The sequence below is a fragment of the Lolium rigidum genome, chromosome 4 (assembly GCF_022539505.1).
Source record: "Lolium rigidum isolate FL_2022 chromosome 4, APGP_CSIRO_Lrig_0.1, whole genome shotgun sequence".
NCBI lineage: Eukaryota > Viridiplantae > Streptophyta > Magnoliopsida > Poales > Poaceae > Lolium > Lolium rigidum.
In genome coordinates, this window is record NC_061511.1 from 202,935,645 (window position 1) to 203,007,733 (window position 72,089).

General features: G+C 42.8%; 3 protein-coding genes across 4 annotated transcripts; 2 read left to right on the plus strand and 1 right to left on the minus strand.

Moving 5' to 3' along the window:
• The first annotated feature begins 27,419 nt into the window (after positions 1-27,419).
• LOC124706872 lies at positions 27,420-30,830 on the plus strand. Its single transcript, XM_047238538.1, has 3 exons — positions 27,420-27,514; positions 27,606-27,833; positions 30,401-30,830. Exons 2-3 carry the CDS (start codon positions 27,643-27,645, stop codon positions 30,585-30,587), a joined length of 378 nt encoding a protein of 125 aa, XP_047094494.1. The 5' UTR covers positions 27,420-27,514; positions 27,606-27,642; the 3' UTR covers positions 30,588-30,830.
• Positions 30,831-32,110: 1,280 nt separating this feature from the next.
• On the plus strand, positions 32,111-35,089 carry LOC124706871 (CLP protease regulatory subunit CLPX1, mitochondrial-like). Of its 2 annotated transcripts, none has more exons than XM_047238536.1 (11): positions 32,111-32,143; positions 32,242-32,305; positions 32,540-32,614; positions 32,712-32,789; positions 33,387-33,443; positions 33,772-33,842; positions 33,935-34,034; positions 34,124-34,228; positions 34,398-34,460; positions 34,561-34,686; positions 34,757-35,089. In XM_047238536.1, exons 1-11 carry the CDS (start codon positions 32,124-32,126, stop codon positions 35,072-35,074), a joined length of 1,077 nt encoding a protein of 358 aa, XP_047094492.1. In that variant the 5' UTR covers positions 32,111-32,123; the 3' UTR covers positions 35,075-35,089. The 2 variants fall into 2 exon arrangements, with proteins under 2 accessions (XP_047094492.1, XP_047094493.1); XM_047238537.1 differs by having other exon boundaries at positions 34,561-34,683.
• Positions 35,090-35,277: 188 nt separating this feature from the next.
• On the minus strand, positions 35,278-37,370 carry LOC124706873 (pentatricopeptide repeat-containing protein At3g49240, mitochondrial-like). The gene has a single exon (XM_047238540.1). The coding sequence runs from the start codon at positions 37,368-37,370 to the stop codon at positions 35,442-35,444; it is 1,929 nt and encodes a 642-aa protein (XP_047094496.1). The 3' UTR covers positions 35,278-35,441.
• Between the last annotated feature and the right edge of the window lie 34,719 nt (positions 37,371-72,089).

The following is a 72,089-nucleotide window of genomic DNA, read 5'->3' on the forward strand; positions in this document are numbered from 1 at the left end:
GCCGCCATTTTCAATACTGAAACAAGATCAAGTAGCACCCTCCTGCAACTTTGAAGTTTTCAAATCTCTTTCTATCAATAATGTTGATGACATATTTTTTATTTATTTAAATTGTGGACCTCTCGAATGCAGATACCATCTAAGTATAGCTGACATGCGGAAATAGCAACACTTGGCTCATATGGTAGAGTTTGCAACCAACTAATCATTGTCAATGGGCAACCGCCAACGGCGCATCTGCCTCATACTCTGGTAATTTACTCAAACCCTTGTAAGCGTTCTTTATACAGCGGGTGAAATAAAATAGCAGCGTGTGACCAATATGCTATAATTCATTGTGCAGAACAAAATGCATATTATTTACAGCAATGGATGCTGGCATTACTCTCCAAATACAAAAAACATATTAAATTTAACAGCGTATAATGCAATGCCTACACCAATCCCCTAATATCAAATAATGCACAGACAAACATATGTAACCGAGTATCATGCTGAAGGCGACCACTGCTTATGCAAGATATGTCTCTGATTTAATGCTCATAAATATAAATGACTGAGAAGCCATTTTTACTACTCTCTCCATTTTTTTATTTTCTCTTATCAAAAATTAGTAGAAATAAAACAAGAGAAATTCAATAATGAATAAAACAGCCTATTTGAAAATTGCATTGCTATAAAGTTTTCCATAATATTTTCTCTTGGAGATAATAGAAATTTACTCAATAGTCAAAATTACATAGAAAATAAACATCGTTCCACACCTGGCAGTCCTGGCAGTTCTTTATATTTCTTATTTGCCATTACTACTTTCATGTTTACTCTTATACTCGCCTCTACCTAATACAAGATTTATATTGTGCTATCAGTTAGTTTAGTGGGATGACATTATGTACCTCACTAGTATCAATCTTTATTTGGCTGCTATAGACAACAAAAAAAACCAAAAATACTCATTTCAGCCTTTGTCCTCAAGAGACAAGAATTGTTAATGCTATGGTAGTTAAATTGTGCTATCCAAATGACCTGGGCATTCTTTGTATCAATACAAAACTACTCAGCAAAAAAATGTTAGTGCAGTGCTGGAAGAGTGTCACCATTATTCGGCCTAATACGCTGTGCTGTAAATGGCGGAGAAAAATGCCAGCAACATGCCGGAACTTTGACCTACTTAGGCAAAGACATCACAAATTATATAGGAAAATCAGGAAAAAACAGGATGTGCCGCGCCAACATGCCGGTCTTGTTTCGGCGCACAAGAACGGGCCGGTGGCCTCGCTAGCACGGCCCAGCATGACTGCGCGCCCATACGCTACGAGCCATGAGGCATGGGTGAGCGTCCGAGTGAAACTCCTATTAGGGTTGAGTGTCACATTGTACATCATTTTGCAGATTTGAGACGCTGAATTAGCATGGGTGTACGTTGTAGGTTGCTTGTATCTTCTCTTCTTATAATAATGGTGATGCTTTATTTTGGAAAGCATAGTACTTGGTACTGCTCTTACTTCTAAAGAAGCTCCAACCCAATGAGTTGTGTCCAGTCTATTGTTTTCTCGTGTTGTGTATTTTTTTTTAGTACTCGAATGCTCTTTATACATTACAGAGCCACACATAACGTTCGATTTCTTGTTTCATGACTTTCGTGTATGGTGTGTGATACGTCTCCGACGTATCGATAATTTCTTATGTTCCATGCTACATTATTGATGATATCTACATGTTTTATACACATTATATGTCGTATTTATGCATTTTCCGGCACTAACCTATTAACGAGATGCCGAAGAGCCGATTCTTGTTTTCTGCTGTTTTTGGTTTCGAAATCCTAGTAAAGAAATATTCTCGGAATTGGACGAAATCAACGCCCGGGGTCCTATTTTGCCACGAAGCTTCCGGAAGACCGAAGGAGAAGACGAAGTGGGGCCACGAGGCGCGCCAAACACTAGGGCGGCGCGGCCCGGGTCTTGGCCGCGCCGCGCCTGTGTGTGGGCCCTCGTGCGGCCCTCGACGTTGCCCTTCCAGCCTACTTAAAGCCTCCGTCGCGAAACCCCGATGCAGAGAGCCACGATACGGAAAACCTTCCAGAGACGCCGCCGCCGCCAATCCCATCTCGGGGGATTACGGAGATCTCCTCCGGCACCTGCTGGGAGGGGGATTCATCTCCCGGAGGACTCTTCATCGCCATGGTCGCCTCCGGAGTGATGAGTGAGTAGTTCACCCTGGACTATGGGTCCATAGCAGTAGCTAGATGGTTGTCTTCTCCTCATTGTGCTTCATTGTTGGATCTTGTGAGCTGCCTAACATGATCAAGATCATCTATCTGTAATACTATATGTTGTGTTTGTCGGGATCCGATGGATAGAGAATACTATGTTATGTTAATTATCAAGTTATTACCTATGTGTTGTTTATGATCTTGCATGCTCTCCGTTATTAGTAGAGGCTATGGCCAAGTTTTTGCTCTTAACTCCAAGAGGGAGTATTTATGCTCGATAGTGGGTTCATGCCTCCATTAAATGCAGGACGAGTGACGGAAAGTTCTAAGGTTGTGGATGTGTTGTTGCCACTAGGGATAAAACATTGATGCTATGTCTAAGGATGTAGTTATTGATTACATTACGCACCATACTTAATGCAATTGTACGTTGTTTTGCAACTTAATGCTTGGAAGGGTTCGGATGATAACACTGAAGGTGGACTTTTTAGGCATAGATGCATGCTTGGATAGCGGTCTATGTACTTTGTCGTAATGCCCAATTAAATCTCACTATATTTATCATATCATGTATGTGCATTGTTATGCCCTCTCTATTTGTCAATTGCCCGAGCTGTAATTTGTTCACCCAACATGCTTTTATCTTATGGGAGAGACACCTCTAGTGAGCTGTGGACCCCGGTCCTATTCTTTACATCGAAATACAATCTCTGCAATACTTGTTCTTTCTTGTTTTCTTGCAAACAATCATCTTCCACACAATACGGTTAATCCTTTGTTACGGCAAGCCGGTGAGATTGACAACCTCACTTGTTTCGTTGGGGCAAAGTACTTTGGTTGTGTTGTGCGGGTTCCACGTTGGCGCGGAATCCACTGGTGTTGCGCCGCATTACATCCCGCCGCCATCAACCTTCAACGTGCTTCTTGGCTCCTCACTGGTTCGATAAACCTTGGTTTCTTTACGAGGGAAAACTTGCTACTTGTCGCATCACACCTTCCTCTTGGGGTTCCCAACGGACGTGTGTCAATCACGCCATCGAAGCTGTTTTTCGGCGCCGTTGCGGGGAGATCAAGACACGGCTGCAAGGGGAGTCTCCACAATCCAATCTCTTTACTTTGTTTTTGTCTTGCTTTATTTTATTTACTACTTTGTTTGCTTGCATTATATCAAAACACAAAAAAAATAGTTGCTAGCCTTACTTTATTTACTGTCTTGCACTCTGTATCAAAAACACACAAAAAAAATTTAGTTACTTGCATTTACTTTACTTGATTCATCATGTTTCCTTTTAATTTTACCACAAAAGACATACCGGTAGGACGTGGGTTCATAGTTGGGAGAAATAATATAGAAGAATTTTTCAATCATGTTAGTACCGTTGAAGATTTTGAAGATAGACACTTGGTAGAACTTGCTCCTAATTATGAAATTGTCGCTGTAGCTTTAGTTCGCATGTTGGAAACTAAATTCGTTAATCTCAATCCTATAATCCAACACATGTTTCTTACACTTGATGATATGGAAGAAGGAAAAGAAAGATTTTGTTTTAGAAACCCTTCTTAGAGAATTTGGTGGTATAGCAAGAGAGGCTAGAAAGGTCTTTATTAAATATAAGATGCTTGGTTCTTATACCAATTTTGTTAGTATTCTTGAAAAGATGGACATGGAGAGAGTAAGGTACACTAATAACATTAATGATGGTGGGGAGATTGATGCGCGTGATTGACGTATTGTCTTTTCGTTCGACACGCGTCTGATGGCGTGTATTTCACACGTTCGTTGGGCAACCCCAAGAGGAAGGTATGATGCGCACAGCAGCAAGTTTTCCCTCAGAAAGAAACCAAGGTTTATCGAACCAGGAGGAGCCAAGAAGCACGTTGAAGGTTGATGGCGGCGGGATGTAGTGCGCCGCAACACCGGGATTCCGGCGCCAACGTGGAACCTGCACAACACAACCAAAGTACTTTGCCCCAACGAAACAGTGAGGTTGTCAATCTCACCGGCTTGCTGTAACAAAGGATTAACCGTATTGTGTGGAAGATGATTGTTTGCGAGAAAACGAGTAAAACAAGTATTGCGATAGATTGTATTTCGAGTAAAGAGAATTGGACCGGGGTCCACGGTTCACTAGAGGTGTCTCTCCCATAAGACGAACAGCATGTTGGGTGAACAAATTACAGTTGGGCAATTGACAAATAAAGAGAGCATGACAATGCACATACATATCATGATGAGTATAGTGAGATTTAATTGGGCATTACGACAAAGTACATAGACCGCCATCCAACTGCATCTATGCCTAAAAAGTCCACCTTCGAGGTTATCATCCGAACCCCCTCCGGTATTAAGTTGCAAAGCAACAGACAATTGCATTAAGTATGGTGCGTAATGTAATCAACAACTACATCCTTGGACATAGCACTCAATGTTTTATCCCTAGTGGCAACGACACAACACAACCTTAGAACTTTACGTCACTTGTCCCAGGTGTCAATGCAAGCATGAACCCACTATCGAGCATAAGTACTCCCTCTTGGAGTTACAAGCATCTACTTGGCCAGAGCATCTACTAGTAACGGAGAGCATGCAAGATCATAAACAACACATAAGCATAACTTTGATAATCAACATAACAAGTATTCTCTATTCATCGGATCCCAACAAACGCAACATATAGAATTACAGTATAGATGATCTTGATCATGATAGGCAGCTCACAAGATCCGACAATGATAGCACAATGGGGAGAAGACAACCATCTAGCTACTGCTATGGACCCATAGTCCAGGGGTAGACTACTCACACATCACTCCGGAGGCGACCATGGCGGTGTAGAGTCCTCCGGGAGATGATTCCCCTCTCCGGCGGGGTGCCGGAGGCGATCTCCTGGATCCCCGAGATGGGATCGGCGGCGACGGCGTCTCGGAAGGTTTTCCGTATCGTGGCTCTCGGTACTGGGGGTTTCGTCACGGAGGCTTTAAGTAGGCGGAAGGGCAAGTCAAGAGGCGGCACGGGGGGCCCACACCATAGGCCGGCGCGGCCCGGGGGGGGGCCGCGCCGCCCTAGGGTTTGGCCACCCCGGGGCCCCTCTTCGTCTCGTCTTCGGACTTCGGAAGCTTCGTGAGAAAATAGGCCCCCGGGCTTTTATTTCGTCCAATTCGAGAATATTTCCTTACTAGGATTTCTGAAACCAAAAACAGCAGAAAACGAGCAAGCGGCACTTCGGCATCTTGTTAATAGGTTAGTTCCGGAAAATGCACGAATATGACATAAAGTGTGCATAAAACATGTAGATAACATCAATAATGTGGCATGGAACATAAGAAATTATCGATACGTCGGAGACGTATCAGCATCCCTAAGCTTAGTTCTCGCTCGTCCCGAGCGAGTAAAACGATAACACGGATAATTTACGGAGTGACATGCCATCATAATCTTGATCATACTATTTGTAAAGCATATGTAGTGAATGCAGCGATCAAAACAATGTGTATGACATGAGTAAACAAGTGAATCATAAAGCAAAGACTTTTCATGAATAGCACTTCAAGACAAGCATCAATAAGTCTTGCATAAGAGTTAACTCATAAAGCAATAATTCAAAGTAAAGGTATTGAAGCAACACAAAAGAAGATTAAGTTTCAGCGGTTGCTTTCAACTTGTAACATGTATATCTCATGGATATTGTCAACATAGAGTAATATAATAAGTGCAATAAGCAAGTATGTAGGAATCAATGCACAGTTCACACAAGTGTTTGCTTCTTGAGGTGGATAGAAATAGGTGAACTGACTCAACATTGAAAGTAAAAGAATGGTCCTCATAGAGGAAAAGCATCGATTGCTATATTTGTGCTAGAGCTTTGATTTTGAAAACATGAAACAATTTTGTCAACGGTAGTAATAAAGCATATGCATCATGTAAATTATATCTTATAAGTTGCAAGCCTCATGCATAGTGTACCAATAGTGCCCGCACCTTGTCCTAATTAGCTTGGACTACCTGGATTATCACCGCAATACATATGCTTTAACCAAGTGTCACAAAGGGGTACCTCTATGCCGCCTGTACAAAGGTCTAAGGAGAAAGCTCGCATTTGGATTTCTCGCTTTTGATTATTCTCAACTTAGACATCCATACCGGGACAACATAGACAACAGATAATGGACTCCTCTTTTAATGCTTTAAGCATTTGACAACAATTAATTCTTTTCTCATTAGAGATTTGAGGATATTTGTCCAAAACTGAAACTTCCACCATGAATCATGGCTTTAGTTAGCGGCCCAATGTTCTTCTCTCACAATATGCATGCTCAAACCATTCAACTCAGTGTAGATCGCCCTTACTTCGGACAAGACGAACATGCATAGCAACTCACATGAAATTCAACAATGAGTTGATGGCGTTCCCCGAGTAAACATGGTTATCGCACAACAAGCAACTTAATAAGAGATAAAGTGCATAATTACATATTCAATACCACAATAGTTTTTAAGCTATTTGTCCCATGAGCTATATATTGCAAAGGTGAATGATGGAATTTTAAAGGTAGCACTCAAGCAATTTACTTTGGAATGGCGGGAAAATACCATGTAGTATGGTAGGTATGGTGGACACAAATGGCATAGTGGTTGGCTCAAGTATTTTGGATGCATGAGAAGTATTCCCTCTCGATACAAGGTTTAGGCTAGCAAGGCTTATTTGAAACAAACACAAGGATGAACCGGTGCAGCAAAACTCACATAAAAGACATATTGAAAACATTATAAGACTCTACACCGTCTTCCTTGTTGTTCAAACTCAATACTAGAAATTATCTAGACCTTAGAGAAACCAAATATGCAAACCAAATTTTAGCATGCTCTATGTATTTCTTCATTAATGGGTGCAAAGCATATGATGCAAGAGCTTAAACATGAGCACAACAATTGCCAAGTATCACATTACCCAAGACATTTATAGCAATTACTACATGTATCATTTTCCAATTCCAACCATATAACAATTTAACGAAGGAGAAACTTCGCCATGAATACTATGAGTAGAAACCAAGGACATACTTGTCCATATGCTACAGCGGAGCGTGTATCTCTCCCATAAAGTGAATGCTAGGATCCATTTTATTCAAACAAAACAAAAAACAAAAACAAACCGACGCTCCAAGAAAAAGCACATAAGATGTGGCGGAATAAAAATATAGTTTCGGGGAGGAACCTGATAATGTTGTCGATGAAGAAGGGGATGCCTTGGGCATCCCCAAGCTTAGACGCTTGAGTCTTCTTGATATATGCAGGGGTGAACCACCGGGTGCATCCCCAAGCTTAGAGCTTTCACTCTCCTTGATCATGTTGCATCATACTCCTCTCTTGATCCTTGAAAACTTCCTCCACACCAAACTCGAAACAACTCATTAGAGGGTTAGTGCACAATATAAATTGACATATTCAGAGGTGACACAATCATTCTTAACACTTCTGGACATTGCATAATGCTACTGGACATTAGTGGATCAAAGAAATTCATCCAACATAGCGAAAGAGGCAATGCGAAATAAAAGGCAGAATCTGTCAAAACAGAACAGTTCGTATTGACGAATTTTAAAATGGCACCAGACTTGCTCAAACGAAAATGCTCAAATTGAATGAAAGTTGCGTACATATCTGAGGATCATGCTCGTAAATTGGCATAATTTTCTGAGCTACCTACAGGGAGGTGGACCCAGATTCGTGACAGCAAAGAAATCTGGAACTGCGCAGTAATCCAAATCTAGTACTTACTTTTCTATCAACGGCTTAACTTGGCACAACAAAACTCAAAACTAAGATAAGGAGAGGTTGCTACAGTAGTAAACAACTTCCAAGACACAAAATGAAAACAAAGTACTGTAGGTAAAAACATGGGTTGTCTCCCATAAGCGCTTTTCTTTAACGCCTTTCAGCTAGGCGCAGAAAGTGTGTATCAAGTAACATCGAGAGATGAAGCATCAACATCATAATTTGTTCTAATAATAGAATCATAAGGTACCTTTATTCTCTTTCTAGGGAAGTGTTCCATACCTTTCTTGAGAGGAAATTGATATTTAATATTACCTTCCTTCATATCAATAATAGCACCAACGAGTTCGAAGAAAAGGTCTTCCCAATATAATGGGACAAGATGCATTGCATTCAATATCCAAGACAACAAAATCAACGGGAACAAGATTATTGTTAACGGTAATGCGAACATTATCAACTTTACCCAAAGGTTTCTTTGTAGAATGATCAGCAAGATTAACATCCAAATAACAATTTTTCAGCGGTGGCAAGTCAAGCATATTATAAATTTTCTTAGGCATAACGAAATACTTGCACCAAGATCACATAAAGCATTACAATCAAAATCTTTAACCTTCATCTTAATGATGGGCTCCCAACCATCCTCTAGCTTTTTAGGAATAGAGGCTTCGCGCTCTAGTTTCTCTTCTCTAGCTTTTATGAGAGCATTTGTAATATGATGCGTGAAAGCCAAATTTATAGCACTAGCATTAGGACTTTTAGCAAGTTTTTGCAAGAACTTTATAACTTCAGAGATGTGGCAATCATCAAAATTCAAACCATTATAATCTAAAGCAATGGGATCATCATCCCCAATGTTGGAAAAAATTTCAGCAGCTTTATCACAGGCAGTTTCAGCGGTTTTAGCAGTTTCAGGCAGTTTTTCGCGCTTTGCATTAGAAGTGGAAACATTGCTAACACCAATTGTTTTATTAGTATGAGTAGGAGGTGCAGCAACATGTGTAGCATTAGCATTACTAGTGGTGGTAATAGTCCAAACTTTAGCTATATTCTTCTCTTTAGCTAGTTTTTCATTTTCTTCTCTATCCCACCTAGCACGCAGTTCAGCCATTAATCTTATATTCTCATTAATTCTAACTTGAATGGCATTTGCTGTAGTAACAATTTTATTATGATAATTCTCATTAGGCAAAACTTTTGATTTCAAAAGATCAACATCGAGCAGCAAGACTATCGACTTTAGAAGCAAGTATATCAATTTTACCAAGCTTTTCTTCAACAGATTTGTTAAAAGCAGTTTGTGTACTAATAAATTCTTTAAGCATGGCTTCAAGTCCAGGGGGTGAATTCCTATTATTGTTGTAAGAATTTCCATAAGAATTACCATAGCCGTTGCCATTATTATAAGGATATGGCCTATAGTTGTTACTAGAATTGTTCCGGTAAGCATTGTTGTTGAAATTATTATTTTTAATGAAGTTTACATCAACATGTTCTTCTTGTGCAACCAATGAAGCTAACGGAACATTATTAGGATCAATATTAGTCCTATCATTCACAAGCATAGACATAATAGCATCAACCTTATCATTCAAGGAAGAGGATTCTTCAACAGAATTTACCTTCTTACCTTGTGGAGCTCTTTCCGTGTGCCATTCGAGTAGTTGATCATCATATTATCAAGAAGCCTTGTTGCTTCACCAAGAGTGATGGACATAAAGGTACCTCCAGCAGCTGAATCCAATAAATTCCGTGAAGAAAAATTTAGTCCTGCATAGAAGGTTTGGATGATCATCCAAGTAGTCGATCCATGGGTTGGGCAATTTTTAACCAGAGATTTCATTCTTTCCCAAGCTTGAGCAACATGTTCAGTATCTAATTGTTTGAAATTCATTATGCTACTCCTCAAAGATATAATTTTAGCAGGGGGATAATATCTACCAATAAAAGCATCCTTGCATTTAGTCGATGAATCAATACTATTCTTAGGCAGAGATAGCAACCAATCTTTAGCTCTTCCTCTTAATGAGAAAGGGAACAATTTTAATTTTATAATGTCACCATCTACATCTTTATATTTTTGCATTTCACATAGTTCAACAAAATTATTAAGATGGGCAGCAGCATCATCGGAACTAACACCAGAAAATTGCTCTCGCATGACAAGATTAAGTAAAGCAGAGTTTAATTTCAAAGAATTCTGCTGTAGTAGCGAGGTGGAGCAATAGGTGTGCATAAGAAATCATTATTATTTGTGGTTGTGAAGTCACACAACTTAGTATTTTCAGCGTTGGCCATTTTAGCAACGAGTAAATAAAGCAAACTAGATAAAGTAAATGCAAGTAAACTAATTTTTTTGTGTTTTTGGTATAGCAAACAAGATAGCAAATAAAGTAAAACTAGCAACTAATTTTTTTGTATTTTGATTTAGTGCAGCAAACAAAGTAGTAAATAAAACTAAGCAAGACAAAAACAAAGTAAAGAGATTGAGAAGTGGAGACTCCCCTTGCAGCGTGTCTTGATCTCCCCGGCAACGGCGCCAGAAAATATGCTTGATGGCGTGTATTTCACACGTTCGTTGGGCAACCACAAGAGGAAGGTATGATGCGCACAGCAGCAAGTTTTCCCTCAGAAAGAAACCAAGGTTTATCGAACCAGGAGGAGCCAAGAAGCACGTTGAAGGTTGATGGCGGCGGGATGTAGTGCGGCGCAACACCAGGGATTCCGGTGCCAACGTGGAACCTCGCACAACACAACCAAAGTACTTTGCCCCAACGAAACAGTTGAGGTTGTCAATCTCACCGGCTTGTCTGTAACAAAGGATTAACCGTATTGTGTGGAAGATGATTGTTTGCGAGAGAAAACAGTAAAACAAGTATTGCAGTAGATTGTATTTCGAGTAAAGAGAATTGGACCGGGGTCCACAGTTCACTAGAGGTGTCTCTCCCATAAGACGAACAGCATGTTGGGTGAACAAATTACAGTTGGGCAATTGACAAATAAAGAGAGCATGACAATGCACATACATATCATGATGAGTATAGTGAGATTTAATTGGGCATTACGACAAAGTACATAGACCGCCATCCAACTGCATCTATGCCTAAAAAGTCCACCTTTAGGTTATCATCCGAACCCCTCCGGTATTAAGTTGCAAAGCAACGAGACAATTGCATTAAGTATGGTGCGTAATGTAACTCAGTGACTACATCCTTGGACATAGCACCAATGTTTTATCCCTAGTGGCAACAGCACAACACAACCTTAGAACTTTCGTCACTCGTCCTGAGTGTCAATGCGGGCATGAACCCACTATCGAGCATAAGTACTCCCTCTTGGAGTTACAAGCATCTACTTGGCCAGAGCATCTACTAGTAACGGAGAGCATGCAAGATCATAAACAACACATAAGCATAACTTTGATAATCAACATAACAAGTATTCTCTATTCATCGGATCCAAACAAACGCAACATATAGAATTACATATAGATGTTCTTGATCATGATAGGCAGCTCACAAGATCCGACAATGATAGCACAATGGGGAGAAGACAACCATCTAGCTACTGCTATGGACCCATAGTCCAGGGGTAGACTACTCACACATCACACCGGAGGCGACCATGGCGGCGTAGAGTCCTCCGGGGGATGATTCCCCTCTCCGGCAGGGTGCCGGAGGCGATCTCCTGGATCCCCCGAGATGGGATCGGCGGCGACGGCGTCTCTGGAAGGTTTTCCGTATCGTGGCTCTCGGTGCTGGGGGTTTCGTCACGGAGGCTTTAAGTAGGCGGAAGGGCAAGTCAAGAGGCGGCACGGGGGCCCACACCATAGGCCGGCGCGGCCAGGGGTGGGGCCGCGCCGCCCTAGGGTTTGGCCACCCCGTGGCCCCTCTTCGTCTCGTCTTCGGACTTCCGGAAGCTTCGTGGAAAAATAGGCCCCGGGCTTTGATTTCGTCCAATTCCGAGAATATTTCCTTACTAGGATTTCGAAACCAAAAACAGCAGAAACAACGAAGCGGCACTTCGGCATCTTGTTAATAGGTTAGTTCCGAGAAAATGCACGAATATGACATAAAGTGTGCATAAAACATGTAGATAACATCAATAATGTGGCATGGAACATAAGAAATTATCGATACGTCGGAGACGTATCAGCATCCCTAAGCTTAGTTCTGCTCGTCCCGAGCAGGTAAAACGATAACACAGATAATTTCTGGAGTGACATGCCATCATAATCTTGATCATACTATTTGTAAAGCATATGTAGTGAATGCAGCGATCAAAACAATGTGTATGACATTAGTAAACAAGTGAATCATAAAGCAAAGACTTTTCATGAATAGCACTTCAAGACAAGCATCAATAAGTCTTGCATAAGAGTTAACTCATAAAGCAATAATTCAAAGTAAAGGTATTGAAGCAACACAAAAGAAGATTAAGTTTCAGCGGTTGCTTTCAACTTGTAACATGTATATCTCATGGATATTGTCAACATAGAGTAATATAATAAGTGCAATAAGCAAGTATGTAGGAATCAATGCACAGTTCACACAAGTGTTTGCTTCTTGAGGTGGATAGAAATAGGTGAACTGACTCAACATTGAAAGTAAAAGAATGGTCCTCATAGAGGAAAAGCATCGATTGCTATATTTGTGCTAGAGCTTTGATTTTGAAAACATGAAACAATTTTGTCAACGGTAGTAATAAAGCATATGCATCATGTAAATTATATCTTATAAGTTGCAAGCCTCATGCATAGTGTACCAATAGTGCCCGCACCTTGTCCTAATTAGCTTGGACTACCTGGATTATCACCGCAATACATATGCTTTAACCAAGTTTCACAAAGGGGTACCTCTATGCCGCTCTGTACAAAGGTCTAAGGAGAAAGCTCGCATTTGGATTTCTCGCTTTTGATTATTCTCAACTTAGACATCCATACCGGGACAACATAGACAACAGATAATGGACTCCTCTTTTAATGCTTTAAGCATTTGACAACAATTAATTCTTTTCTCATTAGAGATTTGAGGATGTTTGTCCAAAACTGAAACTTCCACCATGAATCATGGCTTTAGTTAGCGGCCCAATGTTCTTCTCTCACAATATGCATGCTCAAACCATTCAACTCGGTGTAGATCGCCCTTACTTCGGACAAGACGAACATGCATAGCAACTCACATGAAATTCAACAATGAGTTGATGGCGTTCCCCGATAAACATGGTTATCGCACAACAAGCAACTTAATAAGAGATAAAGTGCATAATTACATATTCAATACCACAATAGTTTTTAAGCTATTTGTCCCATGAGCTATATATTGCAAAGGTGAATGATGGAATTTTAAAGGTAGCACTCAAGCAATTTACTTTGGAATGGCGGATAAATACCATGTAGTAGGTAGGTATGGTGGACACAAATGGCATAGTGGTTGGCTCAAGTATTTTGGATGCATGAGAAGTATTCCCTCTCGATACAAGGTTTAGGCTAGCAAGGCTTATTTGAAACAAACACAAGGATGAACCGGTGCAGCAAAACTCACATAAAAGACATATTGAAAACATTATAAGACTCTACACCGTCTTCCTTGTTGTTCAAACTCAATACTAGAAATTATCTAGACCTTAGAGAAACCAAATATGCAAACCAAATTTTAGCATGCTCTATGTATTTCTTCATTAATGGGTGCAAAGCATATGATGCAAGAGCTTAAACATGAGCACAACAATTGCCAAGTATCACATTACCCAAGACATTTATAGCAATTACTACATGTATCATTTTCCAATTCCAACCATATAACAATTTAACGAAGGAGAAACTTCGCCATGAATACTATGAGTAGAAACCAAGGACATACTTGTCCATATGCTACAGCGGAGCGTGTATCTCTCCCATAAAGTGAATGCTAGGATCCATTTTATTCAAACAAAACAAAAACAAAAACAAACCGACGCTCCAAGAAAAAGCACATAAGATGTGGTGGAATAAAAATATAGTTTCAGGGGAGGAACCTGATAATGTTGTCGATGAAGAAGGGGATGCCTTGGGCATCCCCAAGCTTAGACGCTTGAGTCTTCTTGATATATGCAGGGGTGAACCACTGGGTGCATCCCCAAGCTTAGAGCTTTCACTCTCCTTGATCATGTTGCATCATACTCCTCTCTTGATCCTTGAAAACTTCTTCCACACCAAACTCGAAACAACTCATTAGAGGGTTAGTGCACAATATAAATTGACATATTCAGAGGTGACACAATCATTCTTAACACTTCTGGACATTGCATAATGCTACTGGACATTAGTGGATCAAAGAAATTCATCCAACATAGCGAAAGAGGCAATGCAAAATAAAAGGCAGAATCTGTCAAAACAGAACAGTTCGTATTGACGAATTTTAAAATGGCACCAGACTCTCTCAAATGAAAATGCTCAAATTGAATGAAAGTTGCGTACATATCTGAGGATCATGCACGTAAATTGGCATAATTTTCTGAGCTACCTACAGGGAGGTGGACCCAGATTCGTGACAGCAAAGAAATCTGGAACTGCGCAGTAATCCAAATCTAGTACTTACTTTTCTATCAACGGCTTAACTTGGCACAACAAAACTCAAAACTAAGATAAGGAGAGGTTGCTACAGTAGTAAACAACTTCCAAGACACAAAATAAAAACAAAGTACTGTAGGTAAAAACATGGGTTGTCTCCCATAAGCGCTTTTCTTTAACGCCTTTCAGCTAGGCGCAGAAAGTGTGTATCAAGTAACATCGAGAGATGAAGCATCAACATCATAATTTGTTCTAATAATAGAATCATAAGGTACCTTTATTCTCTTTCTAGGGAAGTGTTCCATACCTTTTTGAGAGGAAATTGATATTTTATATTACCTTCCCTCATATCAATAATAGCACCAACAGTTCGAAGAAAAGGTCTTCCCAATATAATGGGACAAGATGCATTGTATGCAATATCCAAGACAACAAAATCAACGGGAACAAGATTATTGTTAACGATAATGCGAACATTATCAACTTTACCCAAAGGTTTCTTTGTAGAATGATCAGCAAAATTAACATCCAAATAACAATTTTTCAGCGGTGGCAAGTCAAGCATATTATAAATTTTCTTAGGCATAACAGAAATACTTGCACCAAGATCACATAAAGCATTACAATCAAAATCTTTAACCTTCATCTTAATGATGGGCTCCCAAACATCCTCTAGCTTTTTAGGAATAGAGGCTTGGCGCTCTAGTTTCTCTTCTCTAGCTTTTATGAGAGCATTTGTAATATGATGCGTGAAAGCCAAATTTATAGCACTAGCATTAGGACTTTTAGCAAGTTTTTGCAAGAACTTTATAACTTAAGAGATGTGGCAATCATCAAAATTCAAACCATTATAATCTAAAGCAATGGGATCATCGTCCCCAATGTTGGAAAAAATTTCAGCAGCTTTATCACAGGCAGTTTCAGCAGTTTTAGCAGTTTCAGGCAGTTTTTCGCGCTTTGCATTAGAAGTGGAAACATTGCTAACACCAATTCTTTTATTAGTGTGAGTAGGAGGTGCAGCAACATGTGTAGCATTAGCATTACTAGTGGTGGTAATAGTCCAAACTTTAGCTATATTCTTCTCTTTAGCTAGTTTTTCATTTTCTTCTCTATCCCACCTAGCACGCAGTTCAGCCATTAATCTTATATTCTCATTAATTCTAACTTGAATGGCATTTGCTGTAGTAACAATTTTATTATGATAATTCTCATTAGGCAAAACTTTCGATTTCAAAAGATCAACATCAGAGGCAAGACTATCAACTCTAGAAGCAAGTATATCAATTTTACCAAGCTTTTCTTCAACAGATTTGTTAAAAGCAGTTTGTGTACTAATAAATTCTTTAAGCATGGCTTCAAGTCCAGGGGGTGAATTCCTATTATTGTTGTAAGAATTTCCATAAGAATTACCATAGCCGTTGCCATTATTATAAGGATATGGCCTATAGTTGTTACTAGAATTGTTCCGGTAAGCATTGTTGTTGAAATTATTATTTTTAATGAAGTTTACATCAACATGTTTTTCTTGTGCAACCAATGAAGCTAACGGAACATTATTAGGATCAATATTAGTCCTATCATTCACAAGCATAGACATAATAGCATCAACCTTATCATTCAAGGAAGAGGATTCTTCAACAGAATTTACCTTCTTACCTTGTGGAGCTCTTTCCGTGTGCCATTCGGAGTAGTTGATCATCATATTATCAAGAAGCCTTGTTGCTTCACCAAGAGTGATGGACATAAAGGTACCTCCAGCAGCTGAATCCAATAAATTCCGTGAAGAAAAATTTAGTCCTGCATAGAAGGTTTGGATGATCATCCAAGTAGTTAGTCCATGGGTTGGGCAATTTTTAACCAGAGATTTCATTCTTTCCCAAGCTTGAGCAACATGTTCAGTATCTAATTGTTTGAAATTCATTATGCTACTCCTCAAAGATATAATTTTAGCAGGGGATAATATCTACCAATAAAAGCATCCTTGCATTTAGTCCATGAATCAATACTATTCTTAGGTAGAGATAGCAACCAATCTTTAGCTCTTCCTCTTAATGAGAAAGGGAACAATTTTAGTTTAATAATATCACCATCTACATCTTTATATTTTTGCATTTCACATAGTTCAACAAAATTATTAAGATGGGCAGCAACATCATCGGAACTAACACCGTGAAAATTGCTCTCGCATGACAAGATTAAGTAAAGCAGGTTTAATTTCAAAGAATTCTCTGTAGTAGCAGGTGGAGCAATAGGTGTGCATAAGAAATCATTATTATTTGTGGTTGTGAAGTCACACAACTTAGTATTTTCAGGGTTGGCCATTTTAGCAATAGTAAATAAAGCAAACTAGATAAAGTAAATGCAAGTAAACTAATTTTTTTGTGTTTTCGATATAGCAAACAAGATAGCAAATAAAGTAAAACTAGCAACTAATTTTTTTGTATTTTGATTCAGTGCAGCAAACAAAGTAGTAAATAAAACTAAGCAAGACAAAAACAAAGTAAAGAGATTGAGAAGTGGAGACTCCCCTTGCAGCGTGTCTTGATCTCCCCGACAACGGCGCCGTAAATTTGCTTGATGCGCGTGATTGACGTATTGTCTTTTCGTTCGACACGCGTCCGTTGGGAACCCCAAGAAGAAGGTGTGATGCGCACAGCGGCAAGTTTCCCTCGCAAGAAACCAAGGTTTAATCGGACCAGTAGGAGTCAAGAAGCACGTTGAAGGTTGATGGCGGCGAGATGTAGTGCGGCGCAACACCGGGGATTCCGGCGCCAACGTGGAACCCGCACAACACAACCAAAGTACTTTGCCCCAACGAAACGATGAGGTTGTCAATCTCACCGGCTTGCTGTAACAAAGGATTAACCGTATTGTGTGGAAGATGATTGTTTGCAGAGAAAACAGTAGAAACAAGTATTGCGATAGATTGTATTTCGGTAAAGAGAATTGGACCGGGGTCCACGGTTCACTAGAGGTGTCTCTCCCATAAGACGAACATCATGTTGGGTGAACAAATTACAGTTGGGCAATTGACAAATAAAGAGAGCATGACAATGCACATACATATCATGATGAGTATAGTGAGATTTAATTGGGCATTACGACAAAGTACATAGACCGCCATCCAACCGCATCTATGCCTAAAAAGTCCACCTTCGAGTTATCATCCGAACCCCCTCCAGTATTAAGTTGCAAGCAACGGACAATTGCATTAAGTATGGTGCGTAATGTAACTAGTGACTACATCCTTGAACATAGCACTAATGTTTTATCCCTAGTGGCAACAAGCACAACACAACCTTAGAACTTTCTCGTCACTCGTCCCAGGTGTCAATGCGGGCATGAACCCACTATCGAGCATAAGTACTCCCTCTTGGAGTTACAAGCATCTACTTGGCCAGAGCATCTACTAGTAACGGAGAGCATGCAAGATCATAAACAACACATAAGCATAACTTTGATAATCAACATAACAAGTATTCTCTATTCATCGGATCCCAACAAACGCAACATATAGAATTACATATAGATGATCTTGATCATGATAGGCAGCTCACAAGATCCGACAATGATAGCACAATGGGGAGAAGACAACCATCTAGCTACCGCTATGGACCCATAGTCCAGGGGTAGACTACTCACACATCACACCGGAGGCGACCATGGCGGCGTAGAGTCCTCCGGGGATGATTCCCCTCTCCGGCAGGGTGCCGGAGGCGATCTCCTGGATCCCCCGAGATGGGATCGGCGGCGACGGCGTCTCTGGAAGGTTTTCCGTATCGTGGCTCTCGGTACGGGGGGTTTCGTCACGGAGGCTTTAAGTAGGCGGAAGGGCAAGTCAAGAGGCGGCACGGGGGGCCCAGACCATAGGCCGGCGCGGCCAGGGGTGGGGCCGCGCCGCCCTAGGGTTTGGCCACCCCGTGGCCCCTCTTCGTCTCGTCTTCGGACTTCTGGAAGCTTCGTGGAAAAATAGGCCCCTGGGCTTTGATTTCGTCCAATTCCGAGAATATTTCCTTACTAGGATTTCTGAAACCAAAAACGACTAGAACAAAGAATCGGCATTTCGGCATCTTGTTAATAGGTTAGTTCCAGAAAATGCACGAATATGACATAAAGTGTGCATAAAACATGTATATAACATCAATAATGTGGCATGGAACATAAGAAATTATCGATACGTCGGAGACGTATCAGAGATCAAAGCACCAATACCATGTAAGCTCCTAGCAATGAATGAAGCGTTAGAAAATAACTATGCTTGGCTTGTTCCTGAAAATTTGTTTGATGAGAGTAGCAAGCCCAAGACTAATGAAAAGGGAGCCGCTGAAACTTATGTATCTAATATACTATGCATGGTTGAGAAAACTCCAAACCCCGCTGAAGATGCTTCATCTCTCGATAATACTTGATATACACTTTCGCGCCTAGCCGAAAGGCGTTAAAGAAAAGCGCTTATGGGAGACAACCCATGTTTTTACTACAGTATTTTTGTTTTATATCTGAGTCTTGGAAGTTGTTTACTACTGTAGCAACCTCTCCTTATCTTAGTTTTGTGTTTTGTTGTGCCAAGTAAAGTCTTTGATAGTAAAGTGAATACTAGATTTGGATTACTTGCGCAGTTTCGGATTTCTTTGCTATCACGAATTTCGACCTGCCTCCTCGTAGGTAGCTCGGAAAATTAAGCCAATTTACGTGCGTGATTCTCGGATATGTACGCAACTTTCATTCAATTTGGGAATTTTCATTTGAGCAAGTCCGGTGCCTCAATAAAATCCATCTTTACGGACTGTTCGTTTTTGACGGATTCTGCCTTTTATTTCGCATTGCCTCTTTTGCTATGTTGGATGAATTTCTTTGATCCATTAATGTCCAGTAGCTTTATGCAATGTCCGGAAGTGTTAAGAATGATTGTGTCACCTCTGAACATGTTAATTTTTATTGTCCACTAACCCTCTAATGAGTTGTTTCGAGTTTGGTGTGGAGGAAGTTTTCAAGGATCAAGGGAGGAGTATGATGCAATATGATCAAGGAGAGTGAAAGCTCTAAGCTTGGGGATGCCCCGGTGGTTCACCCCTGCATATTTTAAGAAGACTCAAACGTCTAAGCTTGGGGATGCCCAAGGCATCCCCTTCTTCATCGACAACATTATCAGGTTCCGCCCCTGAAACTATATTTTTATTCCATCACATCTTATGTACTTTGCTTGGAGCGTCGGTTTGTTTTTGTTTTTGTTTATGTTTAAATAAAATGGATCCTAGCATTCATTGTGTGGGAGAGAGACACGCTCCGCTATTGCATATGGACAAATATGTCCTTAGGCTTTACTCATAGTATTCATGGCGAAGGTTGAATCTTCTTCGTTAAATTGTTATATGGTTGGAATCGGGAAATGCTACATGTAGTAATTCTAAAATGTCTTGAATAATTTGATACTTGGCAATTGTTGTGCTCATGTTTAAGCTCTTGCATCATATACTTTGCACCCATTAATTAAGAAACACCTAGAGCTTGCTAATTTGGGTTGCATATTTGGTCTCTCTAAAGTCTAGATAATATCTAGTATTGAGCTTTGAACAACAAGGAAGACGGTGTAGAGTCTTATAATGTTTACAATATGTTTTTTATGTGAGTTTTGCTGCACCGTTCGTTCTTGTGTTTGTTTCAAATAACCTTGCTAGCCTAAACCTTGTATCGAGAGGGAATACTTCTCATGCATCCAAAATCCTTGAGCCAACCACTATGCCATTTGTGTCCACCATACCTACCTACTACATGGTATTTCTCCGCCATTCCAAAGTAAATTGCTTGAGTGCTACCTTTAAAATTTCATCATTCGCCTTTACAATATATAGCTCATGGGACAAATAGCTTAAAAATTATTGTGGTATTGAATATGTAATTATGCACTTTATCTCTTATTAAGTTGCTTGTTGTGCGATAACCATGTTTCTGGAGACGCCATCAACTATTCTTTGTTGAATATCATGTGAGTTGCTATGCATGTCCGTCTTGTCTGAAGTAAGAGAGATCTACCACCTTAATGGTTGGAGCATGCATATTGTTAGAGAAGAACATTGGGCCGCTAACGAAAGCCATGATTCATGGTGGAAGTTTTAGTTTTGGACATATATCCTCAATCTCATATGAGAACACTAATTGTTGCCACATGCTTATGCATTAAAGAGGAGTCCATTATCTGTTGTCCATGTTGTCCCGGTATGGATGTCTAAGTTGAGAATAATCAAAAGCGAGAAATCCAAAATGCGAGCTTTCTCCTTAGACCTTTGTACATGCGGCATGGAGGTACCCCATTGTGACACTTGGTTAAAACATGTGTATTGCGATGATCCGGTAGTCCAAGCTAATTAGGACAAGGTGCGGGCACTATTAGTATACTATGCATGAGGCTTGCAACTTGTAAGATATAATTTACATAACTCATATGCTTTATTACTACCGTTGAGAAAATTGTTTCATGTTTTCAAAATAAAAGCTCTAGCACAAATATAGCAATCGATGCTTTCCTCTTTGAAGGACCATTCTTTTTTTTATGTTGAGTCAGTTCACCTATTTCTCTCCACCTCAAGAAGCAAACACTTGTGTGAACTGTGCATTGATTCCTACATACTTGCATATTGCACTTGTTATATTACTCTATGTTGACAATTATCCATGAGATATACATGTTACAAGTTGAAAGCAACCGCTGAAACTTAATCTTCCTTTGTGTTGCTTCAATACCTTTACTTTGATTTATTGCTTTATGAGTTAACTCTTATGCAAGACTTATTGATGCTTTTCTTTAAGTACTATTCATGAAAAGTCTTTGCTTTATGATTTATTTGTTTACTCATGTCATTACCATTGTTTTGATCGCTGCATTCATTACATATGTTTACAAATAGTATGATCAAGGTTATGATGGCATGTCACTCCAGAAATTATCTTTGTTATCGTTTACTCGCTCGGGACGAGCAAAACTAAGCTTGGGGATGCTGATACGTCTCCGACGTATCGATAATTTCTTATGTTCCATGCTACATTATTGATGATATCTACATGTTTTATACACATTATATGTCGTATTTATGCATTTTCCGGCACTAACCTATTAACGAGATGCCGAAGAGCCGGTTGTTGTTTTCTCGCTGTTTTTGGTTTCGAAATCCTAGTAAAGAAATATTCTCGGAATTGGACGAAATCAACGCCCAGGGTCCTATTTTGCCACGAAGCTTCCAGAAGACCGAGGGGGAAAGGAAGTGGGGCCACGAGGCGCCGCCACACTAGGGCGGCGCGGCCTAGGTCTTGGCCGCGCCACCCTGGCGTGTGGGGCCCTCGTGTGGCCCCCCGCGTTGCCCTTCCGCCTACTTAAAGCCTCCGTCGCGAAACCCCCAGTACCGAGAGCCACGATACGGAAAACCTTACCGAGACGCCGCCGCCGCCAATCCCATCTCGGGGGATTCTGGAGATCTCCTCCGGCACCCTGCCGGAGAGGGTATTCATCTCCCGGAGGACTCTTCATCGCCATGATCGCCTCCGGAGTGATGAGTGAGTAGTTCACCCCTGGACTATGGGTCCATAGCAGTAGCTAGATGGTTGTCTTCTCCTCATTGTGCTTCATTGTTGGATCTTGTGAGCTGCCTAACATGATCAAGATCATCTATCTGTAATACTATATGTTGTGTTTGTCGGGATCCGATGGATAGAGAATACTATGTTATGTTAATTATCAAGTTATTACCTATGTGTTGTTTATGATCTTGCATGCTCTCCGTTATTAGTAGAGGCTCGGCCAAGTTTTTGCTCTTAACTCCAAGAGGGAGTATTTATGCTCGATAGTGGGTTCATGCCTCCATTAAATGCTGGGACGGTGACGGAAAGTTCTAAGGTTGTGGATGTGCTTGTTGCCACTAGGGATAAAACATTGATGCTATGTCTAAGGATGTAGTTATTGATTACATTACGCACCATACTTAATGCAATTGTCCGTTGTTTTGCAACTTAATACTTGGAAGGGGTTCGGATGATAACCCGAAGGTGGACTTTTTAGGCATAGATGCATGCTGGATAGCGGTCTATGTACTTTGTCGTAATGCCCAATTAAATCTCACTATATTTATCATATCATGTATGTGCATTGTTATGCCCTCTCTATTTGTCAATTGCCCGACTGTAATTTGTTCACCCAACATGCTTTTATCTTATGGGAGAGACACCTCTAGTGAACTGTGGACCCCGGTCCTATTCTTTACATCGCATACAATCTACTGCAATTGTTCTTTACTGTTTTCTCGCAAACAATCATCTTCCACACAATACGGTTAATCCTTTGTTACAGCAAGCCGGTGAGATTGACAACCTCACTGTTTCGTTGGGGCAAAGTAGTTTGGTTGTGTTGTGCAGGTTCCACGTTGGCGCCGGAATCCCTGGTGTTGCGCCGCATTACATTCCGCCACCATCAACCTTCAACGTGCTTCTTGGCTCCTCCTGGTTCGATAAACCTTGGTTTCTTTCAGAGGAAAAACTTGCTACTGTCTGCATCATACCTTCCTCTTGAGGTTCCCAACGGACGTGTGTCAACTGCACGCATCAGTGTGCTAGAACAAACATGCTAACCAATGAACCCAAACCAAAAAAACATATAAAAGCCTAATTAAACACCCTTTCAGACAGTCTGAAACCATCTATAGTTCTTAACTCCTCAACTTCAGACAGTGGCATCGCTTTCTAATTCAACTATTTTCTGTACTTGGACGAGACATTTTGATTAATTCAGCTCCTACACGGAATCAGAACGTTGCTGGTTGGTAGGCCACTGAAGTGAACTTACATAGTAATTTAAATTACCCTCCATGGTTGGTAAAGAACTAAGGTACTCGACACTATGTGTACAAAGCTATGTACATCCTCCAGTCTATAAGTAACCCCATTTTCGAATGCAGCATATTCAACACTCAAGCTCATAAAACTAGACCTACATACATCAGTTTTGAAGAGAACAATGTGGTGAGGGGAGTTACGATCGATGATGGCTCTGAGCATAATCTGTAGCTGCATCACAAGATATCCTAAGAATGGGATACATCGAGAATTTCAGAGTAGAAAACAAGCGACAGGGAAGGATGCTATTTTGCGTGAAGTTGTTCTACATAATTACATTAGACTCTATAGTAGTTGCTGATACTGGTACTCCGGGCCAAGGAACTACTCTTTGACGAGTCTAAGTTGATTGTACGTTATTCTACAGTTGTAAAAGAAGATGACCTCGCGCATAGATTTCCTTCACTGTTGGGAGAAGTGAATCGGCACACCAATTCCGGGGTTCATGTCTGCTCCTGCATAAGTCTGCTATTTTGTTTTGCTTATTATTTCTTTCTTTTCTTTTTCTAGAAATGATAGAATCACACGGCTTCTTTGTCCGAAGGCATATCCTAGTTACCGTGAAGAATGCACACTTCAACTTATGTCCCTATTTCATTACGTATATGAAAATATATGTGCCGACAACATTATGCCTCACTAAAGCTTGCCATGTATTTTTCCTCTTATTGCATTTGAAAATAACGAAAAAAAAGCCTATAATAACAAAAAGTAAACCTGCTAAAAAGACAAGACGCAAATTTGGACAAAGAAAATGGAAGTTGCGGAAAATAGAAAAATCTAATCTAGACAGCAAATACCAGAGGCAACAGAGCAAGCTCTAAGAGCATCTTCAGCCGTTGGGGCTTCCCAGGCCGAAATACGGCGCTATTTAGCGCTGGATGGATATAATTTTTTTTTTTGCATGGGCAGCCCATTTTTCCAGCGGCGAGTTCGGGATGGATGAAATTTTTTTATAAATAACGGCGAATTCGGACAAAACAAGACGAAATTCGTTCAAACATAAGCGGAATTTAAAGATATTTAACATATGTAGGCGAGTTCATACATATATAGGCTTTGAATTCGGCCAGATAGAAACATAAACTAAAACTAACAACGGCCTACTACATGCCGAAATGGTGGTAGAAGGCAGTGTGGTCATCACCGCCGTCGTCGTCGCTCGAGTTCCCGGCGTCCTCGGGCGGCGGCGCCGCCGGTGGCATCCCCAGGGGGGGAGTTGCCGGCCTCAATGTGCGCGAGCACATGGGCGAGCGTGTGGCCCGGCGCACCCCACACGCGGCGGCGGCCGGCGGCGTTGTTACGCGCTGGAGGAGGGGGAGGACCGTCGTACGATGCGAGTTCCCGTTCGTGCCGGAGACGGAAGAACTCGTTCCAGGCGTCGTAGTTGTCGGCGTGGTACCGCTCCTCCGCGCGCTGCTCCTCGGTGAGAGTGACCCGCACAGCGTCGATAGCGGCGTCAAGCTCGTCGCCTCCCACCGGAAGCGGCGGGATCGGGACTCCCCCCGCGCTCAGGCACCATCATCCGGGCACGCGGAAGTCCGGCAGCGCCGGGTAGCTCGCCATGTGCAGGAGTCCCGCCTCCCACTTGTGTGGGAACGACGGCCGAACCCGTTGTTCGCCGCGCCGTGGCCCGCCATTGCTCGCTGGTGGAGGCGGATTGGGGAGAGAAGACAGGGCTAGGGAGAGGAGGGAGACAGCGGTGCTGAATGCGGCCAAATGCGGTAGGTTCCGCGATAAATAGAGTGAGCCGCGCGTGAATTGGAGGCGACGCCTTGTGGAAGCTACGCGTCCGGCGAAGTCTGACCGACGGCAGGCTTTTGAAGCGCGCGGAAGACGATTGGCCTCTGTCACCGACAAGTCGGGGCCACCATCCGCGCGGGAAGTTTTCTCAATGTTTCCCGCGCTTTCGTTTCGTCCGGAGTCCTCGAGCGCTCCCCGAGGAGCTGGTGATGACATGGGCTTGCCGGACGGATGAAAGCCCAAATCCGGGCGAAAACGAGGTTCCGGCGGCGCGACTGTGCCGTTTTCGTCCATCCGGATGAAAAAAGGATCCTGGGGACCTTCCCGGGAAGACGGCTGGAGATGCTCTAAGCTTGTAACATGTGGCACAGAGGAGTGTGCCGTCCTAGGGAGGAAGGGGTTCCTTTCTCCTAGTTTGCCCTACTATTTGTGAAAGGGCTTCTTTCATTCTGTTGTTTTGTTGTGTCATGTCAGGTGTGCTAGAACCAACCATACTATCCAATGAGCCCAACCCAAACAAATGCATCAAATCCCAGCTAAGTATTCTTTATATAGTCCAACAACATTTAGTTCTCAAGTGCAGACCAGCATCGGCATGAAACTTTGACACCATTTAAATCATTTCCCTTTTTGTGAATTTCATCGCCATCTAATTCAAATCTTCTTTACTCGGGGGATTTCTCATAATCTTCTTTATTCGGGGTTATTTTCTCAATCTTTTTGAACCTTTTGGTTAATTACTAATTCAACTCATACTTAGAGTCTGAACATTGGTAGGACATTGAAGTGAATTCTCATAATAATACCGCCATGGTTGGTAAAGCATCAAAATATGCAACATAGACCTTCTTAGCTGCAAAACTTAGGTTTTCTTGTGTGTGTGTGTGTGGGGAGGGGGGGAGGGAGGGGGGGGGGGACTTAGGAGCAAATAAGGTGCAACTTAAGAACTTCTTTGTCAACAATTTAGGAGCTACTTTGTACACAACTTAACAGTAAGCGGCGAACACCTTAGTAGCTACTTTGTGTACAACTTATCAGTAAGCGGCCAGCACCTTACTAGCTACTTTGTATACAATTTAACAGTAAACACTGACCAACTTAACAGAAACTAAAATACAGATAACTTGACCTAAAAAAGAAAGTATGAAACCTAGACAACTTGTTTTCTTTAGCAAAGTAACATGTATGAAAAACTCTCAAAACTCAATTAAAGTGTCGTGCGATCTTAGTTAGATGAGTTGAGCAACTAAATCATTTACACGATTGTCTATACAGAAAAGTAAAAAATGCCTAGCACATGCATGTATAGAGAAACTGTGATTAAAAATTAACTTTACTAAGGATCAATAAGCAACTTAATAAAAGTGGCCAAGCAACTTAATAAAAATGTCAGAACCAACTTATTAAGTCGAATGATTTGCATCGTAAATCGGAAAGAATAACCCTAGTCCATGGATATGCAAAAAACAACTTAATAAATGGACAATATACAACCTAAGGGAATAGGAGAAACAACTTACTGTGTTTGCGTAAGTTTATACACCAAGTTGCCTAATGAAGCAACTTAGTTGGACTGGTACCTGCAACTTGGTGGACTGCTAGCTGCAACTTAGAAGAAAATGTAATACAATCGCATGCAACACCAACGATCAGCTTTGCAGCAATGGTTTTCCAACAATGACGCCAACGTGCGAGGATAGATGCTGAGAGAGTTGGTCGTGTCCAGAACTTAGGATAAACAACTGACGGAGAGTGATGTGGCCCTTTTTTATGAAACACATACACAGACGCTCACAGACATGTACATACACTCACCTATATAAAATTATGAACACATTGAGTTTAAAAATAGATGCACCAGGTCTTGAGATTGTCGAAGTCACTATAGACCGCCGTTGTTACCATGTTCAGATCTAGTTCACATCCATGTTATCTTTACCGACACACATCCTACCCATCAGTTCTTTTTTTTACGAAACACAAACACAGATGGTCACAAATACGTACATGCACTCACCTATGTGAACACAAACTGAATCTAAGAAATAAATCCGATAGATCTTAAGATTGATGAAGTTATCACAGACGATACTGTGGCCATGTTCAGATTTAGTTCACATCCATCTCATCTCTAAACTTGTTTAGTCTATCTATTTCGAATTCGCAATTCCAAAACGCCCGATAGGAATCGTATAATTCACACGAACAGAACTAAAGCAGCATTGACCTCTTCCCCAAGACAAGAAAACCCTTCCTCCGCCCTCCCAAAAGCCGCCCCCTTCCCAAAGAAAAAGCACCACAACGCGCCGCCGCCTTCTCCGATCTCTTCCCCCTCCGATCCCCACAGGTAAAATCCATTCCTTTTCCAAGCCCCCGCCCCCGAACCCACGCCGGCGATCTCACCTCACTACATTGCCTCGATCTATTATTGCCTGCAGGAGCCGTCGCGGCCGAGGAAGAAGCAGCAGCAGATCCATGGCGGCGCTGGGATCGAAGCTGGCGCAGCTGCAGGGCAAGGCCTGCGAGGCGACCAGGTTCGTGGCCAAGCACGGCTGCGCCTACTCCAAGAACCTCCTCGAGAAGAACAAGCAGTACGTCGTCGAGCCCCCCACCGTCGAGAAGTGCCAGGAGCTCTCCAAGCAGCTCTTCTACACCCGGCTCGCCAGGTGCGACCCCCCTCTTCCTCTTTCTCGCACTCTCTGTTCCGTCGATCTCGTGGTCCCGTATCTGGGTGTCCCTGCGATGCAGTTTCTTCGTGATTCGGTTTTTGTCAAACCTATAGTTTTTGTGAAACTGTCATTCGTGATGTTATTATATGTCAAAGAGACTCTGTCCTAGGTCAGGGTATTGCTTGGGTTGTGTGAATCTGTTCAATGTATGTCCTATTGACCTTGATTCATCTAGTTTAGGTCTGAATGGTGCACTGATCTGTAAAAAAGTATCACTTTTTATTCTGAAAAGTACTGTTTGATATTCTAAACATGGCAAAGTCTTTATTGACTTGTGGCTTATTATTCACGGATAAACTAATTGTACATTACCTTACATGGAGTTGCCTGACTGAACTTTTCATCGCCAGTGAAGTATGAAATTACAATATAAAGATCTGGGGTTGATGTGGGAGTGTTCTATACAAGATTGAAAATCTTGGTTTAGTTTGTTTTTGAGCAATAGGCAGGGTTCTCGTAGCTAGAGAGATTGATAATGACTAGTAATCTATGTATTTATGATTCCACCGTGGGCTCCAATGGTCTTTCTTGTGGTTGTAAGTTTGGACTGATGATGCTTGAGTGCTTAGATTGGAAAGTGGAAGATGAATTGTAGGTTTTCATATAGTCATGTGGGTTGGAGGTCAAGTTGATGTCAGAAACATTTTGGATGTAGGTTTGGTTTCACTAGCTAGACTATGTGAGAAACACTGTTTCTGTTTGTCAGTTATGTCTTTAATTTTCCTTTTTACTCTTTTAAGATTTCATAGTGTAATACAAGGCTCTGTAATAATGAATTCCATTTAGTACCATTGTAAGCAATGTCTTAGTTTGGTATTATGTTTTGTTCATGATACTACAGTATAATACTGTTGTATGTGATGGGGTAATTGCTATTCTGACTTCTTGCAACCGCTATACTCTTCTCTAGATCTGTACATTCAAATTCCTGAACTGTGCTCTAGAACTGCATAATCAGCATCTGTTGTTTGGTACTTGCAACTAAAAAAAGTCCTCAAAAGACAGTTACTCGTTGCATTTATGGGACTGCATAATTTCACATCTACATGTTTACATACTTCCTCCATTTTTATATGTAAGGCCACAAACCCACATTTCAGGTAGTACCAAGAAAACACAACCAACTAATAAATGGCATGGTTAATTATGTGGGAGTGGTCTCATGTTCCTGGTTAATTAAGCGTATTACATGTGGTGCATCTTTCTCTATGGTTGCATGCAACTTTCACATTAATAAGCATCATCCTAGGAGGTAGAAATGCAATCAATTTAGCCTTGACTAGTGCCAGTGGCCTTACATATTAGCAAAATGTATTTTTGATAGTGGCCTTTACATATAAAAACGGAGGTCAAGTTGATGTCAGAAACATTTTGGGTGTAGTTTTGGTTTAACCAGCTAGACCATGTGAAAAACACTAAACACTATTAATGATTGTCGGTTATGTCTTCAATTCTCATTTTTTACTCTGTTCAGATTTCATAGTGTAATAGAAGGCTCTAATTATAATTTATAACTTCAATTTTTCTATCATTGTGAATGTGAACAATGTCTTAGTTTGTTAATTATGTTTTGTTTGCATTCTGACTTCTTGCAACCGCTATACTCTTATCTTAATCTCTGCATTCAAATTACTGCATAATCAGCATCTGTTGTTTGATATGTGCAGTTCAAAAAATCCTCCAAAAGACAGTGACTGATTTGTAAAGATTATCAGTTTATCATTTTATATTCTGAAAAGTACTATTGATATTCTAAACGTGGAAAAGTCTGTATTCACTTGTGGTTTATTCACGAATAAACTAATTGTACATTACCTTACCTGGAGTGGTCTGACTGAACTTTTCATCGCAAGTAAAGTATGGAACCAATGTTCTCTACAAGATTGAAAATATGGTTTAATTTGTTGGAGTAATAGACATGGTTCCAGTAGCTGGAGAGATCGATAATGACTAGCAATCTATGTACTCGTATTTATTATTACACCGCGGGCTCCAATGGTCTTTCTTGTGGTTGTAAGCTCAGACTGATGATGCTTGAGTTGTTAGATTGGAAAGTGGAAGATGAATTGTAGGTTTTCATATAGTCATGTGGGTTGGACTTAGAGGTCAAGTTGATGCCAGAAACATTTGGATGTAAGTTTGGTTTAACTAGCTAGACCATGTGAGAAACACTATTACTGATTTTCGGTTATGTCTTCTCATTCTTACTCTGTTCGGATTTCATAGCATAAAAGAAGGCTCTCTAATTATGACTTCAGTTGATCTAGTACTGTAAACAATGTCTTTGTTTGGTGTAATTCTGTTTTGTTCATGATACTAGGGTATACTGTTATGTATGATGGGGGAATTGCATTCTGACTTCTTGCAACCGCTATATTCTTGTCTAAATCTCTGCATTCAAATTTCCTGAACTGCATGATTTCACATCTACATGTTTTACATAATGAGCTGCAACCTGAGCCTTCAACTGTATCTGCTTACTGACACATTTTGTTTTGTTGCAGCCTTCCTGGCCGCTACGAATCATTCTGGAAGGAGACGAGCCAAGTGAAGCAGCTGTGGAAGAACAGGAATGACCTGAACGTGGAGCACGCGGGCATCGCCGCGCTGTTTGGCCTCGAGTTGTACGGGTGGTTCTGCCTTGGTGAGATCGCCGGCCGGGGATTCACCTTCACGGGCTACCAAGTCTGAGCGCCTGGATTTCAGTCCACGTTCGTCGACTAAGAGTTGGAGACTGTTAGCCAATCGGTTTTTTTGTGATCTGATGAGGAAGTTCATTGTTCAGGAGTATTATTCTTGCTGCTGGTGAATTACATATACATCTCAGTAAATTCGATGATGTGGCACAATAATTTGTCGAAATACTTAGTTAAAAGACCTTGATGGGATGACATAATCTGCGAATTGCGATGCCATGATTGCCTGTTTTATGTATGGGTGGAATGTATTGAATCTTTGCATAAGGAAAACAGGGCATCGGTGCTGCTAGAGTTCCTCTCTTCTTAACTTTTGATTTGATTCTCTTGTCATGCAGCTTGCCATTATAGATCGTTGTTCTCTCAATAAATAAATAAATAAATAAATAAATATGGATCGTTGTTGCCACTGAGAGAAAAATCGTCGCAATGTTTCTCGCCGTGAGCCCATCCGCCGTGCCTCCAATCCACCGGCGTCGTCCCACACTGCACCCGCCGCTGTAGTAACCGCGCATGCGGCCGGCATCGACGACACAGTTCGTCGGCGACGGCAAGTCAAATCGCTAATACGGAGTATAATTCCCCTTGCACGCGGACCCGCAATTCCAACAGCCACGGCGAACTGGGAGATAGCTCGCAGCTCCCCGTCCGGCGGCTGCTTTGGCGACCGTGTCCTGCGTGCCTGGCGTCGTCATGTACGCGGCGGCCGCTCGCCGCCTCCTCCTGTACACCCGCGCTCGCGCCGCCGCACGAGTGCCCCCGGTAGCCGTGCGGGCGCCCTCCTCCTCCTGCTACTACTCCGCGACGGCGCCGTCCAAGTCGCCGCCGCCGCCGCCGCGGTTCCCGACGCCCAAGGAGATCCGCAGGGGGCTCGACCAATTCGTCGTCGGCCAAGACAAAGCCAAAAAGGTTAGCCCAATATCGATCAACCTCCCTGACATCTTGCCGTCCCCGAATCCGGCTGGTGCTGACGCTCTGCCACCTGCTCGTGCACAAGTAGCAAAGAACCATGTCGCGCTTAGTTGCAGAACCAGCAGGGTCATGTCAGCTCTGTGCATAATTTCTTCTGTAGCTCTACTGTAAGCCATGGATTTAGCAGAGGAATTGGTTCTGCAGGTGCTTTGCGTCGCCGTGCACAATCACTACAAGAGGATATACAGCGAGCCCTCCTCCAATAAGTGAGTTGGTTAGATTATGCCCTTATGGCCTTATTCCGACTGAATTTTCGTTGGTTCAAAGCGTACTTAGTGATACTAACTATGGAGTTTTACTTTTGGTGATCAACCTAGTTCGTCGAGAACCTCCGCAGATTGTAATGTTAGCACCAGTGGCAATGATGACACTGAACTCGAAAAGAGTAACATCCTTCTGATTGGGCCAACTGGATCAGGTTTTGCTACTTGACTGTTGCAATGTAATGTTGTTCGCTTCCTGGTGTGAATTGTGATTGGATTTTTTTTTATCTCAACAGGTAAAACACTTCTGGCGAAAACATTAGCCCTCTTCGCGAATGTGCCATTTGTGATTGCTGATGCAACAGCGATTACGCAGGTTCTCTTTCGCCCATTGGTTCTTACTAAGCATATATTGGCAGCAAATCAGGAAGCTGACTGTCAATGTTTCTTTCTTCTTTCTGATGCTACAAGTAGACTTCTCTTTCAGGCTGGGTATTCAGGTGAAGACGTGGAATCAATCGTCTACAAACTTCTAGTGGTACATATTCAGCCTATCAGTCTGTTTCTGAATGTAATGTTGCTAGTTTATGTGACCATTATACTTAACCAAGGTGTTTCCAAATTGTCAAGACTAATATGAATGTTATATAGTACTGAAGTACTGTTCCCTTGGGGATGCTAGGTGATCCAAAAATCGTTAAGGACATATAGTAGTTAGCTACGTCCAAACGTAGATCACAATTATTGCATTCTCATGTGTTCTACCTGCTAGGCTGCGGATTTTAATGTCGAAGCTGCAGAGCGTGGCATCATCTATATTGATGAAGTTGATAAGCTTGCAAAACAGGTTCTTGAAAACAACACTTCTGATCACTATTTACACAACCTTGACATGTAGTGGAGCTCATTCCATTTGCGCTAATAGGTTCCATTGGTACATTCAGGTTGGTTGTCAGGAGGACTGGAGGGATGTCTCTGGAGAGGGTGTCCAGCAAGCACTGTTAAAGATCTTTGAAGGAACAGTAAGTGGCATTGTTATAGTTTTAGTTGTGCATGCTCTTTACAAGAGTGAAATTTGATCAACTACAAAAAGATTCTAGCACTGTGTCTTCCAGTGTGTAAGCGTGACTAATCCTGATCAGTCTTTTGCTTCCTCAACACTGAACTCACATGTACTGTCAGGGACTAGTATGGGTATGGAATAGTGGGTTATTAGCTGTAAGGGTAATATCGGTACTCCACCTATGTTGTCATGTTGTAGTTGGTTAGGTCTATATAAGCCTACCCTTGTATCCTCTTGCAATCAACCAAAGAAATATGAACCGTAATTTTATCTTACTTTCCTGCAATTTACCTTTTCTTTAGTTCTGCAATTTATCCCTTTTTATCCTCAATTACTCTCAATTTCTTATTCTTGATGATCCTCTTTCCGTCAGATCCATCGGGATCCTGACATGTACTCCCTCTGATTCATATTACTTGCCACTACTATGGATGTATCTAAAACTAAACTATGTCTAAATGCATCTATATTAGTGGCAACTAATATGAGTCGGAGGGAGTACCATATTCTATTTGTTTGTTTCTAAACAACAGCTGTTTCATGTTCACATTCTTAGGTGATCAATGTGCCAAGAAAAAGAAGTCGAGATAGCACGTCCGATGGTTATGTTGAGGTAATTATGCTTTATAACTTTTGATTAGCTGCTCAAATCTGTTATATATAGCGCCTACTACCTTGCTCAGTAAGAGTATTTCATTAGTTCAACCCCAAAAGTTCCAAAGTTGCATGGTGCTATGGCATAGGTAGTCTTCAACATATAGTTGTTGCTTTCCTGAGTAACTTAACTGAACATCATATATGAGTGCTGTTCTTTTTGTCAGAAGCAGTTGGCTTTAGGTACTAAACTTTAAAAGTGTAATCAGCACCTTGTGTTACAATGATGAGTTGTGTGTATGCAAGTACTCTACTGTTAGATGCACATTAATTTTTTTTTTTTGCAGGTTGATACGAAAAATATACTCTTCATTTGTGGAGGTGCCTTCTCTGACTTGGGCAAGATTATCTCAGAAAGGTTATATGGTTGGAATTAATAAATCTCTACCTTTTGTAACTATCCTTCATGTGTACTTCCATGGCGTATCTGAAAGTATGTTTCTATGCAAGGCATCGTCGCTCCCCTTTTGGCTTTGGAACACCACTATGCCGTGAATTGAGGGATCATGCTTTGACGAATGCTCTTGTGGAATCAAGCTTGCTTCACGATGTAAGCTTAGTTGCTGGTTTTCTGACTCTTCTAAGGTTTTTTATCCACACAATTATACTAGTGATAATCTTCAATAACTTCTTACTTAGATCGAGAATGATGATCTGATTGCCTATGGCTTGACACCGGAATTCATTGGGAGGTTGCCAATAACAGTTGGCTTAACTCATCTCACTGAAGATCAATTGGTTCAGGTAACAATTTGCCAGCATATGTTTGTTTCATTCCTGTCTATTTTATTTAGGATCATCTTCTCATCATTACAGTCTAGGAGATTTGCTATGCTGTCCAAGTCTAGGAGATTGGCTTTGTTGTCCTATCTAGGAGATTCTGCATGACAGTCTTTTCTTCCCATTTTGTCAGGTTCTCAGGGAACCCAAGAATGCAATAGGAAAGCAATACAAGAAGTTGTTCAAAATGAATAATGTTAGTCTTTGATTTGATTGCATCAAAAGTTCTGATAAAATAATTCTCTATGATGATTTATAAACATGAATTTGTTTTTTTTCGTTTTTCTGCTCTACAGGTCAAGTTACATATTACTGAAAATGCTTTGAGACTAATAGCAAAGAAAGCAGCTGCAAGAGAAACCGGAGCGAGAGGTCTACGATCCATAATGGAGGGCATTTTGACAGAAGCAATGTTTGAGGTAGTTTGTACTTTATTCTCCGCGTGCCAGTTGGTAACTGAGACTGACCTCAATTTTTCCCTTCTGCTTGCAGATTCCTGATGCAGGAGAGGGGAAAGAGAAGATAATTGCTGTTCTTGTTGACGAAGAATCTGTAGGGCCAGTGTCACAGCGAGGATGTGGAGCCAAAATTTTCCGAGATGATGGAGCCCTGGAACTGTATATTTACCAAAATAATATCAGAGTGCCTGGGCTAATTCATGGGCCGAAACACAATGTCATTTTCAGTTTCTGCCTTATAGTAGTTCTTTCCGCCGCTAAGCTATGGGTTTATCATACGTTTCATTGTTTCTCCTCGGTATATGCATGGATTGTATTGATACTATCTAAGGCAAACATTTTTACACAATGAAGTACAGTACGATTTTTCAGATGTTTGTATGGCTGTCTCACGTTCTGCTCTCTTTCCTAGTTTGTGTTCTACTGTAGTTCCAGCCTTGACTTCGCAACACACCTTAAATTGCCAGGAAATATAAGTGGTGAACACAATTTCATTACACTGAACAAATGTGAAAAGGCTATCTAAGATTATTCATCAAAACTGCATGTTTTTTTTTGTCATATTTCAATGCATCAATCGTGGTTACAGTCTCAACCAGAGATACAATCAGAAGTTGAAACATTTATAGCCATCAGAGCTCATATTGATTGATGCTCTTACAAGAAACTACAAGCATATCCTATAATTTAGTGCCCAGAACAAACGAAGGACATCAAAATTATTCCTGACCATCTCCTTTTGTTTCAGCACGTAGTGGAGGAATGTCTTGAAGAACACCTTCTCCAGATGACCTGAGGCCTAGCCTACTGAGAAGCCCGCCATCAAGAGCATTCGGAGTAGATGCAGATGCTTCTGTCTCGCCCTCTGTTCTCCTTCTATGGCCAAGGATAGCCTCAATGGCAGCAGCACTAGCTTTAGCCGCAGCCTCATCCTTGGCAGCAGCCTCTGCCCTCCTTGCCGCCCTCTCTTCCCTGGCCTGTGCCTCTGCCCTTGCCTTCTCTTCTGCCGCCTGCACCGCTGCTTCGGCCTTCTCCCTCTCCACGTCTTCATACAGCTTTGCTATGTCTTCTTCCCTGCCCTCTCCGCGCAATGCACCTTCCAATAGCTCCCTCATCTCATCTGTGAAAATCACGTTCTCATCCAACAGAATACCCTTTGCTACCTTGGCTGCATCATCCAACCGCGTAACTCCAACGCAAGCCTTTAGCAGTGTCTCATAGGTTGCAATGATTGGATTAATTTCCTTCTCCTTCATCTGATCAAAGTACTCCTGAGCCTTGTCAAGCAAACTTAAACCAGTCAAGCCATCAACAATCTTATGATAGTGCGATGCCTCAGGCTTCAAACCCAACTCAGACATTTTGTCGAAGTAACTGACACCATCATCAGGGCGATCAGCTCTGAAGCACGCATCCATGAGCAGCACATGTGTTTCCTCATCTGCAACAAGACTATGCTCCCCCATCTCCTTGTGGAGCACCTCTGCCTCATCTACCAACCGATTAAGCCCGAGATGCCGAATCAGATTGTTATATGCTGCTACATCCGGTACCACCTTATAGTCTCCCATCCTGCAGAACACCGCGATCGCATCCTCAAACTTACCAGCAGCGCAGTAGGCATCCACCATTACGCTGAAGCTTCTAACATCAACCGCAACTCTCAGCGGATGGTCATGCTGTGCAAGCATTCTGTCGAACAGCTTGAGTGCATCCTGTAGCATGTCGTTCTGCCCGAGTGCATCCACCACCTCATTGTAGCTCTCCGCCCCGAATCTCACCTCCGACTCCGGGCCGAGCACCTCCTCGTAGCACTCCATCGCCTTCTCCTCCATTCCCATGAGGAAGTAGGCCTTCATGAGGCTGCCGTAGACGATGCCATCGAGAACTGGCTCGCCACCAAGCTTGTGCTGCAGTTCCTGGTACAGCTCCACGGCTTTTGCCCCATCCCCAGCTTGCACGCATCCAGCCATGAGGAGGCTGTAGACATGGGGATCGGGCCCGACGAACCCGGAAGCGAGCATCTCGTCCTTGAGCTCGATGGCGTGGTGGAGGCGGCCGTGGTCCGCTACGAGGCACTTGACGACCACGCGGTAGGCGGTCGGGGAGGGGGGCACTGGGGAGCCAGCGCGGGCGATCTGGCGGAGGTGGAGGAGCGCGGAGTCGGGCAGGCGGCGCGCGGCGAGCGCGGAGAGGTAGAGCGCGTGGGTGGCGGCGGTGGGCGCGACGGCGGCCTGGATGGAGAAGCGGTGGAGCGCGAAGAAGTCGTCGAGGCGGCGCGCGCGGAGGAGCGCGGCGAGGACGGCCACGCAGGTGAAGGAGGACGGGCGGCAGTTGGAGTGGAGCGCGTGGCGGGTGAGGAGCGCGGCCTCGGCTAGGTCGTCGCGGGCCTCGGCGGGGGCGGCGGCGGGTGGGGAGAGGAGCGCGAGGATGCGGTTGTGGAGCGCGAGGCGGGAGGGGGCCAGCGAGGGGAGGGGCTCCGCGAGGCGCACGGAGCTCGGGGAGGGCGGCGGCGCGGGCGGCGTCGAGACGAACGCGTCGCGGCGGCGCGCCCGGCGGGAGGCCGCGGCGGAGGCGGCGTCGGCGTGGGCGAGCGGGAAGAGCGCCGGCAGGAGGCGGCGCGCGGAGAGATGCTTGGAGAGCGACATCTCCGGCGGTGGCTCGGGTGCGGCGCCGCCGTGCGCGGAGGGGGGCGAGGGTTTAGGCTGTTTGGGGCGAGGAGGAGACGGCGGGCGGAGGGAGGGAGGGAGAGACTGCCTACAAACGGAAGCAGTTTTTTACTCTGTTATTATTTAATCGGAAACTCAATTCGGCTGCCCGGTTCATATGAACCCATTGTTTAAAAACACATTTTCAAACATTAACAAAATAGACGAGTGTGCATTTCTATGATTCATACGCGAGTTTTTAGCAAAAATATTTTTTGTGCCCCTGTAAAAAGACATTTTGGTGCTCCATCTTGATTATGCATGAGACATTTTTTTGTTAATTTTTTACATAGGCCATATGAAACATTCATGAAAAATTGTGTGCAAATATAGGACATAGGGATCTGGATGTACATGTGTGTTTTTTTTTGGATATTTTTACATTTTAACATTTCTTTATAATGGATTTTTCATAATAGTTCATATGCACATGGGACCAAAAAACCGTTATTTTATGGGGACTTTACTTCTCACCTTTCTCTACTTTTGACTTCTATCTTTTTTCTCTCTTTTACATTGTATAATTGTTTCTTTTTGCCCCATGTTACTTTGCCACTTGATCATTTGCGTCCCTAACAAGCAATTCAATGACTCTGTCTGCTGTTTCAACAAGACAACAATCAATAAAAATCGCGAGACACATATACATGTCTGAACAATTCATGTCCTTGTGATCTATCTGTTGTGAAGATGAAGATAAGGAAAAAAATCAACGAAGGACTCAAGGCATATCCTCTTGCTAATGCAAGAACTCAACATAACATCTTTGAGGACTATCTGCTGGAAAAAAAATTGACAATGGTGAAGAGCCGACTACCTCCCACTATGTGTTCTAGAGCACATGAAGAAACGTCAAGAATGAAGAAGGATAACAATTGAAGACTCTAAAGAAGATTTAAAGGTGTGGATATCTACTTGAAAAAACAAGATGATCCAGTGTACCAAAAGACCTGGAACGAGCGCCTTGAAGACGTAGTTTATTTTTTTTATAGCCTCGAGTCATAGGAACAAACGTACTGTCAAGATGTGGTTTCTCGTTTTTTGTCATCATCCTTCTTATCCCATTGTGAAGTGCTCATGTAAATCTATATACCAAATATGCACAACATATCCAAACCCCCAGAAATCTCATGAAGTATCAGTCCAAGCTGAATATCTTGAAACACTAGATTAAACACATGGTTGAAGCACAGTTGGATGCTATAGTGAATCTGTTGTCGTAGCTATTGAACAAATGTGATTTAGTTTCTGTTACGAGACATTCAACATACTTTTTTCTGGACCTTTTGTTCCTGCTATCAGTAGCATGAACCTCATTAGTCTAGACTTTTTTTTTGCAGGTTATGACCAGGCAGCTACAAGAAAGACCAAATGCAAGTGATATCTTTCAAACCGTGGGAGCAAAATGTCACTATCTCATGCTAGCGAAAGCTAAAGAGCAAGCAAGATTGCAAACACTATCAGTGCAAAAGTAAGTTCACGGCCTTGTCTTGTACTAGATAACAACATGAGACAAAATTCATTACAATATAATTTATCGAAGTTTAGTACTAGTATTGACCAAGAGACCGCTAATGTAGTCATTTGTTTCAAATGCAGGTTCTCGTGACACAATTGAAGGACGACTCTTAAGACCGTAGGAAGAAAAACATCACCAGTCGTTTCTAGGTGACCTTGTTTTCGAATAGTTAGTGTTGTTGAAGTATTTTGTTGGTAATAGTTCGTGATGTTGCTCTAATTTGTTGGTAATTGTTAGTGTTGGTGCTGATGTAGTTATTGTATCCTCCTAATAGTTAGTGATGCTCCTGTAGTATGTTAAAAAAGAAAGGACATCTTCCTTTATTTAAGAAATGTCTCGTTTAATAAAAAGAAATATCATAATTATATTATGAAGCTCACAGTCTGATTTGGATCCTCCTCCTTGCGTACTTGAGTGTTTGGCTGCAACTTAAATGTACAGTTATATGTTTTTTTTTTCATGAGTCATCCTAGATATCCGAACGGTTTTCTTATTTCAATAGGATTGCAAATCATTGGCTGGTAGTATAGCTTTTTTTTTTCTCCTTTTTACTCTTGTCATGGAAAAAAGAGAGTTCGGCTAGATATCCAAATAATTTTTTAAATGTCTCCTTTAGTTGACAACACACACTCACCCCTATGACTGCACAAACGCACACCATACGCCCATGAGCACCTCCGAGAGACTGATTCATGAAGTTCATCCGGCGAGTCTTAAAATTGGTGAAGTCACCAGAGACGTCTCGCTGTCGACGGGAATGTCACCTCCCACTGAAGAATATTCCGCATTTACGAGACACCAAAGTGTCAAACCTGAGGCTCTGATGGGCCAGAGGTGCCACTGCCCTTATAATCATCGAACCACAGATTGATTCTCGAGACCGGCTTCTCTTATTAGTCTAGTTTTGCAAGTATAATCAGATTAGATGCCCAAGAATCAGGGTGCTAACCGTTTCATATACCGGAGGCGAACCTTTTTTTACCTAGCGCCCTGGCGATCGGCGATCGCAGGGTGATTAGGGTTGTCTTCCTCCTTCACCAGATCTGATCTGGAGGGGAGTCCATATCCTTCCCGACAGAATTCTCCTTGGAGGGTTCCTTCCGGTCACGCCTAGGTTGAGGTTCGTTTATACTGCAGTTGGGCAGCCTTCCAGGCTTCTTGTTTTTCCACCTAGGGTTTTGGAGAATTGGATCGCTGGACCAGAGTATGGCGGATTCATCTTCGAGTTTGACAAATCAAGCTGGAGGCGCAGGGGGAAAGAAGAAGGAAGCGATAGATGACATGCTTAAACGTCTCGAAATTGAGGAAGATGAGATTGATGATCTCGTTTTCGAAGAAGAAGCGGATGTTCCAAAGGAGGGAATCAAGTGGCTTGCACTAGCTAGGGTGCACACAGAGAATTACTTCGGCCCTCAATCATTTGATCAGAACATGAGGGTAGCCTGGAGTCCTGCACATGAGGTTATAATAAATCCACTTGACGCAAATCTATTTACTATTCAATGTTTTTGTTTGGGAGACTGGCTGAAGGTGACCAAGAGAGGACCATGGTTATGCGGTAATTATCGAACCGTATGACGGATTGGCAGCCCCTGAGTCAATTGAGCTGAATTACATAGCAGTGTGGATGCAGCTGCCACCAGGATACATGAACGAAGCATAAAAAAAAATTAACTGAGAAAAAGGTGGGTAAAGTTACTGAAGTCACAAAAATTGATGGAGTTAATAACTTAGTTCAGGTAAGAGTTAAACTGGATGTGACAAAGGCTTTGGCTCGCTTTGTATCAATTATGCGCAACGGACAGAGGGAATTCTACCAAATAAAGTTTGAGAAAATCCCTAAATTATGTGGAGCATGCGGCTTCTTTGGACATAATTATCTTGAGTGTGGAACTGGAGAGCACGATGAAAGCAAATTAAAATGGGGTGACTTTCTCAATGCTGACCATGAGACTTGGCACGGAAGAAATTATGGAGGTGATCGTGGTGGAGGAAGAGGTGGAAGAGGTCGTGGAAATACCGGCGAGGGACGTGGCCGGACGTTTCCCAACCGTGGTCGAGGGGCTAATGTGAGTTGGAGATACAACGCAATTCCCTTAGCTGACGGAGAAGATACAATTGGTGAAGATCTCCAGGATACATGAACCAGTCCGATTAAACATCTTGACATTGCTATGGATGATCGTGATCCAGATCATATCAGAGCTAAACACAGGCTTTTTTTAGATGGCACAGATCATGATGAAGAGGTAATGGATCAGAGTGATGCAGCTAACAATAATGTTGTACCAATGATTGCTGATGGGTACGTGGATGCAACAACTAAGGATGGTGATCGAACCAAACGAAATGTTCGAAGAAGGACGGAGCTAACTCCACTTCACTAGGATTGGCGAGTTCCCAAGAGGGGCTCGTCCGGTCGCAATGAGGATCCTATCTACGAACTGTCAGGGTTTGGGGAATGGCCTGACAGTTTTATCGCTTCTAGATGTGCAGAGCCGAAACAACCTCGAGGTGATGTTTTTGTCGGAGACACACCTGGACACTTATCCGGCTAACTGTCTTAGAAGGAGATTGAAGATGGATTTTAAGATTGTAAATGCTAGTACTACCAAAAGTGGTGCTGTGATTCTGTTCTGGAAAAAAGAAGTGAATATTCAGCAAACTTTCTCGCACCCTAAATATATAGAACCCATAGAAAGTTTGGAGACTTACGGGCATGTATGGTGAACCCCACTGGGAAGACAAATACAAGACGTGGAATAAAATTCAGGAACTTAATGCGCAACATGATTTACCTTGGGTGATCATTGGCGATCGCAATGAAATCCTTTATTCTCATGAAAAGGAGGGGGGTAACCCCAGATCTGAACAATATATGCAGGCATTCAGGGAGGTTGTTGACAGATTTGAGTCTAGATGACCTCGGCTTTTCTGGAGATGCTTTCACTTGGAAAGGGGGTAGAGTTCGTGAATGTCTTGACCGTGGGAAACAATCTGTGACAGGCTATATATGCACCCGGGTTTTATGGTACAACATCTTGATTACATGAAATCTGACCACCGTCCTATTATTCTTGATACAGATTACCAGGTTAATCCCGTCAATAATCGCCGTCCTCAGAAGTTTGAGGCTAAATGGTTAAACGAAGATTCATTCAACGAGGTGGTCAAGCAAGCTTGGGACAATGCTGGTACATCTACTGGAGATGGGAGCATCATTACACGTCTAGCTTACATGCATAGCTCGCTGCATGCATGGGATGCATCGGTTCTGAAGAAGCCGAAGAGGCGTATCAGAAAGGCCCAACGGCGCCTGGAAAATGTCATGGCCGGCCCAATTACGGATGAGAGTGAAATTATCGCTAAAGAAACAGCAGGCCTGATTGAGTTGCTGCTGAAACAGGAGGAAATACATTGGCAACAACGCTCTCGGGTGAATTGGATGCAACAAGGAGATAGGAATACATCTTTCTTTCACCAGTTCGCCACGGCAAGAAGGAAACGAAATATGATTAAAAGGCTGAAACATGAAGATAATTGGGTTGAGGGTACCGAGGCACTAAAACCACTTATATTGCAATACTTTGAAAATTTGTTTTCGTCCGAGGTGCAGCATACTGACCTAGAGTTTCTGGAGAAAATTCAATCAAGAGTGACAAATCCTATGAATGATAAACTGCTGGCTCCTTTCTCGCCTGAAGATGTCAAAAAATCTGCTTTAAGTATTGGAAATTTGAAGGCCCTAGGTCCGGACGGTCTCCATGCACTTTTCTATAAAAGATTCTAGAATATCCGTGGCGAAGATATAACACGTGAGATCCTTCTAGCTATGAATACATGTGTAATTCCGGAAGTTTGGAATGATACGATAGTGGTGCTTATTCCTAAAAATGATAATCCGGAATCAGTTGCTCAATACCGTCCTATCAGCCTGTGCAATGTTATCTACAAAATCATATCTAAAATGTTGGCTCTCCGGCTCAAGGAAATCCTCCCTGATGTTATTTCTCCAATGCAATTATGCAAAGCACGTTTGTCCCAGGGCTTACAGACAATGTTTTAGTGGCCTATGAATGCATCCATACTATCAAGAATAAAAGATCGGGGAAAAATGGTGCGTGTGCGGTAAAATTAGACATGCACAAAGCTTATGATCAAGTTGAATGGGATTTTCTAGAAAATATGATGGGAAGGCTAGGCTTTGCCGAAAGATGGATTGGGTTGATGATGGCATGTGTTAGCTCGGTGAGAAATGAAGTAAGGTTCAATTCTGACGAAACGGATATGTTTACTCCTCAAGAGGTCTTCGTCAAGGGGATCCCCTCTCCCCGTATTTGTTCCTTTTATGTGCAGAGGGTCTATCCAGTCTCTTATTACATGAAGAAGAAGTTGGTGGCATCGATGGGGTAAGGGTGTGCAGAAATGCACCATCAGTCTCACATCTACTTTTTGCTGATGATTCCCTTATCCTCATGAAGGCGGAAATAAATAATGCAACTTCCTTGCAACGAGTTTTGAATACTTATAATACTGTGCTAACTCGAGACAGTTGGTAAGTTTGGCAAAATCAAGTGTTTTCTAATTTTCTCCTAATACAAATGCCCTCACTAGAGCAGAAATATGTGAAGCCCTACACATTGACACTGAGGCTCTATCTGATAAGTATTTGAGACTTCCGACATTCGTGGGAGCGGACAGGAGTGGTTGCTTTGAGCACTTCATTAACGAATAATCTAGAACGAATAATCTAGAGAATTAATGTGTGGAAGGAAAGGATCTTATCTATTGGTGGGAAGGAGGTTCTACTCAAAGCTGTGGCGCAAGCCATCCCGGTGTATGCCATGTCGATCTTTTTAATACCAAAAGGAATTTGCAAGAGTATGATGGATGCAATCTCACAATTCTGGTGGGGGTGATGAAAATAGTAATGAGATGCGGATGGCGTGGTGGAAATTGTGTTACCCAAAATGTGAGGGAGGCTTGTGATTTAGAAATTTCAGCTCCTTCAATTTGGCTATGCTTGCAAAACAAGTGTGGAGGCTGGTCACTGAACCGAGATTCATTCTGTGCGACTATTCTAAGTGCTAAATACTACCCCCATGGGGATATCTTGAAAGCGGGACCTAAAGCTAGATCATCTTTCACATGGTAAAGTATTGTAGCTGGATTATCAACCTTTAAAAGAGGTTACATTTGGAGAGTTGGAAACGGTGGGAGTATTCATATTTACTCAGATCCCTGGATCCCTTCAAACCCGAATAGGCGCATTATAACGCCAAGAAGAGCGGGGTATATACAAAGGTACATGAATTGATTAACCCCCTCACTGGATATTGGGATAAAGATATGCTAAGAAGCCTGTTTATTGCAACTGATGTGAATCGGATCCTCCAAATCCCACTAAATAATCAAGGCTTTGAAGATTTTGTTGCATGGGCATTCACTAAACATGGACGATATACTGTATGTTCGGGTTATCATACACAATGGAGGCACACATTTGGATCTTCCGCTGGTCAGCTTTCCCTCCCTGACGGATCAATCCTTAATCCAATCTGCAAGGATGTGTGGCGGTTGAAAGTGCAAAGCAAGATAATTTTTTTCTTATGGTGGGCCTTGCATGGAATCTTATCGCTGAAATCTATTCTAGCAAATGGTCATGTTGGCACAAGTGGAGGCTGCCCAATTTGTAATAATGGACCAGAGGATATAAATCACTTGTTATTTGACAGTGATACTACCAAGCAAATGTGGTCGAATCTGGGCCTTGATATATTTATTGGATCGCTACTGGTTCTGAGCTCTCAGGTTCGGTTATTTTGGAGAAGTTGTTACGGGCACCAGACAAAAACCTTGCAGGCTTTACATTCGGGCTAACAAAAACAATATCCATTGCTTGTTGGTACCTTTGGTGGATACGCCGTCGACGGACACATAATGAACCAGTTCCTCCAATGCATCGGTGCAAAATGTCGATTTTATCTATAACTGCGAACACAACAAATGCAATGCCGAAATCTATTGGGCCTAAATCACCATGGGAGAGACCAGGTCCAAGACAAGTTAAGGTAAATGTAGATGAATCCTTTTATGTGGAAGAATATGCGGGATCAGTGGCTGCGGTGCTAAGGGATACCTTTGGAAGTTTTGTTGCGGCATCCACTATATATATGCCAGTTGTTGCATCTGTTTCTATGGCCGAAGCTCTGGCAATGAGGGAGGGTTTAACGCTGGCTAACCGGCTTGGTTATAACAATGTGCTAATGGAATCAGACTCAACTGAAGTTGTTGAAGCTTGCCGGGGGGTGAAGCATGGTGGGGCGAGGCCTCAGCTATCTTTGCAGATTGTGTTGATTTGGTGTCGCTAATAGGATGTGTTAGATTCAAGCATTGTCAAGGAGAAGCCAACAAAGTGACTGATGAGCTAGCTAGAGAGAGTTTTCATAGTAATGTTTCTTGTAATTGGGTCGATGAGCTCCCTAGTTTTCTTCTAGATAGTTTTCTAAACGATGTAAACAAACTTTGATTCAAGGGCAGCAAGTTTGAGACACACTCTTTCCTTACCATGGTATCCAAAAGGAGTGGAAGGTTTTTAATGAGGCGGCTTGGAAGCTTAATATATTATCGTTTATTTTTTAAAAAAATGCCCAAGAATCATGATGAACTAGTGAAAGACCAGCGTCCACCTCGGCTGTTGTCGCTGCGTTTGAGGTCTGAAAAGAAACCCGGCCAGTTCCCTGCTAGACGCACGAGAGAGTGAGAGAGCCCGCCCAAACCGCACCCCCGCGCCCGCCACGCCGGTCGCCGGACGCCGGGTTCCCACACCCCCGTGCCGCCCTTTGTGAGCCCATTGATACCACCACCGCCTCCATCCGCTTTCCCTGCCGCCGCGCGACCCCACCACCGCAGCTATCGTCATCGCCTCACCGCTGTCGCGCCACCTCCACATCCCGAGCGGCTCGTGTCCCTCCTCCTCCCGCTCGTCCGCCACCCGGTCCCACTCCCAGCACCTCCCGCTCGGCCGCCACCCGTTCCCTGCAGCTCCCGACGTCGTCGCATCCCGTGCACCACCCCGTCCTCCTCCACCACCCACCTCTGCCTCCCACTGCGGCCACCCATCGCCACCGAACGCGGCGTTCGCAGCCCGCGCGGCCCTCCTTCCTCTGCCTCGGCTCAAGACCCCACCGCCCGGCGGCCCCCGCACACCAACTGTTCGGGGAATTGCCCGAGCCAACTAGGTGAGAGCATCTCCAACAGGCGCGCTATATAGGCCGCGCTGCAAAAAATGGCCGGTATGCAGCGCGGGAGGAAAACATGTGCTCCAGCAGGCGCGGTAAACGGCGCGGTGCTGCAAATTTTTATGGGCGCGCGGGGTTTTGCACAATTCGGAGCGCCATATGTGCCGTGTCGGCTACAACGCGCGGCAACGCTCTGCGCACACGCGAAAAGCCAACGGCAGGAAATCCCCCCCCCTGCGCCCTCATTTCCCCACCGCCCGCCGCCGCGAAATCCAGCTGCCGCCAGTCGATTCCGCCACCGGCCCCGCTGCTGCGCGCCGCCGCGGCGTAGATCCGCCTCACCGCGCCCCCTCCCGGCAGCGGCGGCCGCTCCGCCGCGCTGTGACGCCCGCGCCGCCGCCAGCGACTGTGAAGTAGTCGGCGCTCGTCCTCCGCCTCCTCCTTCCCGACGCAGTCGCGTTCTCCTCCACGCCGCCGTCGCCATGTCGTCGTCGTTGTCTTCGAGCTTGCTAACAACATGGCGCGACCATGGTGCTCGCCGATTTGCTCGCAAGGTATGCACCTCCGCCGGCCGGCCTCTGTTAGCATATGATTTTTACTCGCCAATTAGCTACAATAGTTAGTTGTAGTTAAGTAATTTCATATGTATGTTTGTAGAGTTCATCATACGATTCATCGGATGACGAGTATGACCAAGAGGAAGAGGAGAACATATCGCTACTATTAGCATACCGCGCCGTTAAGAAGCCAAAATTTGGTGGATCGTGTTGGAGATATGCCCAAGAGGCAATAATAAAGTGGTTATTATAATATCTTTGTGTTTATGATAAATGTTTGCATACCATGCTATAATTGTATTAACCGAAACATTGATACATGTGTGTTATGTAAACAACAAGGAGTCCCTAGCTAGTAAGCCTCTTGTATAACTAGCTTGTTGATTAATAGATGATCATGGTTTCGTGATCATGAACATTGGATGTTATTAATAACAAGGTTATGTCATTAAATGAATAATATAATGGACACACACCCAAATGAGCGTAGCATGAGATCAAGTCATTAAGTTCAATTTGCTATAAGCTTTCGATACATAGTTGCCTTAGTCCTTCCACCATGAGATCATGTAAATCACTTACACTGGAAGGGTACTTTGATTACATCAAACGCCATTGCGTAAATGGGTGGTTATAAAGATGGGATTAAGTATTTGGAAAGTGTGAGTTGAGGCATATGGATCAATAGTGGGATTTGTCCATCCTGATGATAGATAGATATACTCTGGGCCCTCTCGGTGGAATGTCATCTGATTAGCTTGCAAGCATATTGATGCGCGTAGATGTACACGTCCGTTGGGAACCCCAAGAGGAAGGTATGATGCGCACAGTGGCAAGTTTCCCTCAGTAAGAAACCAAGGTTTAATCGAACCAGTAGGAGCCAAGAAGCACGTTGAAGGTTGATGGTGGCGAAATGTGATGCGGCGCAACAACAGGGATTCCGGCGCCAACGTGGAACCTGCACAACAAAACCAAAGTACTTTGCCCCAACGAAACAGTGAGGTTGTCAATCTCATCGGCTTGCTGTAACAAAGGATTAAACGTATCGAGTGGAAGATGATTGTTTGCAAGAAAATAGTAAAACACAATTGCAGTAGATTATATGCTATGTAAAGAATAGGACCGGGGTCCACAGTTCACTAGAGGTGTCTCTCCCATAAGATAAAAGCATGTTGGGTGAACAAATTACAGTCGGGCAATTGACAAATAGAGAAGGGCATAACAATGCATGTACATGATATGATAAATATAGTGAGATTTAATTGGGCATTACGACAAAGTACATAGACCGCCATCCAAGCTGCATCTATGCCTAAAAAGTCCACCTTCGAGGTTATCATCCGAACCCCATTCGGTATTAAGTTGCTAAGCAACAGACAATTGCATTAAGTATGGTGCGTAATGTAATCGACAACTACATCCTTAGACATAGAATCAATGTTTTATCCCTAGTGGCAACAGCACATCACAACCTTAGAACTTTCGTCACTCGTCCCAGGTGTCAATGAAGGCATGAACCCACTATCGAGCATAAATACTCCCTCTTGGAGTTAAGAGTAAAAACTTGGCCAGAGCCTCTACTAATAACGGAGAGCATGCAAGATCATAAACAACACATAAACAATAGATTGATAATCACCATAACATAGTATTCTCTATCCATCGGATCCCGACAAACACAACATATAGAATTACGGATAGATGATCTTGATCATGTTAGGCAGCTCACAAGATCCAACAATGAAGCACAACAAGGAGAAGACGACCATCTAGCTACTGCTATGGACCCATGGTCCAGGGGTGAACTACTCACTCATCACTCCGGAGGCGATCATGGCGATGAAGAGTCCTCCGGAGATGAATCCCCTCTCCCGGCAGGGTGCGGAGGCGATCTCCCTGAATCCCCCGAGATGGGATTCGCGGCGGCGGCGTCTCTGGAAGGTTTTCCGTATCGTGGCTCTCGGTACTAGGGGTTTCGCGACGGGGGCTTTAAGTAGGCGGAAGGGTAGGTCAAGAGGCGGCGCGAGGGGCCCACACCACAGGCCGGCACGGCCAGGGCCTGGGCCGCGCCGCCCTATGGTGTGGCCACCTCGTGGCCCCACTTCCTTCCCTCTTCGGTCTTCTGGAAGCTCCGTGCAAAAATAGGACCCCGGGCGAAGATTTCGTCCAATTCCGAGAATATTTCCTTACTAGGATTTCTGAAACCAAAAACGACGAAAACGACAAGCGGCTCTTCGGCATCTTGTTAATAGGTTAGTTCCAGAAAATGCATAAATATGACATATAATGTGCATAAAACATGTAGGTATCATCAATAAAGTAGCATGGAACATAAGAAATTATCGATACGTTGGAGACGTATCAGCATCCCCAAGCTTAGTTCTGCTCGTCCCGAGCAAGTAAAACGATAACAAAGATAATTTCTGAAGTGACATGCCATTATAATCTTGATCATACTATTTGTAAACATATGTAATGAATGCAGCGATCAAAACAAAGGTAATGACATGAGTAAACAAGTGAATCATAAAGCAAAGACTTTTCATGAATAGTATTTCAAGACAAGCATCAATAAGTCTTGCATAAGAGTTAACTCATAAAGCAATAAATCAAAGTAAAGGTGTTGAAGCAACACAAAGGAAGATTAAGTTTCAGCGGTTGCTTTCAACTTATAACATGTATATCTCATGGATATTGTCAACATAGAGTAATATAACAAGTGCAATATGCAAGTATGTAGGAATCAATGCACAGTTCACACAAGTGTTTGCTTCTTAAGGTGGAGGGAGATAGGTAAACTGACTCAACAATAAAAGTAAAAGAATGGTCCTTCAACGAGGAAAGCATCGATTGCTGTATTTGTGCTAGAGCTTTTATTTTGAAAACATGAAACAATTTTGTCAACGGTAGTAATAAAGCATATGAGTTATGTAAATTATATCTTACAAGTTGCAAGCCTCATGCATAGTATACTAATAGTGTCCGCACCTTGTCCTACTTAGCTTGGACTACCGGATCTTTGCATGCCATGTTTCAACCAAGTGTCACAAAGGGGTACCTCCATGCCGCCTTGTACAAAGGTCTAAGGAGAATGCTCGCATTTTGGATTTCTCGCTTTTGATTATTCTCAACTTAGACATCCATACCGGGACAACATGGACAACAGATAATGGACTCCTCTTAAATGCATAAGCATGTAGCAACAATTATTATTCTCATATGAGATTGAGGATATATGTCCAAAACTGAAACTTCAACCATGATTCATGGCTTTAGTTAGCGGCCCAATGTTCTTCTCTAACAATTTTGCATGCTCCAATCACTAAAATGATAGATCCTTCAGACAAGACGGACATGCATAGCAACTCACATGATATTCAACAATAGTTGATGGCGTTCCCCAGAAGCATGGTTATCGCACAACAAGCAACTTAATAAAATATAAAGTGCATAAGTACATATTCAATACTACGATAGTTTTTAAGGCTATTTTGTCCCATGAGCTATATATTGCAAAGGTAAATGATGGAATTTTAAAGGTAGCACTCAAGCGATTTACTTTGGAATGGCGGAGAAATACCATGTAGTAGGTAGGTATGGTGGACACAAATGGCATAGTAGTTGGCTCAAGGATTTTGGATGCATGAGAAGTATTCCCTCTCGATACAAGGTTTAGGCTAGCAAGGTTATTTGAAGCAAACTCAAGGATGAACCGGTGCAGCAAAACTCACATAAAAGACATATTGTAAACATTATAAGACTCTACACCGTCTTCCTTGTTGTTCAAAACTCAATACTAGATATTATCTAGACCTTAGAGAGACCAAATATGCAAATCAAATTTTAGCAAGCTCTATGTATTTCTTCATTAATGGGTGCAAAGCATATGATGCAAGAGCTTAAACATGAGCACAACAATTGCCAAGTATCACATTATCCAAGACATTTTAGAATTACTACATGTAGCATTTTCCAATTCCAACCATATAACAATTTAACGAAGAAGAAACTTCGCCATGAACATTATGAGTAAAGCCTAAGGACATATTTGTCCATATGCAACAGCGGAGCGTGTCTCTCTCCCACAAAGTGAATTCTAGGATCCATTTTATTCAAACAAAAACAAAAACAAAAACAAACCAACGCTCCAAGTAAAGAACACAAGATGTGACTGAATAAAAATATAGTTTCAGGGAGGAACTCGATGATGTTGTCGATGAAGAAGGGGATGCCTTGGGCATCCCCAAGCTTAGACGCTTGAGTCTTCTTAAAATATGCAGGGGTGAACCACGGGGGCATCCCCAAGCTTAGAGCTTTCACTCCTCTTGATCATAGTATATCATTCTCCTCTCTTGACCCTTGAAAACTTCCTTCACACCAAACTTCAAGCAAACTCATTAGAGGGTTAGTGCACAATTAATAATTCACACATTCAGAGGTGACACAATCATTCTTTACACTTCTGGACATTGCATAAAGCTACTGGAGATTAATGGATCAAAGAAATAAATCCAACATAGCAAAAGAGGCAATGCGAAATAAAAGGCAGAATCTGTCAAAAACAGAACAGTCCGTAAAGACGAATTTTAAAATGGCACCAGACTTGCTCAAATGGAAAAACTCAAAACTAATGAAAGTTGCGTACATATCTGAGGATCACGCTCGTAAATTGGCAGATTTTTTTGAATTTTCTACAGAGAACTGTGCCCAGATTCGTGACAGACAGCAATGCTGTTTCTGCGCAGCGATCCCAAATATAACATCAACTTTGACATAGAAACTTTACTTGGCACAAAAACATGATAAGGAGAGGTTGCTACAGTAGTAAACAACTTCCAAGACTCAACAAAACAAAAAATTGCTGTAGTAAAAACATGGGTTGTCTCCCATAAGCGCTTTTCTTTAACGCCTTTCAGCTAGGCGCAGAAAGTGCAAATCAAGTAACATCGAGAGTAGAAGCATCAACATTATAACCAGGGGTATTGGGAGTTTTCTCAACCAATCATAGTATATTGGATACATAAGTTTTAGCATCTCCCTTTTTATTAGTCTTGGGCTTGCTACTCTCATCGAACAAATTTTCAGGAACAAGCCAAGCATAGTTATTTTCCAGTGCATCATTCATAGCTAGGAGTTTACATGGTATTGGTGCTTTGATCTCCCCACCATCATTAATATTATTAGTGTATCTTATTCTATCTATGTCCATTTTTTCAAGGAGACCAACAAAATTAGTATGAGAACCTAGCATATTAAATTTAGCAAAAACCTTTCTAGCCTCTCTTGCTAGACCACCAAATTCTCTAAGAAGAGTTTCTAGAACAAAATCTTTCTTTTCCCCTTCTTCCATATCACCGAGTGTAAGAAACATGTGTTGGATTATAGGATTGAGATTAACAAATTTAGTTTCCAACATGCGAACTAAAGCAGACAGCAGCAATTTCATAGGTAGGTGCAAGTTCTACCAAGTGTCTGTCTTCAAAATCTTCAGTAATACTAACATGATTGAAAAATTCTTCTATATTATTTCTCCCAACTATGGACCCATGTCCTACCGGTATGTCTTTTGTGGTAAAATTAAAAGGAAACATGATGCAATAAGCAAAAAAGTAAACTAGGCGAATAAAGTAAAGACAAGTAGCTAATTTTTTTGTGTTTTTGATATGGAGAGCAAGACAGTAAATAAAATAAAACTAGCAACTAATTTTTTTGTGTTTTGTTTAGGTGCAGCAAACAAAGTAGTAAATAAAATAAAGCAAGACAAAAAACAAAGTAAAGAGATTGAGAAGTGGAGACTCCCCTTGCAGCGTGTCTTGATCTCCCCGACAACGGCGCCAGAAATTTTGCTTGATGCGCGTAGATGTACACGTCCGTTGGGAACCCCAAGAGGAAGGTATGATGCGCACAGTGGCAAGTTTCCCTCAGTAAGAAACCAAGGTTTAATCGAACCAGTAGGTGCCAAGAAGCACGTTGAAGGTTGATGGTGGCGAAATGTGATGCGGCGCAACAACAGGGATTCCGGCGCCAACGTGGAACCTGCACAACAAAACCAAAGTACTTTGCCCCAACGAAACAGTGAGGTTGTCAATCTCACCGGCTTGCTGTAACAAAGGATTAAACGTATCGAGTGGAAGATGATTGTTTGCAAGAAAATAGTAAAACACAATTGCAGTAGATTGTATGCTATGTAAAGAATAGGACCGGGGTCCACGAGTTCACTAGAGGTGTCTCTCCCATAAGATAAAAGCATGTTGGGTGAACAAATTACAGTCGGGCAATTGACAAATAGAGAAGGGCATAACAATGCATGTACATGATATGATAAATATAGTGAGATTTAATTGGGCATTACGACAAAGTACATAGACCGCCATCCAACTGCATCTATGCCTAAAAAGTCCACCTTCGAGGTTATCATCCGAACCCCATTCGGTATTAAGTTGCTAAGCAACGGACAATTGCATTAAGTATGGTGCGTAATGTAATCGACAACTACATCCTTAGACATAGAATCAATGTTTTATCCCTAGTGGCAACAACACATCACAACCTTAGAACTTTCTCATCACTGCCCTGGTGTCAATGAAGGCATGAACCCACTATCGAGCATAAATACCCCCTCTTGGAGTTAAGAGTAAAAACTTGGCCAGAGCCTCTACTAATAACGGAGAGCATGCAAGATCATAAACAACACATAAACAATAGATTGATAATCACCATAACATAGTATTCTCTATCCATCGGATCCCGACAAACACAACATATAGAATTACGGATAGATGATCTTGATCATGTTAGGCAGCTCACAAGATCCAACAATGAAGCACAACAAGGAGAAGACGACCATCTAGCTACTGCTATGGACCCATGGTCTAGGGGTGAACTACTCACTCATCACTCCGGAGGCGATCATGGCGATGAAGAGTCCTCCGGAGATGAATCCCCTCTCCGGCAGGGTGCCGGAGGCGATCTCCTGAATCCCCGAGATGGGATTCGCGGCGGCGGCGTCTCCGGAAGGTTTTCCGTATCGTGGCTCTCGGTGTCGGGGGTTTCGCGACGGGGGCTTTAAGTAGGCGGAAGGTTAGGTCAAGAGGCGGCGCGAGGGGCCCACACCACGGGCCGGTGCGGCCGGGGCCTCGGGCCGCGCCGCCCTATGGTGTGGCCACCTCGTGGCCCCACTTCCTTCCCTCTTCGGTCTTCCGGAAGCTCCGTGCAAAATAGGACCCCGGGCGAAGATTTCGTCCAATTCCGAGAATATTTCCTTACTAGGATTTCGAAACCAAAAACAGCAGAAACAGCGAATCGGCTCTTCGGCATCTTGTTAATAGGTTAGTTCCAGAAAATGCATAAATATGACATATAATGTGCATAAAACATGTAGGTATCATCAATAAAGTAGCATGGAACATAAGAAATTATCGATACGTTGGAGACGTATCACATATGAATGGTTCATAAGAGATCACATACCACGGTACGAGTAAAGAGTACTTGTCGGTAACGAGGTTGAACAAGGTATGGAGATACCGATGATCGAACCTCGGACAAGTAAAATATCGTGAGACAAAGGGAATTGGCATCGTATGTAAATGGTTCAATCGATCACTAAGTCATCGTTGAATATGTGGGAGCCATTATGGATCTCCAACGCTATTGGTTATTGCTCGGAGAGGAGTCTCGACCAAGTCTACATAGTTCGCGAACCGTAGGGTGACGCGCTTAAGGTTCGATGTCGCATAAGTAGATTTGAATATGGTATGGAGACGAAGTTTGTTCGGAGTCTCGGATGTGATCCAGGATGTCACGAGGAGGTCCGGAATAGTCCGGAGAATAAGATTCATATAAGGGAAGTTGATTTCTGGGTTTCGGAAAAGTTCAGGATTTTTCCGGTGGTTGACTGGAAGGTTCTAGAAGGTTCTGGAGGGGTCCACCATGGGGCCCACGACCTAGGAGGGCTAGCATGGGCCGAGGGGATGCTCCCTGGCCTAATGGGCCGGGGGCACATGCCCCCCAAGGCCCAGGCCGGCCAACCCCTAGGGTTTCCCTAGGGGGGATCAACTTGGGGGAGGGGAATCCCTCTCCCCCCTTTGGCCGCCGCACCCCCTAACCCTAGATGGGAAAGGGGGGCCACCCCAGCCGACTGGCCCCCTATATAAAGAGGGGAGGGGGTGGCCGGCCACCAACCCCATCATTGCCCCTCCTCTAGATGCGAAAGGGGAGCCTCGGAGGGGGCCTGGGGCCACCACACCATAGGGCGGCGCGGCCCCCCCTCTGGCCGCGCCAGGGTGGCGTGTGGGGCCCCCATGGCTTCCCTCTGGCTGCTCTCGGGTGTTCTGGATGCTTCCGGGCAAAATAGGAACCTGGGCGTTGATTTCGTCCAATTCCGAGAATATTTCGTTACTAGGATTTCCGAAACCAATAACAGCAGAAAACGAGAACCGGCACTTCGGCATCTTGTTAATAGGTTAGTTCCAGAAAATGCACGAATATGACATAAAGTGTGCATAAAACATGTAGATATCATCAATAATGTGGCATGGAACATAAGAAATTATCGATACGTCAGAGACGTATCAGACAACCATGAAGCGGCGCCACTGACCTTGACGCCATGCTGGTGATGATGGAGATCATGTCCGTGCTTTGGAGATGGAGATCAAAAGCACAAGAAGAAAGGCCATATCATATCATACATTATGAATTGCATGTGATGTTAATCCTTTTATGCATCTTATTTTGCTTAGATCACGACGTTAGCATTATAAGATGATCCCTCTCACTAAATATCAAGATAATAAAGTGTTCATCCTTAGTATGCACCGTTGCTAAGACTTGTCATTTCGAAGCATCTCGTGATGATCGGGTGTGATAGACTCTACATGTGCATACAACGGGTGCAAGCCAGATTTGCACACGCGGATACTAAGGTTGCCTTGACGAGCCTAGCATGTACAGACATGGTCTCGGAACACGGGATACCGAAAGGTAGAGCATAAGTCATATGAATGATATGATGAACACTTTGAGTGTTCGCCTTTGAAGCTACATCTTTTCTCGTGAAGATCGGACTTGGTGTAGTGGATTTGGTTCGTGTAATCACTAAGACAATGTGAGGGATGTTGTTTTGAGTGGGAGTTCACCTAGTTAATTTAAGAATTAAAATTGAACTCATTTTATCATAAACTTAGTCTAAACTCTTTGCAAATATGTTGTAGATCATGGCGCCCCCCTCCATCAATTTTAACCAGTTCCTAGAGAAAGAAAAGCTTAAGGGCAATGGTAGCAACTTCACTGACTGGTTCCGTCATGTGAGGATTTTCCTCACTGGTGGAAGCCTGCAATATGTGCTCGATGCACCGCTAGGTCCCCCACCACCTCCTCCAGTATCCGAGGACATAAAGAATGTTTATGAGACTCGGGTAACTCGATACTCCGAAGTTCAGTGTGCCATCCTATGCAGCTTAGAGGCAGAGCTCCAAAAGCGTTTTGAGCACCACGACCCATGTGATATGATGCGTGAGCTCAAACTTATCTTTGAAACTCATGCGGCCGTGGAGAGCTATGAGGCCTCGAAGCAGTTCTTTAGCTGCATGATGGAAGAGGGCAGCTCCGTTAGTGAGCACATGTTCGCCATGTCCGGACATGCGAAGAAGCTCAGTGACATGGGGATGATGATCCCTAACCAGTCTGGGTATTCATCGTGTCCTTCAATCACCGCCACCAAGTTACAAGAACTTCGTGATGAATTACAACATGCAGAACATGAATAAAGATTTACCTGAACTCTTTTCCATGCTGAAATCTGCTGAAGTAGAGATAAAGAAGGAGAATCAAGTGTTGATGGTCAACAAGACCACCAGTTTCAAGAAGCAGGGCAAGCCTAACAAAGACAACTTTAAGAAGGGCGGCAAGAAAGTTGCGGCGCATCCTGAGAAGCCTAAGGCTGGTCCTAAGCCTGAGACTGTGTGTTATTACTGCCAGGGGAAGGGGCACTGGAAACGTAATTGCTCCAAATACTTGGCCGATCTGAAGTACGGCCACGTCAAGAAGAAAGGTATATTTGATATACATGTTATAGATGTCTATCTTACTGGTTCTCGTAGTAGTGCCTGGGTATTTGATACTGGTTCGGTTGCTCACATTTGTAACTCGAAACAGGAACTGCGGAATAAACGAAGCCTGGCGAGGGACGAGGTGACGATGCGCGTTGGAAATGGATCCAAAGTCGATGTGATCGCCGTCGGCACGCTCCCTCTACATCTACCTTCGGGATTAGTTTTAAACCTTAATAATTGTTATTTGGTACTGCGTTGAGCATGAAAATTATATCTGGATCTTGTTTGATGCAAGACGGTTATTCGTTTAAGTCTGAGAATAATGGTTGTTCGATTTATATGAGTAATGTCTTTTATGGCCATGCACCTGAGATGAATGGTTTATTCTTGTTAAATCTCGATAGTAGTGATACACACGTTCATAACATTGATGCTAAGCGAATTAAATTGAATGATAATTCTACTTATATGTGGCACTGTCGTCTTGGTCATATTGGAGTGAAGCGCATGAAGAAACTACATTCCGATGGACTTCTTGAGTCACTTGACTTTGAGTCACTTGACAGATGCGAAGCATGTCTGATGGGAAAAATGACTAAGACTCCATTTTCTGGTACAATGGAGCGAGCTACAGACTTATTGGAAATCATACATACCGATGTGTGCGGACCAATGAGTGTAGCATCGCGCGGTGGTTATCGTTATGTTCTAACCTTCACAGATGATCTGAGTAGATATGGATATATTTACTTTATGAAACATAAGTCTGGGACTTTTGAGAAGTTCAAGAAATTCCAAAGTGAAGTAGAAAATCAACGTAACAAGAAGATTAAGTTTCTGCGTTCTGATCGCGGAGGCGAATATCTGAGTTATGAGTTTGGCATGCATTTAAAAAAATGTGGAATACTTTCACAGTTGACACCGCCGGGAACACCACAGCGCAATGGTGTGTCCGAACGTCGTAATCGAACTCTCTTAGATATGGTTCGTTCTATGATGTCTCTTACCGATTTGCCATTATCGTTTTGGGGTTATGCATTAGAGACAGCCGCATTCACTTTAAATAGGGCACCATCTAAATCCATTGAAACGACACCGTATGAATTATGGTTTGGGAAGAAACCTAAGCTGTCATTCCTTAAAGTTTGGGGTTGCGAAGCTTATGTAAAGAAGTTACAGCCTGACAAGCTAGAACCCAAAGCGGAGAAATGCGTCTTCATAGGATACCCTAAAGAAACTATTGGGTATACTTTCTATCACGAATCCGAAGGCAAAATCTTTGTTGCCAAGAACGGATCCTTTCTTGAGAAGGAGTTTCTCGCTAAAGAAGTGACTGGAAGAAAAGTAGAACTCGACGAGGTTAATGAACCTTCTCTCATAGATTAGAGTAGCGCAGTGCCGGAAGAAGTTCCTGTGCAGCCTGCACCGATAGGAGAGGAAGCAAATGATGATGATCATGAAACTTCGAACGAGGAAGCTACCGAACCTCGCAGATCGACGAGGGAACATACCACTCCTGATTGGTATGATCCCTGTCTAAATGTCATGATTGTGGACGACAATGATGAAGACCCTGCGACGTATGAAGAAGCGATGATGAGCCCAGATTCCAACAAATGGCAAGAAGCCATGAAATCCGAAATGGGATCCATGTATGATAACAAAGTGTGGACTTTGGTAGACTTACCTGATAGCCGCAAGGCTGTCGAGAATAAATGGATCTTCAAGAGAAAAACAGATGTTGATGGTAATATTACTGTCTATAAAGCTCGACTTGTCGCGAAGGGGTTCCGACAAATTCAAGGAGTTGACTATGGTGAGACTTTCTCACCTGTAGCGAACCTAAAGTCTGTGAGGATTTTGTTAGCAATAACTGCATTTTTCGATTATGAGATTTGGCAGATGGATGTCAAAATGGCGTTCCTCAATGGAGATATTGAGGAAGAGTTGTATATGGTACAACCCAAAGGTTTTGTCGATCCTGAAAATGCTGACAAGGTATGCAAACTTCAGCGTTCCATTTATGAACTGAAACAAGCATCCCGGAGTTGGAACCTACGCTTTGATAGAGTGATCAAAGACTTCGGTTTTATACGGACTCATGGTGAGGCCTGTATTTACAAGAAAGTGAGTGGGAGCTCTGTAGCGTTCCTGATATTATATGTAGATGACATATTATTGATTGGGAATGATATAGAACTATTAAGCAGTGTAAAGGTTATTTGAATAAGTCTTTTTCAATGAAAGACCTTGGTGAAGCAGCATACATTTTAGGCATCAAGATTTATAGAGATAGATCAAGACGCCTAATAGGCCTTTCACAGAGTACATACCTGGACAAGATTCTAAAGAAGTATAGAATGGATGAAAGCAAGAAAGGGTTCTTGCCTATGTTGCCAGGTAAGGTCTTGAGTAAGACTCAAGGTCCGGCTACGGCAGATGAAAGAGAGAGGATGAGCAAAATCCCCTATGCTTTGGCGATAGGCTCTATCATGTACGCCATGCTCTGTGTACTAGACCGGATATCGCACATGCTTGTTAGTTTGACCAGCGAGATATCAAAGTGATCTAGGGATGGAACAACTGGACAGCGGTCAAGAATATCCTGAAGTACTTGAAAAGGACTAAGGATATGTTTCTTTGTTATGGCGGTGACCAAGAGCTCGTTGTAACCGAGTTACACCGATGCAAGTTGGAACACCGATCCCGATGACTCTAAGTCTCGGTCCGGGTACGTGTTTATATTGAATGGTGCGGCGATGAAGCTGGAGCAGTTCCAAGCGAGTGCACGGTGGCGAAATCTTCAACGAGAATCTGAATATATAGCGGCTTCGAGGCTTCATCGGAAGCGGTATGGATGAAGAGGTTCATTGTTGAGCTTGGTGTGGTTCCTAGTGCATTGGACCCGCTAGTCATTTATTGTGACAACACGGGTGCCACGCCAATGCAAAGGAACCAAGGTCACACAAGAAGCTAAAGCATATCATGCTGCGTTTTCAATCGATTCGCGAGTACATCGAAGATGGTGAAGTAGAGATTTGCAAAGTACACACGGATCCGAATGTTGCGGATCAGTTGACTAAAGCTCTCCCTAGGGCAAAGCATGACCAACACCGGAATGCCATGGGTGTTAGGTACCTTACAATGTAATCTAGATTATTGACTCTAGTGGAAGTGGGAGATCTGTTGGAGATATGCCCAAGAGGCAATAATAAAGTGGTTATTATAATATATTTGTGTTTATGATAAATGTTTGCATACAATGCTATAATTGTATTAACCGAAACATTGATACATGTGTGTTATGTAAACAACAAGGAGTCCCTAGTAAGCCTCTTGTATAACTAGCTTGTTGATTAATAGATGTTCATGGTTTCGTGATCATGAACATTGGATGTTATTAATAACAAGGTTATGTCATTAATTGAATGATATAATGGACACACACCCAAATGAGCGTAGCACGAGATCAAGTCATTAAGTTCAATTTGCTATAAGCTTTCAATACATAGTTGCCTTAGTCCTTCCACCATGAGATCATGTAAATCACTTACACTGGAAGGGTAATTTGATTACATCAAACGCCATTGCGTAAATGGGTGGTTATAAAGATGGGATTAAGTATTTGTAAAGTGTGAGTTGAGGCATAGGGATCAATAGTGGGATTTGTCCATCCTGATGACGGATAGATATACTCTGGGCCCTCTCGGTGGAATGTCATCTGATTAGCTTGCAAGCATATGAATGGTTCATAAGAGATCACATACCACGGTACGAGTAAAGAGTACTTGTCGGTAACGAGGTTGAACAAGGTATGGAGATACCGATGATCGAACCTCGGACAAGTAAAATATCGCGAGACAAAGGGAATTGGCATCGTATGTAAATTGTTCAATCGATCACTAAGTCATCATTGAATATGTGGGAGCCATTATGGATCTCCAGATCCCGCTATTGGTTATTGCTCGGAGAGGAGTCTCGACCATGTCTACATAGTTCGCGAACCGTAGGGTGACGCGCTTAAGGTTCGATGTCGCATAAGTAGATTTGAATATGGTATGGAGACGAAGTTTGTTCGGAGTCTCGGATGTGATCCAGGATGTCACGAAGAGGTCCGGAATAGTCCAGAGAATAGGATTCATATAAGGGAAGTTGATTTCTGGGTTTCGGAAAAGTTCGGGATTTTTCCGGTGGTTGACTGGAAGGTTCTAGAAGGTTCCGGAGGGGTCCACCATGGGGCCCACGACCTAGGAGGGCTAGCATGGGCCGAGGGGATGCTCCCTGGCCTAATGGGCCAGGGGCACATGCCCCCCAAGGCCCAGGCCGGCCAACCCCTAGGGTTTCCCTAGGGGGGATCAACTTGGGGGAGGGGAAATCCCTCTCCCCCCTTTGGCCGCCGCCCCCTAACCCTAGATGGGAAAGGGGGGGGGCACCCCAGCCGACTGGCCCCGTATATAAAGAGGGGAGGGGGTGGCCGGCCACCAACCCCATCATTGCCCCTCCTCTGGCCGCCTCTCTCCTCCACCATACGCTGCTCCGACTTAGGTGAAGCCCTGCAGCTTTTCTTCCTCCACCTCCAGCACCACGCCGTCGTGCTGCTGGAACTTGGAGGAGATCTACCACACCTCCGCTGCCTGCTGGAACGGGAGAGGAAGGAGCTTCATCGACACCGTACGCGTGACCGAGTACGGAAGTGTTGCCGGATTGCAGCACCGGGGACGATCGTCTACACCAACAACGAGATTAATCTCGTAGGCTTTGGAATCTTCGAGGGTTAGTCTCATCTCCATCTCGTTGCTTCGATCTTGTAGATTAGATCTTGGGTGTTCCATAGATTAGATCTGTTGGTTTTATTCGTCTTGCGGTAGGAATTTTTTTCCCATGCAACGAACTCCATCAGTGGTATCACAGCCATGTCTATGCATAGATCTGTTGCACGAGTAGAACACAATGGTTTTGTGGGCGGTGATGCTTTTGTTGCTTTAGTTTGTGTACTTTGCATCTTGCCGGATGGTGGGATGAAGCGGCCCGGGCTAACTTTACATGACCGCGTCTCATGAGACTTGCTCCACGCTTGACATGCAACTTGTATTGCATAAATGGCTTTGCGGGTGTCTGTCTCTCCCACCATAGTGAAGATTACAATTTGCACTTTCTATTGTCAATACTAGTATCACCATTGTGGTTCATGTTCGTAGGTAGATTGGATCTTACTCGAAAACCCTAAACCACTTAAAATATGCAACCAAATTAGAGGCGTCTAACTTGTTTTTGCAGGGTTTGGTGATGTGATATGGCCATGATGTGATGATGATTATATTTGATGTATGAGATGTTCATTATTGTATTATGGCAACCGGCAGGAGCCTAATGGTTGTCTTTAATTTTTGTTAAAGACCTGCGTGTCTACACATCATGTAATAGCTTTATTTCAAGTAGTTGTTATAGTAGCTATAAGTGATGGACAATGATGTCTACGGGTGCTTCTATTCTTGTAGACAGTGTTGGGCCTCCAAGAGCAGAGGTTTGTAGAACAGCAGCAAGTTTTCCCTTAAGTGGATCACCCAAGGTTTATCGAACTCAGGGAGGAAGAGGTCAAAGATATCCCTCTCATGCAACCCTGCAACCACAAAGCAAGAAGTCTCTTGTGTCCCCAACACACCTAATAGGTGCACTAGTTCGGCGAAGAGATAGTGAAATACAAGTGGTATGAATGAATGTGAGCAGTAGTACGGCGCCAGAAAATAGCTTACTGGCGTGCAGTTTATGGTAGTAATATTGTAGGAAGTAAACAAGCAGTAGTAACGCAGCAGTAGTAACGCAATAAAACAGTAAACAAGCAGCGATAGCAGTATTTAGGAACAAGGCCTAGGGATTAGACTGTTACTAGTGGACACTGATACGTCCAATTTGCATCACTATTTTGTATCATAATTTGCTGTTATTCATTGATATATTTCATATTGGGATACAATACTTATGTTATTTCATCTATTTTGCATGTTTTATCATTATTGGAGGATCAAGCACCGGAGCCGAGATTCCTGCTGGAAAAAGCACCGTCGAACGCAATATTTCGGAAGATCAAGCTGTGGAAGGAAATTTCACGTAAATTCCTATTTTTCCGGATGACGGAGGGAGCCAGAAGGGGAAGAAGAGGGGAGCCACTGTGGGCCCAGACCACAGGCCGGCGCGGCCCATGGCCTGGCCGCCCCACCCTGTGGTGTGGGGGCCCCACAGCCCCTTTCGCCTCCTTTTCTTCGCGTACTCCTTCGTCCCGAAAACCTAAGCCACAGAGAGGACCTCACGAGGGGTTACAGCCGCCTCTGCGGGGCGGAGAACACCAGAGAGAAAAGAGCTCTCCGGCGGGCAGGAATCCGCCGGGGAAATTCCCTCCCGGAGGGGGAAATCGACGCCATCGCCATCGTCATCGAGCGGGACATCATCTCCATCATCATCATCATCATCTCCACCATCTACACCGCCATCATCACCGCTGCACCTCGTCACCGCTGTAACAATTTGGGTTAGATCTTGATTGTTTGATAGGGGAAACTCTCCCGGTGTTATTCTCTACTTGTTGTAGATGCTATTGAGTGAAACCATTGAACCAAGGTTTATGTTCAGATTGTTATTCATCATCATATCACCTCTGATTGTATTCCATATGATGTCTCGTGAGTAGTTCGTTTAGTTCTTGAGGACATGGGTGAAGTCTAAATGCTAGTAGTGAATTATGGTTGAGTAATATTCAATGTTATGATATTTAAGTTGTGGTGTCATTCTTCTAGTGGTGTCGTGTGAACGTCGACTACACGACACTTCACCATTTATGGGCCTAGGGGAGTGCATCTTGTATTCGGTTGCTAATTGCGGAGTTGCCGGAGTGACGAAACCCGAGCTCCCGTTAGTATATCGATGCAAGAGGGATCGCAGGATCTCGCAGTTTAAGGTCTGTGGTTAGATTTATCTTAATTACTTTCTTGTAGTTGCGGATGCTTGCAAGGGGTATAATCACAAGTATGTATTAGTCCTAGGAAGGGCGGTGCATTAGCATAGGTTCACCCACACAACACTTATCAAAACAATGAAGATTATTAAGCCACATGAAGCGAAAGCACTAGACTAAAATCCCCGTGTGTCCTCAAGAACGCTTGGTCATTATAAGTAAACAAACCGGCTTGTCCTTTGTGCTAAAAAGGATTGGGCCACTCGCTGCAATTATTCCTCTCGCATTTTACTTACTCGTACTTTATTCATCTGTTACATCAAAACCCCTTGAATACTTGTTTGTGAGCATTTACGAGTGAATCCTTCATCGAAACTCGCTGCCAACACCTTCGCTCCTCGTTGGGATCGACATTCTTACTTATCGAAGATACTACGATACACCCCCTATACTTGTGGGTCATCAAGACTATTTTCCGGCGCCGTTGCCGGGAGTGAAGCGCTATTGGTAAGTGGAATTGGTAAGGAAAACCTTTACTCGTTTGTGCTGATTTTATTTCTGCTCGCTGCTATAAATCATTATGGAGAGATCTTCTCTTCAATTTCTATTTGGGAAATCTACTACTACTGCAACGGTAGTGGATGAAGCTCCAGGTGAGGAAGTAGTACCATATAAAATACCTATGAAAATAATTGAACGTGTTATGGATAACCGCTATGAAGGGGATGGAACTGTCCATCCTGGTGATCATTTATTGTTTTTGCATGAATTATGCGGGTTATTCAAATGTGCGGTATTTCTATGAATGAAGTTAGAAAGAAACTATTCACTATATCGCTGTCTGGTAAAGCGGCGCACTGGTATAAATTGCTGAAGAATGGTGATTCTATTGATTGGGAGGACATTGTGCCTTTATTTTATTCCAAATTTTATCCTCCAAGTGAAATTCATAAAGATCGGAACCACATATATAATTTCTGGCCTCATGATGGAGAGAGTATTGCCCAAGCTTGGGTGAGATTGAAGTCTTTAATGCTCAAATGCCCCATTCATGAGCTTCCTGGTAATGTTATTATTGATAATTTCTATGCAAGACTTTCTTTTCAAGACAAGACCTTGCTTGGATACTTCTTGTTCCGGATCATTTACACGCAACAAAGAAGAGTTTAAAAGGGACCTTCTTGATCGGATCCAAGAAAATACTGAAGGATGGGAGAACGACAAAGATAGAGAATCAGGTATAATTTATGATTATAAATGCATTGAAGCTTTTATGGATACTGATAAATTTCGTAATATGAGTGATACATATGGTCTTGATTCCCAAGTTGTTGCAAATCTTTATAAAGCTTTTGCCTCTCATTATGAATTGCCTAAGAAGAATTTTGATAAGTATCATGAACCGTATAAAGATAAAGTTGATTCATCTGTAAACAAATGTGTAGTGGTTGAAACTGTTGATAATGTTATTCCTGAAGCTTATATTGAAAAAACTCCTTACCCTGCTAAAATGAAGGAGTACTCTGTCATATCTAGTGCTGTTAATAAAAGTGAAAAGAAACCTAAAGAACCTGAAGAACAAATTAAAATTGAACCTGCTTTGTTGCAATAGTTAAAGATCTTGTGACTGAAAATGTGGAGGATGGTCATATTATTTTCTCGTGAAGATGCTTCTAATATTGTTTCACATCCTAATAAACCCAAACAAGTTAGTGTTCCGATGCTATCTCGTTAGAATTGGTGATCATTGCTATTATGGTTTATGTGATATTGGTGCAAGTGTTAGTGCTATTCCTTATGAGCTTTACACGGAGATTATGCACGAAATTGGTTCTTGTGAACTTGAAGATATTGATGTGGTTATTCATCTGGCTAATAGAGAAACTATTTCTCCAATTGGTATTGTTCGAGATGTTGAAGTTCTATGTGGTAAGATTAAATATCCTGCTGACTTTTTGGTACTTGGTTCTGCTGCTAGTGATCATTGTCCTATCATTTTTGGTAGACCTTTTCTAAATACTTGTGGAGCTATTATAGATTGTAAGAAAGAGAAAATTTTGACTAGATTTGCTGGTGAACCTTATGAATTTAACTTTTCTAAATTCACCAAAGCTCCTTATAAAGCTGACTTGCCTAGTAATGATTTTAAAATGGAGCAGTGTGCGTCTATTGTTCTTGTTCCTAATAATCCTTTGCAGCAACATTTGGAGAATAGTGAAAGTGAAGCTTTTAGGAAAGAAAGAGATGAGCTTGAGGAAATTTTTCTTCGCCAACCTATTCTCAAGCATGATTTACCGGTGGAAGATTTGGGTACAACACCGCCACCAAAGGAAGATCCTGTTTTTGATCTAAAGCCTTTACCTGATAATCTTAAATATGCTCATATTGATGATAAGAAAATATATCCTGTTATTATTAGTTCTAAGCTTTCAGAGATTGAGGAAGAAAGGTTATTGGAAATATTGAAGAAACACCGAGGAGCTATTGGCTATACTCTTGATGATTTGAAAGGGATTTCTCCTTCTATTTGCCAACATGCTATTAATATGGAAGATGATGCAAAGCCTGTTGTTGAACATCAACGTCGTCTAATTCCGAAGATGAAAGAGGTGGTAAGGAACGAGGTATTAAAACTTCTTGAAGCTGGTATTATATATCCTATTGCTGATAGTAGATGGGTTAGTCCTGTGCATTGTGTTCCCAAGAAAGGAGGAATGACTGTTGTGCCTAATGATAATGATGAGCTTATCCCTCAAAGAATAGTTGTAGGTTATAGAATGTGCATTGATTTTCGAAAAGTTAATAAAGTTACTAAGAAAGATCATTACCCTTTACCATTTATTGATCAAATGCTAGAAAGGTTATCTAAAAATACTCATTTTTGCTTTCTTGATGGTTATTCTGGTTTTTCACAAATTGCTGTTAAAGCTAAAGATCAAGAGAAAACCACGTTTACTTGTCCTTATGGAACTTATGCTTATAGGCGAATGCCTTTTGGTTTATGTAATGCTCCTGCTACTTTTCAAAGATGCATGTCTGCTATTTTTCATGGTTTTTGCGAAAGTATTGTAGAGGTGTTCATGGATGATTTTTCTACGTCTATGGGAATTCTTTTGATAATTGCCTGCGAAACCTCGATAAAGTTTTGCGAGAGATGTGAAGAAACTAACCTTGTTCTTAATTGGGAGAAATGCCACTTTATGGTTAATGAAGGAATTGTATTGGGACATAAAATTTCCGAGAGAGGTATTGAAGTTGATAGAGCTAAAGTTGAAGCAATTGAGAAGATGCCCTATCCGAGGGATGTTAAAGGTATTCGTAGTGTTCTTGGTCATGCTTGGGTTTTATAGGAGATTTATTAAAGATTTCTCTAAAATTTCAAAGCCTCTTACTAATCTTCTTCAAAAAGATGTACCTTTTGTTTTTGATGATGATTGTAAGGAAGCTTTTGAAACTCTAAAGAAAGCCTTAACAACTGCTCCTGTAGTCGAACCTCCTGATTGGAATTTGCCTTTTGAAATTATGTGTGATGCTAGTGATTTTGTTGTAGGCCTTGTTCTTGGACAGCGGGTAGGTAAAAAATTAAATGTTATTCATTATGCTAGTAAGACTCTTGATGCTGCTCAAAGAAATTATGCTACAACTGAAAAGGAATTGTTAGCTGTAGTCTTTGCTTGTGACAAGTTTAGACCCTATATTGTTGATTCGAAAGTTACAATTCATACTGATCATGCTGCAATTAGATACCTTATGACAAAGAAAGATGCTAAGCCAAGGCTTATTAGATGGGTACTTCTGTTGCAAGAATTTGATTTACATATTATAGATAGGAAAGGTGCTGATAATCCTGTTGTTGATAATTTGTCTAGATTGGAAAATATTGCTTATGATCCTGTTCCTGTTAATGATAGTTTTCCAAATGAACAATTGGCTGTAATAAAGGTGAGCTCGCGAGAGAGCCCTTGGTATGCAGATTATGCTAACTTTATTGTTTCGAAGTATTTGCCTCCAACCTTTTCAGCTCAGCAAAGGAGGAAATTCTTTTATGACTTGAGGCATTATTTTTGGGATGACCCTGTTGACGTCAGAAACCCACCGGCGGGCAGCGACTGGTCAACACCGTAGAGCCGGGAACAACTAGGGCTGCGGCTGGCCCTAGTCCCTCTGAGCGACGGCCCGCAAAGCCTCCCGGTCGCGCGCCGATGCAAATTGCAAGGGCGTGCCACCTGACCTATACCCGGTCGGGAAGGTGTGGATGATGCCTCGCTTAGTTTCCTGCAGGGCACACACGTACACGTTAAATACGAGCCTCGATCGGCTCTCGGGTTATCTCGTGAATCGGCTCATGGAGCCGATCCACCCATGATTCGTCCAAGGTGGCCGAATATATGGTGGTCCTGCTTGATCAAGATAAAGCATATGAGATCCACGACGATTTAGGGTTTTCACCGCATAATCGGATCATCCTACTCACGATTGGGCCTCGCGCTCGCGCACGGTGATCGTAATCCAAACCTAGACAAGGCCTAAAAACCAACACGAGGTTGATCCTCGGAACGTCCCGTCTAGGGCCAGCAAACTACACCCTACACGCCGCTGGATCCTCCAACCCTTTGTAAGGCCTAACTATTGCAGATGTTAAACTAATCCTTGATGAATCAAGGAGCAACCGTAACGGATCAGATCTACTAAATAATGATCAAGCGGGGTGCCGCCCCTGCACCCATGATGAGGTACAAGGACGGCTAGATGCGCAAGGGTTGCACTACGACAAGCATATGATACTAAGAACAATGCTAACCCTAACACATCTATGATAACTACGTTGCTCGCCATCAAAAAGGCTTCGGCACGAGCAACGCATGAACAACGTAGGCGAGGCTCGTGCTGCCTAGATCGCAAGATGCGATCTAGGCAGCATGGTGCTTACCGGAGAAACCCTCGAGACGAAGGGGTTGGCGATGCGCCGAGATTGATTTGTGTTGAACGTTGGTTGTTGTTTATTCCATAAACCCTAGATACATATTTATAGTCCAGCGGACTTTCTAATTCGGACGTGCACCTAACCGTGCACGAGTAAAACTCTAACTTTTAATCTAAGATGCGATCTACTATATTACAGATACATGGGCAATTTAGCCCAACTTCGTGTATAAGGCCAATTCTTGTTCTTCCTTCCATGTATATCTTCAAGTCTATCTCAATCGTGGCCCACCTCTGACTCGGTCAAATTCTGGTGATAACAGACCCACACTTATATAAAGAAGGAGTAGATGGTATTATGCGGAGATGTGTTCCTGAATATGAACAACAGGAGATTTTGAGTAAATGTCATGGTAGTGTTTATGGAGGACATCACGCTGGAGATAGAACCGCGCAAAAGGTTCTACAATCAGGTTTTTATTGGCCAACACTCTTCAAAGATGCAAGGAAATTTATTTTATCTTGTGATGAATGTCAAAGAGTTGGTAATATCTCTAGACGCAATGAAATGCCTATGAATTACACTATGGTTATTGAACCATTCGATTGTTGGGGATTCGACTTCATGGGTCCTTTCCCTTCTTCAGATGGTAACACTCATATACTTGTCGCTGTTGATTATGTTACTAAATGGGTAGAAGCTATACCTACAAAAAGTGCTGATGGTGAGACCTCTATAAAAATGCTTGTAGATGTTATATTTCCTAGATTTGGAGTACCTAGATATATTATGACTGATGGAGGTTCTCATTTTATTCATGGAGGTTTTAGAAAAACTCTTGCTAAGTATGGTATTAATCATAGAATTGCTTCTGCTTATCACCCTCAAACTAGCGGCCAAGTAGAATTATCAAATAGAGAGATTAAAGCTATCTTAGGAAAGACTGTTAATAAATCTAGAAAGAATTGGGCTAGCAAATTGAAAGAAGCACTATGGGCTTATAGAACTGCTTATAAAAATCCTATGGGAATGTCACCTTATAAAATGGTTTATGAAAAAGCTTGTCATTTACCTTTAGAACTAGAGCACAAAGCTTATTGGGCTGTTAGAGAACTAAATAAAGATCCTAAATTAGCTGGTAATAAGAGGTTGTTGCAATTAAGTTCTCTAGATGAATGGAGAAGTGAAGCTTATGAAAATGCTAAACTCTTTAAAGAAAAAGTTAAGAAATGGCATGATAGAAGGATTATCAAAAGAGAGTTTAATATTGGGGATAAAGTCCTTTTGTATCGGTCTCGTCTCAGATTCTTTGCGGGAAATTACTCTCGAAATGGGAAGGACCATATGTTGTTGAGGAGGTGTATCGTTCAGGAGCAATTAAAATTAGCTCTCTCCAAGGCAATGCCACACAAGTGGTGAATGGACAAAGACTAAAGCATTATATCTCGGGTGATTCTTATAATGTTGATGTTGATATTATTCAAGTGGAAACACCGGAGGCTTTCATCAAAGGACAAATTGACAGTCCGCCAGAACTCGACTTTGAATAGGTAACAGTACAGGTAATAAAAAGTCCGAGTTTACCTTTCCGAACAATACTTTGCTGTTTTTAGAAAATATGAAAAATTACGAGTTCGAAACGGAGTGGAAAGGACGCACGAGGGGGTGCCACCATAGGCCGGCGCGGCCTGACCTGGGCCCGCGCCGACCTATGGTCTGGCCGCCTCGGCGTCCCGTTTCCACTCGTTTTCGGCCTGGAACCTTCCTTTTGTCGTAAAAATATTTGCTATATAATCCCCCGGACCCCTGGAGGTCCGTAATATCGTTTTCTCGTCGTGTTTTGTTTCGAGCTGTTTTCTGCCAGATTTGTTTTGATCTAGAAGCACCATGGTCTCCAACAACAAGGACAAGGGACCTTTGAAGGAAGATATTCAAGACCCGGAACTTAAGGAAGAAGACGCAAGAGAGGATGAGGAAGAAGTGGAGGAAGCTCCGCAGGTACAACAGCGTGCCACCGTTGCAAGTATTGGCGTGATATCAAATCCATCCAACATCAAGAGGAGTGCACGAATCGCTACCGGAGGAGCGGTTCCGCGTCATTACTTGGCTCCAAGGACATCTTCTCCGAGCAATTACAACCCTTACCGCAATCTAATCTACGATCGTCAAACTGAAAGGACCCCCAAGGTAGTGTTGCCAAGTAATTGGGATATAGATCGTTCTGACATTGCAGGAGAGATGAAATCTGAAGCTGAAGGATGGGGAAACAACTCTAGGAGTTGGAATTCACCACCTGACATGATTATGAGCCGCGTTGAGCACAACTCGGAACTGATTCGCAACCTCACCTATGAGATTGAAGATTTAAAGGAGCTGGTTAAGAAGTTTGTCGAGAGGAATCCATCACCATCATCACCGAAGGAGTAATTCATCATCGGTATTGGCATCCCCTTGGTTTGTTCCAAGCTTGGGGGAGTGCCGCGGTATCACATCATCACTACCTTTATCTTTTACTATCAAGTAGTGTCATATCATGAGTAGGGAAGTTATCATATGGAATAGTATGCAATGTGGAAGTATCTCTCTGTTGACGTCAGAAACCCACCGGCGGGCAGCGACTGGTCAACACCGTAGAGCCGGGAACAACTAGGGCTGCGGCTGGCCCCAGTCCCTCAGAGCGACGGCCCGCAAAGCCTCCTGGTCGCGCGCCGATGCAAATTGCAAGGCGTGCCACCGACCTATACCTGGTCGGGAAGGTGTGGATGATGCCTCGCTTAGTTTCCTGCGGAGGCACACACGTACACGTTAAATACGAGCCTCGATCGGCTCTCGGGTTATCCCGTGAATCGGCTCATGGAGCCGATCCACCCATGATTCGTCCAAGGTGGCCGAATATATGGTGGTCCTGCTTGATCAAGATAAAGCATATGAGATCCACGACGATTTAGGGTTTTCACCGCATAATCGGATCATCCTACTCACGATTGGGCCTCGCGCTCGCGCACGGTGATCGTAAGCCAAACCTAGACAAGGCCTAAAAACCAACACGAGGTTGATCCTCGGAACGTCCTGTCTAGGGCCAGCAAACTACACCCTACACGCCGCTGGATCCTCCAACCCTTTGTAAGGCCTAACTATTGCAGATGTTAAACTAATCCTTGATGAATCAAGGAGCAACCGTAACGGATCAGATCTACTAAATAATGATCAAGCGGGGTGCCGCCCCTGCACCCATGATGAGGTACAAGGACGACTAGATGCGCAAGGGTTGCACTACGACAGCATATGATACTAAGAACAATGCTAACCCTAACACATCTATGATAACTACGTTGCTCGCCATCAAAAAGGCTTCAGCACGAGCAACGCATGAACAACGTAGGCAGGCTCGTGCTGCCTAGATCGCAAGATGCG

Bases quoted from the DNA above. Each gene is read 5' to 3' on its own strand.
- LOC124706872 (XM_047238538.1), top strand. From the start codon at position 27,643: ATGGCGGCGCTGGGATCGAAGCTGGCGCAGCTGCAGGGCAAGGCCTGC. The intron at 27,834-30,400 runs GTGCGACCCCCC...GTTTTGTTGCAG, and splicing joins TTCTACACCCGGCTCGCCAG to CCTTCCTGGCCGCTACGAAT.
- LOC124706871 (XM_047238536.1), top strand. From the start codon at position 32,124: ATGCAACAGCGATTACGCAG. The intron at 34,229-34,397 runs GTAACAATTTGC...CCATTTTGTCAG, and splicing joins CTGAAGATCAATTGGTTCAG to GTTCTCAGGGAACCCAAGAA. The intron at 34,461-34,560 runs GTTAGTCTTTGA...TCTGCTCTACAG, and splicing joins AGTTGTTCAAAATGAATAAT to GTCAAGTTACATATTACTGA.
- LOC124706873 (XM_047238540.1), bottom strand. From the start codon at position 37,370: ATGTCGCTCTCCAAGCATCTCTCCGCGCGCCGCCTCCTGCCGGCGCTC.